Source organism: Xenopus tropicalis, chromosome 10 (assembly GCF_000004195.4).
Source record: "Xenopus tropicalis strain Nigerian chromosome 10, UCB_Xtro_10.0, whole genome shotgun sequence".
Taxonomy (NCBI): Eukaryota; Metazoa; Chordata; class Amphibia; order Anura; family Pipidae; genus Xenopus; species Xenopus tropicalis.
The window spans coordinates 50281393-50352147 of record NC_030686.2 but is presented as its reverse complement, the minus strand read 5'-3'; the positions used below and the strand labels follow the sequence as shown (position 1 = coordinate 50352147).

The 70755-nt window shown below is 41.7% G+C and overlaps 3 protein-coding genes and 1 long non-coding RNA gene across 5 annotated transcripts in view; 3 read left to right on the top strand and 1 right to left on the bottom strand.

Annotated features, from left to right (window-relative positions):
• Positions 1-20890, top strand: part of myh3 (myosin, heavy chain 3, skeletal muscle, embryonic) — a 24900-nt gene extending 4010 nt beyond the window's left edge. For both annotated transcript variants that reach the window (XM_012954178.3, NM_001006914.1), the window contains 34 exons: positions 1-100; positions 316-408; positions 1542-1605; positions 2455-2553; positions 2703-2806; positions 3485-3623; positions 5700-5818; positions 6491-6640; positions 7408-7578; positions 7922-8231; positions 8603-8667; positions 8976-9063; positions 9151-9268; positions 10942-11065; positions 11160-11296; positions 12277-12532; positions 12706-12948; positions 13110-13286; positions 13371-13516; positions 13787-13877; positions 13958-14347; positions 14483-14609; positions 15208-15326; positions 15469-15665; positions 15751-15934; positions 16391-16556; positions 17229-17353; positions 17453-17761; positions 17848-18051; positions 18168-18293; positions 18410-18580; positions 18833-18937; positions 19024-19119; positions 20625-20890. The exon at positions 1-100 is cut by the window's left edge and continues 9 nt beyond it. In XM_012954178.3, the coding sequence (XP_012809632.1) occupies positions 1-100; positions 316-408; positions 1542-1605; positions 2455-2553; positions 2703-2806; positions 3485-3623; positions 5700-5818; positions 6491-6640; positions 7408-7578; positions 7922-8231; positions 8603-8667; positions 8976-9063; positions 9151-9268; positions 10942-11065; positions 11160-11296; positions 12277-12532; positions 12706-12948; positions 13110-13286; positions 13371-13516; positions 13787-13877; positions 13958-14347; positions 14483-14609; positions 15208-15326; positions 15469-15665; positions 15751-15934; positions 16391-16556; positions 17229-17353; positions 17453-17761; positions 17848-18051; positions 18168-18293; positions 18410-18580; positions 18833-18937; positions 19024-19119; positions 20625-20777 (5266 nt within the window). In that variant the 3' untranslated portion in view covers positions 20778-20890. The remainder of the gene's footprint in view (positions 101-315; positions 409-1541; positions 1606-2454; positions 2554-2702; positions 2807-3484; positions 3624-5699; positions 5819-6490; positions 6641-7407; positions 7579-7921; positions 8232-8602; positions 8668-8975; positions 9064-9150; positions 9269-10941; positions 11066-11159; positions 11297-12276; positions 12533-12705; positions 12949-13109; positions 13287-13370; positions 13517-13786; positions 13878-13957; positions 14348-14482; positions 14610-15207; positions 15327-15468; positions 15666-15750; positions 15935-16390; positions 16557-17228; positions 17354-17452; positions 17762-17847; positions 18052-18167; positions 18294-18409; positions 18581-18832; positions 18938-19023; positions 19120-20624) is intronic.
• A 5444-nt stretch (positions 20891-26334) lies between these two features.
• LOC116407980 lies at positions 26335-55988 on the bottom strand. The gene is made up of 2 exons (XR_004220662.1): positions 55904-55988; positions 26335-26424 (listed from the first exon to the last, which is right to left on the bottom strand). It is a non-coding gene; the product is annotated as an uncharacterized LOC116407980 (long non-coding RNA).
• Positions 29960-46241, top strand: myh13 (myosin, heavy chain 13, skeletal muscle). Its single transcript, XM_018097876.2, has 41 exons — positions 29960-29992; positions 30788-30837; positions 31503-31716; positions 31816-31959; positions 32169-32325; positions 32517-32544; positions 32998-33106; positions 35132-35224; positions 35350-35413; positions 35505-35603; positions 35737-35840; positions 35939-36077; positions 36239-36357; positions 36437-36586; positions 36666-36836; positions 37571-37880; positions 38108-38175; positions 38267-38354; positions 38770-38887; positions 39235-39358; positions 39446-39582; positions 39662-39917; positions 39997-40239; positions 40491-40667; positions 40755-40900; positions 41004-41094; positions 41213-41602; positions 41680-41806; positions 41890-42008; positions 42454-42650; positions 42870-43053; positions 43192-43357; positions 43476-43600; positions 43676-43984; positions 44075-44278; positions 44386-44511; positions 44683-44853; positions 44946-45050; positions 45209-45304; positions 45443-45631; positions 46155-46241. Exons 3-40 carry the CDS (start codon positions 31516-31518, stop codon positions 45593-45595), a joined length of 5808 nt encoding a protein of 1935 aa, XP_017953365.1. The 5' UTR covers positions 29960-29992; positions 30788-30837; positions 31503-31515; the 3' UTR covers positions 45596-45631; positions 46155-46241.
• LOC100495212 (myosin-4-like) lies at positions 52642-69496 on the top strand. The gene is made up of 41 exons (XM_031894576.1): positions 52642-52704; positions 53619-53657; positions 54277-54493; positions 54820-54963; positions 55177-55333; positions 55548-55575; positions 55930-56044; positions 57026-57118; positions 57505-57568; positions 57657-57755; positions 58103-58206; positions 58509-58647; positions 58809-58927; positions 59007-59156; positions 59238-59408; positions 59540-59849; positions 59982-60049; positions 60243-60330; positions 60483-60600; positions 60777-60900; positions 61041-61177; positions 61255-61510; positions 61633-61875; positions 61990-62166; positions 62258-62403; positions 62508-62598; positions 62785-63174; positions 63264-63390; positions 63474-63592; positions 63693-63889; positions 64094-64277; positions 64378-64543; positions 65079-65203; positions 65291-65599; positions 65687-65890; positions 65983-66108; positions 66201-66371; positions 66467-66571; positions 66656-66751; positions 66855-66986; positions 69362-69496. Exons 3-41 carry the CDS (start codon positions 54290-54292, stop codon positions 69374-69376), a joined length of 5811 nt encoding a protein of 1936 aa, XP_031750436.1. The 5' UTR covers positions 52642-52704; positions 53619-53657; positions 54277-54289; the 3' UTR covers positions 69377-69496.
• The last annotated feature ends 1259 nt before the right edge of the window (positions 69497-70755 follow it).

Genomic DNA, 70755 nt, shown 5'->3' with positions numbered 1-70755 from the left:
CGGTGCCGGGAAGACCGTAAACACCAAGCGTGTCATTCAGTATTTTGCAACAATTGCAGCCGCCCCCGACAAGAAAAAAGAAGAGGTGGCAAAGACCAAGGTACGAGGCCACCATTAAAGCCTTTGCCCCGAGTCTTATTGCTGAAATGACTTGGGAGAACCCAACTAGGTGTAAGCAGAGCTGCTCTGGGATATTCAGGGATGGATGGGGATAAACCCCTATTCGGGGGGTGGAGCTTGGTGGGGCGGGTCAGACTTGTGGAACCAAAGCTTCATTTCTATTGGTTCATTACTGGTTCTGTTTCTGTGTCTCAGGGGACCCTGGAGGATCAAATCATTCAGGCCAACCCGCTGCTGGAAGCCTTCGGCAATGCCAAGACCGTCAGGAACGACAACTCTTCCCGCTTTGTAAGATATTATGTTCTAAAAACTGGGGCTATTGTCAGCAAAGTCTAAGGCAGTGATCCCCAACCAGTGGGGCAATTGTCAGCAAAGTCTAAGGCAGTGATCCCCAACCAGTGGGGCAATTGTCAGCAAAGTCTAAGGCAGTGATACCCAACCAGTGGGGCAATTGTCAGCAAAGTCTAAGGCAGTGATCCCCAACCAGTGGGGCAATTGTCAGCAAAGTCTAAGGCAGTGATACCCAACCAGTAGGGCTATTGTCAGCAAAGTCTAAGGCAGTGATCCCCAACCAGTGGGGCAATTGTCAGTAAAGTCTAAGGCAGTGATCCCCAACCAGTGGGGCTATAGTCAGCAAAGTCTAAGGCAGTGATCCCCAACCTGTGGGGCTATTGTCAGCAAAGTCTAAGGCAGTGATCCCCAACCAGTGGGGCTATTGTCAGCAAAGTCTAAGGCAGTGATCCCCAACCAGTGGGGCAATTGTCAGCAAAGTCTAAGGCAGTGATCCCCAACCATTGGGGCTATAGTCAGCAAAGTCTAAGGCAGTGATCCCCAACCAGTGGGGCAATTGTCTGCAAAGTCTAAGGCAGTGATCCCCAACCAGTGGGGCAATTGTCAGCAAAGTCTAAGGCAGTGATCCCCAACCAGTGGGGCAATTGTCTGCAAAGTCTAAGGCAGTGATCCCCAACCAGTGGGGCAATTGTCTGCAAAGTCTAAGGCAGTGATCCCCAACCAGTGGGGCAATTGTCTGCAAAGTCTAAGGCAGTGATACCCAACCAGTAGGGCTATAGTCAGCAAAGTCTAAGGCAGTGATCCCCAACCATTGGGGCTATAGTCAGCAAAGTCTAAGGCAGTGATACCCAACCAGTAGGGCTATAGTCAGCAAAGTCTAAGGCAGTGATCCCCAACCAGTGGGGCTATTGTCAGCAAAGTCTAAGGCAGTGATCCCCAACCATTGGGGCTATAGTCAGCAAAGTCTAAGGCAGTGATCCCCAACCATTGGGGCTATAGTCAGCAAAGTCTAAGGCAGTGATCCCCAACTAAAAGTTAATTTCAAGGGGAACAACCCCTTTAAACTGAAAAAGAGGGTCCCATTGATCTGCTGATATAATTCCATCTCTCTCCATCCCTTTCCCTTGTAGGGTAAATTCATCAGAATCCATTTCGGCACGACTGGGAAACTCGCCTCTGCTGATATTGAAACATGTGAGTGTAATTCATGGACAATAGGATCGTTGGATATACATAGAAATACTGACCTATACGGGGTGTTTAAAGGAGACCTATAGGGTAACCGGAACCCCCCAACCCTGTAGGCAATTATGAATAATATACGGTGCTGGTTTCCCTTTGGGCTAAACATTAACCCTATCTGTAACAATGGCCCCTTTATTGGAGCTCCCTATAGATCCTCTCAGGTCCCTGTCTGGGTTTCACATGAGGGGTGGGCGTGTCCTAACAGTCCCTGCCAACCACAGCCCTGCAGTCACACAAGCACAGACAGGCTTCAGTTCCCTATCAGGTCAGCCTAGCTGCTGATTGGTTCCTATCCTACAGTGCCGCCGGCCCCCCTGCACAGCCTGGGAAAGGAGGAAGCAGGAATTGGAAAAGATGGGCGGGGCTAGTGGGGTTTTGGGGCAATTTCTCAATAAATCAGTCCAAAACATGACTTTTTTAAGCATATACATGTTACACCCACACAGACATGTTACACCCACACAGACATGTTACACCCACACAGACATGTTACACCCACACAGACATGTTACACCCACACATACATGTTACACCCACACAGACATGTTACACCCACACAGACATGTTACACCCACACAGACATGTTACACCCACACATACATGTTACACCCACACATACATGTTACACCCACACAGACATGTTACACCCACACAGACATGTTACACCCACACATACATGTTACACCCACACAGACATGTTACACCCACACAGACATGTTACACCCACACAGACATGTTACACCCACACAGACATGTTACACCCACACATGTAACCGTGATGTTCCTTTTATCCGCCAGACCTGCTGGAGAAGTCCAGAGTTACCTTCCAGCTAAAGGCCGAGAGGAGCTATCACATTTTCTACCAAATCATGTCCAACAAAAAGCCCGAACTGATTGGTAGGTTTGCAAATGAACACGTGTTGGGGGGGGGGGCACGGGCACGTGTTGGGGGGGCAAAAGTATTTCCCTGTGTACTAGATTCTCTCACAGGCCATATTGTTTGTTTATACTCATCCTTAACCCAACACTGTCCCTTTGTTACTCAGAAATGCTCCTCATCACCACCAACCCCTACGACTTTCCATTCGTCAGCCAAGGGGAGATCTCTGTGGCCAGTATCGACGATACGGAGGAACTCATGGCCACTGATGTGAGTGTGACTGTGCATTCCCACTCACTGTGCCCCCATTCCCACTCACTGACTGTGCGCCCATTCCCACTCACTGACTGCGCGCCCATTCCCACTCACTGACTGCGCGCCCATTCCCACTCACTGACTGCGCGCCCATTCCCACTCACTGACTGCGCGCCCATTCCCACTCACTGACTGCGCGCCCATTCCCACTCACTGACTGCGCGCCCATTCCCACTCACTGACTGCGCGCCCATTCCCACTCACTGACTGCGCGCCCATTCCCACTCACTGACTGCGCCCCCATTCCCACTCACTGACTGCGCCCCCATTCCCACTCACTGACTGTGCCCCCATTCCTACTCACTGACTGTGCGCCCATTCCCACTCACTGACTGCGTGCCCATTCCCACTCACTGATAGATAGATAGATAGACAGACAGTAAGACAGACATGATAGATAGATAGATGATATATAGATAGACAGATGATTTATAGATAGATTGATTCCTGGTAATGGAATAATCCACAAAATCCCAATTCTGAAATAACCCCCCCCCATATCTTCGGATCATGTGTTACTATAACTCCCATGAGCATGTCCGTATGGGCTGAAGGCTAATTGTGTTGGGGAGGGGGCAGATTTAGCCGTGCCGCCGTACTGTACTGATAGACCCGGGATGCTTTCCCTTACAGAGCGCCATCGATATCCTGGGCTTCAATGCGGATGAGAAAGTTTCTATCTATAAACTGACCGGTGCCGTCATGCACTACGGGAACATGAGATTCAAGCAGAAACAGCGAGAGGAGCAGGCCGAGCCGGACGGCACAGAAGGTACCCGGCCAATAGAACCACTGTAGTTCTGTAGGTCACACGTATTAAAGGGAAACTATACCCCCAAACAATGTAGGTCTCTATAAACATATATGTAAAACCCTGCTTCATCTAAATAAACCATTTTCATATAAATATACTTATTTAGCAGTATGTGCTACTGGGTAATCCTAAATAGGAAACTGCCTTTTGCTCCCACACTACTTCCTGTTACAGTTAGAGCTGCATCACTTCCTGTCAGCTGATCTCTGAGGGAGCACACAGCCCATCACTAAATGGCGGCTCAAGGGAAAGGCTGTAAAAGGGCAATATTTACTGATATATATATTTCAGTTTCTTTAACAGGCCACTGTCTGTTGGTTACGTATTCATTCTGGGGGTGTAGTTTCCCTTTAATGAAATATTGGGTCTATGAACGTATCATGAACGTTTACAGATCTTGCCTGGGGCTTCTGGAATAGAACTGCTTTCTATAATAATATGTTCCCAAGGCTGACTACTCCCCAGGAGACATGTTTAGCTGGAACAGTCTTCTTCAGAGTAGTCATCGTGATATGGGATAAGAAAGATAAAGGCCAAGTTAAACCTAGAGCCCCCATACTAATGTTAGGGGTTAGAATAATGCCACTAAAATACCCCCATCTGATCCACCTGCTTCTACCAGCATATTACAGTAGCTGCCTCTCTTTCTCCCACCCGGCCTCTTCAAAATGGTCTCTTCTACCCCTCCTCTACCCACGTGCCCCAGCTTTACATAGTTACATAGGGTTGAATAAAGAGTCCATCAAGTTCAACCCTTCCAAGTAAACCCAGCACACACAAACCTATACTTACCTATCTATACACTTACATACATAAACTATATATACAAACACTAAAACTAACTGTAGATATTAACCCTTTGAATACCTAAAACAAAGGCTATAAGAGCCAGATAGAGTAGAGGCTGGCCTAGAGGTTAAGAATCAGACCTATGGCTCACTCACCGCTTGTATAGGTGCTGGAACACTAAGGGGTTCGAAACTGCTCCCCCAAAATTTCTTCCATTGGTGGGTGCAAGAGACCCCAGTAATTAACACCTGCATAGTGTTCTTTGGCTCTCCCGCCTTATGGTAGGGGCTGCCAGGAGATGCCCATATCTTACCCATATAGCAGTGGTCCACAGGCCAGATCCGGCCCCCCAGGGGAACTTACCCAGCCCCCCGCTGGGTTCCCCTGGCAGCGGAGAGAGAGGACTCAGCGGGGAGTGGGATGGGGGAGCTAAGAGGGAGGACGGACGGCAGGTAGGACTCAGAGGGAATGAAGGGAGCGTGATGGGGGGTGAAAGGGTTGGGGAGAAATGCGACCAGTTTGGCCCACATTTTGCCACCGCCAACGGGGGGGGGGGAGGCGTGCTGTTGATGGTGGTCCAGTCCCCCAACAGTCTGAGGGGCCCTTGATACAGCCCCTTGGGTCAGAAGTTTGAGGACCCCTGCCATATAGTATTCCTTGATTGCTTTGAGAACCATTGATTTAAAAGGAGACTATTAAAGGGGACCCATCACCCTAAGAAACATTTCCAAATCCTGTTTAATCATGTTCCTCAAGCAAAATAAACTTTACTTAAACTACACAAACAATTTAAAGGCTTTTTCCTTCAGTCTTGGAATTTATAATCACAGCCAACAGGCCGGCGCCATTTTGTGGGCACTGTTATTGAGGAAAGTCTTTTATCACCCCGAAATCTTGTGTATGCTCCGTCTAGGCAACATCTCAATGGAAGGTTAGAGTCATTGTAATTAATAATCTGATCTGTCAATCATATGTTGCTTGCTCCGCCTCTATGCCTGAGGCATAGAGGCGGGGCAAGCAATATATGATTGACAGATCAGATTTTAAAACATATTTATTACAAGTATGGATGATTTCATTCAAAAAGAATTTGAGCTTTATGTTTACTTTGCTTTTATTACAGAGCTTTTGATGTGTGGGTGACGGGTCCCTTTAATACCCCCCCATTCATACAAAGGGGAAATATTACGACCATAACTAATTGTTAAATCCTCTCATACATTCTGACGCTTTGCTTCTCCACAGTGGCCGACAAAGCTGCCTACTTGATGTGCCTGAACTCAGCAGATCTGCTGAAGGCTCTGTGCTACCCAAGGGTCAAGGTCGGCAATGAATATGTCACCAAGGGGCAAACTGTCCAGCAGGTCAGTCTTCTCCTTCTTCTCTAGGCAGGGAACGTGTCATACTTGGGACCAAATATCCATCATTAGTGGGAAAGAAAAGCTCCAATGGAAATTGCAGATTATCTAATGGATCACCTGTATCCAAGGGTGCATCTCACTCATAGATAAAGGGGTACTTCTCCTTTAAATTAACTTTTAATATGCTGTAGACATTGATACTCTGAGTTATTTTATAATTGATTTTCATTTTATGTTGGTTTTTCAGTTATGTAGCTTTTTGTTCAGCAGCTCTCCAGTTTGGGATTTCAGCAGCTATCTGGTTGCTAGGGTCTTGTTTACCCCAGCAACCAGGCAGTGGGTTAAACGAATGACTGGAATATAAATAGGGGAGGGGCTGAATAGAAAGATAAGTAAAATAAAGTAACCATATTAGTACATTTAATATTATTATCACAGAGCAATTGTTTTTTTTGCTGTCGGGGTCGGTGACCCCCATTTGAGAGCTAGAGGTAGACGGCAAATAATTTGAAAACTATAAAAAATAAATAGACCAATTGCCAAGTTGCTAGGAACAGGGCATTATGGAACATACTAAAAGTAGGGGTGCATCGCTAACTAAAAGTAGACGTAAAGGTGAACCGGCCCTTTATCATTACCAGGTTTGCTCAGCGCAGTACTTCTCTCTCTCTCTAGGTGTACAACTCAGTCGGCGCTCTGGGCAAAGCTGTTTACGAGAAGATGTTCTTGTGGATGGTCACGCGTATCAATGAAATGTTGGACACCAAGCAGCCAAGGCAGTATTTCATCGGTGTGCTGGACATCGCTGGCTTTGAGATCTTTGATGTGCGTTATAGTTGCGCTTAATGGCAAGGGCATGGCCATCTTCTAACCTGTCCACGCTCTCATAGCATCAGTGTAGCGCTGGGTTATACGCCAAACTAATGGGAGATTCCCAAGAGTTAATCCTGTACAACACAGTCACACAATCCAGTAGGGGCTGATGAAAGATGACCAAGTCCTGGTCTATTGATCAAATATCTGTGGCATCGGACAACCTACTATTTAAGAGGGTATCATTGTACATTTGTAGTGGGAGAAGGTTCCAAGTCCTCTTCTATTGATCAAATATCTGTGGCATCGGGCAACCTACTATTTAAGAGGGTATCATTGTACATTTGTAGTGGGAGATGGTTCCAAGTCCTCTTCTATTCATCAAATATCTGTGGCATCGGGCAACCTACTATTTAAGAGGGTATCATTGTACATTTGTAGTGGGAGATGGTTCCAAGTCCTCTTCTATTCATCAAATATCTGTGGCATCGGGCAACCTACTATTTAAGAGGGTATCATTGTACATTTGTAGTGGGAGAAGGTTCCAAGTCCTCTTCTATTGATCAAATATCTGTGGCATCGGGCAACCTACTATTTAAGAGGGTATCATTGTACATTTGTAGTAGGAGATGGTTCCAAGTCCTGGTCTATTGAGACTACAAGAAAGGGAAAGCTCGGGGATCTTCTAGTATGACATTGGAAGCAAGGATCTGCTAGAAAGATACTTTATCAAAATATTTTTTTTCATTATTTTAACATACGGGGGAATGTTCCTTCAGTTCAACAGCTTGGAGCAGCTCTGCATCAACTTCACCAACGAGAAACTGCAACAGTTTTTCAACCACCACATGTTTGTCCTGGAGCAAGAGGAGTACAAGAAGGAGGGGATCGAGTGGGAGTTCATTGACTTCGGCATGGACTTGGCCGCCTGCATTGAGCTTATTGAGAAGGTACAAACACTATAAACATCTCTTTATTTAGCATTATAACTATAAAAGTATCCATAGTTACTAGGCAATGTTCTACGCACATGTTCTAGACCTCAAGAGTCTCTTAGATATCCTCTATGTATTGAGCAGCCATGTAGTAGACATTCATCTAGGCTAGTCCTTGTTACTATAGATTCTCTATTACAGACAATAAGTTTGGTCTTCACTAATTTTAGTAATATTAAAGATGTTCCTCTTCAAGACTTGTACAGTATTCTTCACTCTTGTTAATTAATAATTAAACCAATGTCTTTCCCAGTTGGCTTTTCAGTAAAGGTCATTGTTATTCACATTTTCCTCTCAGCCAATGGGCATTTTCTCCATCCTTGAAGAGGAGTGCATGTTCCCCAAGGCAACAGACACTTCATTCAAGAACAAGTTGTACGACCAACATCTGGGCAAGTCCAACAACTTCCAGAAGCCCAAACCGGCCAAAGGCAAAGCCGAGGCCCACTTCTCTCTTGTCCACTATGCCGGGACGGTAGATTATAACATCAGTGGTTGGCTTGAAAAGAACAAGGACCCACTGAATGACACTGTCATTGGCCTCTTCCAGAAGTCTTCAATGAAGACACTGGCGTATCTGTTCTCCAGCTATGCTGCTTCTGAAGCAGGTAATGCTAATGATGTGTGTCCCTTTAATCACTTGGGATTCCTTCTCCTCCTCTAACCCACTCGCTCCCCTGCCTTGGGAATTTACTTTGGCTGTTGGCTACTGAGCATGCTCAGTTCTTCTCAACTTAGACCTCTAGTCTAGTGGCCAATGAATAGATGGCATCACTGTGCGAATGAAGGGGATACGTGCAGTACAAATAATGCCGTTTGGGTGGGGGAAATGTGCCCCTTTATTCATTGTTGGACATGTAGGGTTTACTTGTCCTTTAGGTTTTATGTTGACTGAGAGCGGAAGCGTTTGCTGGTAAAGAATAAGCACTATAATATTCTAACACTTGGATTGTCTCTCTTGTGTAATATTTTCCTGCAGAGGGTGCAAAGAAAGGTGGTAAGAAGAAGGGGTCTTCTTTCCAGACCGTGTCTGCTCTTTTTAGGGTAAGTAGAACTCAGTAACCCAAAGCAACAAATTACTGAAACACGTAAACAAGCCAAGGCAACAAACATGGCGGCCTCCATGTACAAATACACAGAGACGGAGTGTTCTGTAAGCATCATAATGTATAATATGGCCTGACACATTACACCTTATAAAGCAAAGGAAAAGGGCCATATAAATATGGCCGACAAGATGATGGAAACAGTAATCTATAGAAAGCTGGATGGAAATGTGTTGGCATCAAAGAACTTTCTGGTGCCATCTTATTATCATAGTTGATCAATAAAATTTTCTCTCAATGTTACAGGAAAATCTGAATAAGCTAATGAGCAATCTAAGGACCACCCATCCTCACTTTGTCCGTTGCATTATTCCCAATGAGACCAAAACTCCAGGTGAGACGCCATTAACCGTTAACTTTATGTCAAAATGCTCCTCCCCCTCTGAATGTTTCTCCTAAATTCCTGTTTTGTACCTTCCAGGGGCAATGGAACATGAACTTGTATTGCATCAGCTCAGGTGTAATGGGGTGCTGGAGGGGATCAGGATTTGCAGAAAGGGATTCCCAAGCAGGATTCTCTACGGTGACTTCAAGCAAAGGTAGTCTTATCCAAGTACTAAGAGATCCACCAGGGTTTAGTGAGTGATTGGTCCTTTTAACAGAGATGGTGAGACGGCATTAACCATATATAATAGCAAAAATTGGACAGAACCCAGCCCCCAAGAATGTATTACAGGTATAGGACCCATTATCCAGAATGCTTGGGACCAAGGGCATTCCGGGCAAGGGGTCTTTCCTTAATTTGTTCTCCATAACTTAAAAATCAATAAATCATTAATTAAACCCAATAGGATTGTTCTGCCCCCAATAAGGGGTAATTATATCTTAGTTGGGATCAAGTACAGGTACTGTTTTATTATTACAGAGAAAAGGGAATCATTTAACCATGAAATAAACCCAATAGGGCTGTTCTGCCCCAATAAGGGGTAATTATATCTTAGTTGGGATCAAGTACAGGTACTGTTTTATTATTACAGAGAAAAGGGAATCATTTAACCATTAAATAAACCCAATAGGGCTGTTCTGCCCCAATAAGGGGTAATTATATCTTAGTTGGGATCAAGTACAGGTACTGTTTTATTATTACAGAGAAAAGGGAATCATTTAACCATGAAATAAACCCAATAGGGCTGTTCTGCCCCAATAAGGGGTAATTATATCTTAGTTGGGATCAAGTACAGGTACTGTTTTATTATTACAGAGAAAAGGGAATCATTTAACCATTAAATAAACCCAATAGGACTGTTCTGCCCCCAATAAGGGGTAATTATATCTTAGTTGGGATCAAGTACAGGTACTGTTTTATTATTACAGAGAAAAGGGAATCATTTAACCATTAAATAAACCCAATAGGGCTGTTCTGCCCCCAATAAGGGGTAATTATATCTTAGTTGGGATCAAGTACAGGTACTGTTTTATTATTAATTGCAACAATATAAATTAGGAAAGGAAATCACATTTTATATTTCACTGATAGGCCCTGAACCAATATACAAATAACAGCTGTTATTTGTATACTGTTTTATTATTACAGAGAAAAGGGAATCATTTAACCATTAAATAAACCCAATAGGGCTGTTCTGCCCCAATAAGGGGTAATTATATCTTAGTTGGGATCAAGTACAGGTACTGTTTTATTATTACAGAGAAAAGGGAATCATTTAACCATGAAATAAACCCAATAGGGCGGTTCTGCCCCAATAAGGGGTAATTATATCTTAGTTGGGATCAAGTACAGGTACTGTTTTATTATTACAGAGAAAAGGGAATCATTTAACCATGAAATAAACCCAATAGGGCTGTTCTGCCCCCAATAAGGGGTAATTATATCTTAGTTGGGATCAAGTACAGGTACTGTTTTATTATTACAGAGAAAAGGGAATCATTTAACCATTAAATAAACCCAATAGGGCTGTTCTGCCCCCAATAAGGGGTAATTATATCTTAGTTGGGATCAAGTACAGGTACTGTTTTATTATTACAGAGAAAAGGGAATCATTTAACCATTAAATAAACCCAATAGGGCTGTTCTGCCCCCAATAAGGAGCCTTCTGGATAATGGGTTTCCGTATAAGTGATCCCATACCTGTAATAAGAAGAAGATCACAGATATGCCCATTCAATGATATGTTAGGCTTGGCTAATATAAGCTCCCATGTCGTTCAAATTGTAAACTGTGCCTTCTAAACTCTGTCTCTCTCTCTATTTTCAGATACAAAATTTTAAATGCAAGTGCCATCCCAGAGGGGCAGTTTATTGACAGCAAGAAGGCCTCTGAAAAACTTCTTGGATCCATTGATGTTGATCATACCCAGTACAGATTTGGCCACACTAAGGTACCTCGTTTTGCTGGGCCTTTGATTTAAAGAAAAATACGTGTTTCAGTTTTACCCATTACTTACAGTATTATATTTGGTATATTATTGAAAGGTGTTCTTCAAAGCTGGTCTTCTGGGTACCCTGGAAGAGATGCGAGACGATCGCTTGGCCCATGTAATCACACGTACCCAGGCTATGTGCAGAGGGTACCTCATGAGGGTGGAGTTTAAGAAAATGATGGAGAGAAGGTAATATTTCAGTAATAAATTCTTCACAATTCTTGGTTGCTAAAGATAATAACAATACTAAGGGGGAGACTTATTAATAATAGTTAGGGAAGCACCAAATCCAGGATTCGGTTCGGTATTTGGCCAAGATTTCCGCTGAATCCTGCACTAAGGATTCAGGGTTTTGCCGAATCTAAAAAAGAAAGTGGATTCTGTGCATCCCTAATAATATTGTTTGAGATTTTACTGCCATTTGTGCAAATTACACATAAAAAAAGTTTCTACCCCGACTTTTCAAACTAAAAAAATGAGAACATAAATGATGCCACCTTTAACCTGCCAAGATGTCATGGGAAAGTGCATCTATCTGCCGGCGTAGGAATGAATGGAAAATGCAAAAGCCATCATTCCCCCCCATCTTAAATCGATTGTGATTCACCCACTGGAGAAAAAAACATAACCAACATTTTTTTACATCAAGGGGCACATTTAAAAATGAATTTAAAAAGTCAATAATGTGTTTATTTTTTTTCACTATTGACAAATTTTGATTAAAAAGCCCCTTGTTGTTTGAAAATATTAATTAATCTAAGGCTGTTATATCGCCTCACTATAAAGTTCTGATATTATTGTAGTGAGGGGATGATACTTATAAGATACTCACTATTAGGGTCGGACTGGGGGGTGAAGGGCCCACCGGGGCTCCCGTCCCATGGGCCCTGCAGGTGCCCCCACCGGCCACGTCCCCTAACCCCCTCCCGCAGGGCCCCCCACCCGACAGCGTAAATTTAATGCCTATGGGGAGGAGAGTTTGCGCAGGGGGAGTGCCTGCAAGGGTCGGGTCTGGGCAGCCAGCCCGCCCCTTCTCACTATTCACTCAGGCTGACTCGGGACAGAGTTGGGGTGGCAGGCTGGTAATAAACGGGCAGTGCCTATATCTTTAGCATTATAACAGGCAAATTGCAATTGTTTTAGCAGTACGGCATATTTTTGCCTTCCAGGGAAGCTGTGTTCACTATTCAATACAATATCCGGTCCTTCATGAATGTCAAGCATTGGCCATGGATGAAGCTTTATTTCAAGATCAAGCCCCTCCTGAAGAGTGCCGAGTCTGAGAAAGAGATGCAGAACATGAAGGAAGAGTTTGAGAAGACCAAGGAGCTGCTGGCCAAGTCAGAAGCTAAACGTAAGGAGCTGGAAGAGAAGATGGTTAAAGTTCTCCAAGAGAAGAATGACCTGCAACTTCAAGTCCAGTCTGTGAGTGTTTTTTTTTCTTCTGTAAGCTTTGTAACATCAGAATGACAAAGTATTACTACAGTATTTACATATTATTGCACCATTATACACATTCGCCAATTGACTTTTGTTTCCTTAAATACTCAGTTCTATTATTAGGGTTTGACATTCCATGTACCTTTATTTCTAAACAGGAATCAGAAAATCTCACAGATGCCGAGGAAAGGTGCGATCAGTTAATCAAATCCAAAATCCAGTTAGAAGCCAAAATGAAAGAGCTGAATGAGAGGCTGGAAGACGAGGAGGAATCCAACGCTGAACTGACAGCCAAGAAGAGGAAACTTGAAGATGAATGCTCAGAACTGAAGAAAGATATTGACGATCTGGAGTTAACGCTGGCCAAAGTTGAAAAAGAGAAACACGCAACAGAGAACAAGGTACGGCCCTTTATTAAGGATAAGGAAAGGCCATGTTTCATCAGATGTTTGTTGGTTATTTACATTTTCTAAATTGAAAACATTAGTGCTCATTTTTTAGGTTGTTGGAATAATCCAACACAGTTTCAGTAAATATAATTTGTCTTGTGTTTAAAAAAAAGGTTAAGAACCTCACTGAAGAAATGGCAGTTTTGGATGAGACCATCGTTAAGCTTACCAAAGAGAAAAAAGCCCTTCAAGAAGCTCACCAGCAGACCCTTGATGACCTCCAGGCGGAGGAAGACAAAGTCAACACTCTGACCAAAGCCAAGGCCAAGCTTGAGCAGCAAGTCGACGATGTAAGTCAAGTCACATATGCAACAATCCCTCAGCAGAAAACCATTGTCAGCTACTGATTTCCTAAATATTATTATTTAATTCAGCTTGAAGGGTCTTTGGAACAAGAGAAGAAACTGCGCATGGACCTTGAAAGATCTAAGAGAAAGCTAGAGGGTGATCTTAAACTTGCCCAGGAAACCATCATGGACCTGGAAAACGATAGGCAGCAACTGGATGAAAAGCTAAAAAAGTAGGTTTTTTCCAACTTACCTTTTTGGTTAGATTGTTATCATGTTGGTTTTCATGATGGAGATGTCCACTCGCATAGAAATATCTTATAACCAAGACTGACCACACAGTTGTGTTTAGAACAGTGGGTTGATCTCAGAATATTCTAATACTAGTAGAATTCTACATAATATGTAATTTCATTCTGAAACAAATGTTCTAGGTCTTCTGTCATCTATACATGTCTGTTGTGTGATTTCTGCAAATGAATTTACATTTAACTGTACAACAGGAAAGAATTTGAAATGAGCCAGTACGCAAGCAAAATTGAGGATGAGCAGGCTCTTGGTGCTCAACTGCAGAAAAAGATTAAGGAATTGCAGGTCAGTTTTTCTCCTAAGATTTTTCTTTTTAATATTTTTGAAAAAACTTCTTTATCAACACTGGGTTTCTGTAAATCTAGGCCCGCATTGAGGAGCTAGAAGAAGAAATAGAAGCTGAGCGTGCAGCTCGTGCCAAGGCAGAGAAGCAGCGTTCCGACCTCTCCAGGGAACTTGAGGAGATCAGTGAGCGCCTGGAGGAAGCTGGAGGTGCCACCTCTGCTCAGATTGAGATGAACAAGAAGCGCGAGGCAGAATTCCAGAAGATGAGACGTGACCTTGAAGAGGCCACTCTGCAACACGAAGCCACCGCTGCTGCTCTCAGAAAGAAGCAGGCCGACAGCGTGGCTGAACTCGGGGAACAAATCGATAACCTGCAAAGAGTCAAGCAGAAGTTAGAAAAGGAGAAAAGTGAGCTAAAGATGGAGATTGATGACCTGGCCAGCAACATGGAAAACCTATCCAAAGCCAAGGTACTACTCGGCCTCTTACATTCAACTCTTTCCATTTCAGAAAATTGTGGATATGACTTGTGTATTGTGCTCATCAGTCTACTTTGTTATAATCTGCTGCTAATAGCATCTCTTTTCTTTGTTTACTTTGCTCAGGCCAATTTTGAGAAGATTTGCCGCACCCTTGAAGATCAGCTGAGTGAACTCAAGACAAAGGATGAGGAACACCAGAGGCAGATTAACGACCTCACTGCCCAAAGGGCCCGACTGCAGACAGAAAATGGTGAAGCAATGTTTTACGTATTTTGATTTTCAGCTACAATGTAACCATTCGACAAAGAAGGGTGACAAATGTTATAAAAGCTAAACTATATCTATATTATTACATAGTAGGTGAGCTTGAAAAGACAAGTACAGCAATTCAATCATTCTAACTCCGAAGTGCAATAAGACCAGTCCCTGGATCAGATTATTATCTATTCCTCGTTTGATTATCATGTGGTGATACTGTTTTTTTAATTAAACTGAATGTGACCAAATGTATCCAAAGCCATTGAGATCATTGACCTCAGCTGACACCAAGAACATTTGGGGAAAATGATGTCCCTGGATGGCCAGTCTAAAACCAGGAGACTTTGGAGTAATCTAACAACTAGTTCCAATAGATATAAAACTCCAGTTTCAGAACTAGGGATTCACAGAATCCAGGATTGGGTTTGGGATTCGACCAATATTCTTTCACGAAGGATTCAGGGTTTGGCCGAATCCCACAATAAGGGATTCAGTGCATCCCTATTCGGAACATACTTTTTCATGTGACGCCTTGATGGTATTTATTCTAATAAGTTGTCTCAGACAATGCCGTACTGTGTTTTTGTTAGGTGAATATGCACGACAGTTGGAGGAAAGAGATTCTTTGATCTCCCAGCTTTCTCGAGGCAAACAGGCATTTACTCAACAGATTGAAGAGCTCAAGAGGCAGCTGGAAGAGGAAATCAAGGTGAGTGCTTGCGATTTGTAGGGGCAGGAATCTGAATCTAAAATGCTAGATTTTGTATTGATTTTCAGGTTATTGATGAGTTCTCATCTACTATGGAACATGTAGGCACAAGATATTAATTTGTTGAGTAACTCTTTTGCAGGCCAAGAATGCCCTTGCCCATGGTCTGCAGTCAGCCCGCCATGATTGCGACTTGCTTAGAGAACAATATGAGGAAGAGCAAGAGGCCAAGGGTGAGCTTCAGCGCTCGTTGTCCAAAGCCAATGGTGAAGTTGCCCAGTGGAGGACAAAGTACGAGACAGACGCTATTCAGCGTACAGAAGAACTAGAGGATGCCAAGTATGTAAAAAACATGATACTCGTGTACCAATAGTATGTGTTACCACTGCAGAGTATAAGGGATGTTTTATTTATCCTTATTCAGGAAGAAACTGGCTCAGCGTCTCCAGGAAGCAGAAGAACACATTGAAGCTGTGAACTCAAAGTGCGCTTCTCTCGAAAAGACCAAACAGCGACTTCAGAATGAAGTTGAAGACCTTATGGTTGATGTAGAACGGTCAAACAGTGCTTGTGCTGCTCTAGATAAGAAACAGAAGAACTTCGATAAGGTATTAATAGCCAGGCAATGTCTTTGTTTAACAACTTGACACTCAGGGGCAGATTTATTGTTTATTTAGTTTTCTACCGCTACTAAGCTCACTTTTTAAAAAGGCACAAATGCCTCCTCATTTAGAAAAAAAATATGTTTATAAAAAGCACAAATGGAAAAAAATTGTGGAAAAAATATGAAAACAAATATTGACCTTGATATCTTTATTTACTGAAGAATTTCACAAAAAAACCTCTAAAACCTTGAAATTATTTTACAATTTGCCAAGAACAGTTCCCATTGACTTCTACATGGCCTGGCCAGCTTTTAGATGGCACAGTTTTTCATGGTTTATATACTTAATAAATTCTAAAATCCATGGTTATAGATTAATTATTTGAATACACAATTTTTTGTACTAAAAGTTCAATTCGGGGGACACAAATGTTAATAAATCTGGCCCTTTATGTTGCAGATTCTGGCAGAATGGAAGCAGAAGTTTGAAGAGAGCCAGGCTGAACTGGAAGCCTCTCAGAAGGAGTCCCGGTCTCTCAGCACAGAGTTGTTCAAGATGAAGAATGCCTATGAGGAATCCCTGGATCACCTCGAGACAACCAAACGAGAGAACAAGAACTTGCAGCGTTAGTGGCAAAATCCTGTTTTTTGAGTTCAACATGTTGCATGAATGATGGAAATGTTGATATTTATACCAGTTCTACCATAAGAGTTATTTGGAATTTCAAATTCCATGTCTAACCAATACTTTTTTGGTCTTTGGAAATAATTTTGGGAAAAATATGGATGCTAAGTGGGCCAATTACTAACACTCAGATTTTTTTAGAGATTCCCTATGTGTCCAAAAGGCTAAAAATCCAAATCCGACAATTCACCAGCTAAAACTTGCCGAGATTGTGTAGAAGTCAATGGCAGATGACCCTTCCCCTTCCCGGAAGATCCTGCTTTTGCTTCCAAGCTTTAGAGGTTTCAGATTTTTGACGTTGGTTTTTTTGTGAAAAAAACTTTGGTTTTCATGTGACAAGTCAAGAAATTTGTCATCTTCTCTGACTTTTTCAGCTCAGACTTTTTAGTAAATGTTTTTTTGTTGGATTTTGATCTAAAATGCCTTTATTGTAGCACCACAATCTATACTGAAGTGATATAAGTTCCTAGACTCTTTATTTCAAGGCCTTGTTTGAAAAGCCTAGAACAATGATTGAAGAACCATTGCAGAATCTTTGTACTGTGCCAAGAGTTTTATCAGTTATTATTTTCTAAAATGGCTTATAGGTTAATTATTTATTTCCAATCAACAGAGGAGATTTCCGATCTTACTGAACAAGTTTCTGAAGTTTCCAAGACACTGCACGAGGTGGAAAAAGCCAAGAAAATTATTGAGCAAGAAAAGACTGAAATTCAGTCTGCTCTAGAAGAAGCTGAGGTATTTCTTTATTATAAAATAAAACTAAACTAAAATCTTTTAAACACTTTCAAATAAAACTGGATGCATTTATGAGAAACCAATCCTCTTATTGGGTAGGCATCTCTGGAACACGAGGAAGGCAAGATACTGAGAATCCAGCTGGAACTGAATCAAGTGAAATCAGAAATTGACAGAAAGATTGCAGAGAAGGATGAGGAAATCGATCAGTTGAAAAGGAACCACGTCAGGGTGGTTGAGTCCATGCAGAGCACACTGGATGCTGAAATCAGAAGCAGGAACGATGCTCTAAGGTTGAAGAAGAAAATGGAAGGAGATCTCAATGAAATGGAGATCCAGTTGAGCCATGCCAATCGACAAGCTTCTGAGTCTCAGAAGCAGCTGAGAAATGTCCAGGGATTGCTCAAGGTGAGGGATGGAACCCTTGGGTTTGTATTTGTTCTATGGTACAGAGTTTGTATGTAACTGAGAGTTTCTTTGCTTTCTTTCCATAGGATGTTCAGATCCACTTGGACGACTCCCTGAGAGCCCAGGAAGATCTTAAGGAGCAATTGGCTATGGTTGAACGCAGAGCTAATCTGATGCAGGCTGAGATAGAAGAGATGAGGGCTGCTCTGGAACAAACAGAACGGAGCAGGAAAGTCGCAGAACAAGAACTACTGGATGCTAGTGAGCGTGTCCAGCTCCTGCACTCACAGGTATAACACGTTGCCTCTAGCGACTGTAGGACATGGCCAATACAAATATACAAAAATTCACTTTAGTGTGTTACAAGATTGGATAACATTGCTAACATTGTGCATGATTTCATTAGAACACAAGCTTGATCAACACCAAGAAGAAGATGGAGACAGACATCACTCAGCTACAGACTGAGGTTGAAGAGGCCATACAAGAAGCCCGCAATGCAGAAGAAAAGGCCAAAAAGGCCATAACAGATGTAAGTCTTAATGTTCCTGCACATAGAGAAACTTGATATTCCATTTTATATATCAGTAGCCGAGAGTAATAATATCTACTTCTAAAGATGACACAAATGTTTATCCATGCCCGCAGGCTGCCATGATGGCAGAAGAGCTTAAAAAGGAACAGGACACCAGTGCTCACTTGGAAAGGATGAAGAAGAACCTCGATCAAACAGTGAAGGATCTGCAGCACCGTTTGGATGAAGCTGAACAACTGGCAATGAAAGGAGGAAAGAAACAAATCCAGAAACTGGAGGCTAGGGTACGTATTTGAAATGTGCAAAATATATAAAATATATGATATATGATAACCCCTGGTCCAACCCACCAGCCGTCCATTGGCCAAGGTTCTGTTTATCATAAAAACATGGCAGGGTGTAGCAAGCAGCCATTACCAGGTCACATTCTCATCTAGCAGAGAACTTGAAGAAAAGCATTTTTATAGTTCTTATAATTTATTTGAATTATTAAACTGGCTTTCTGTGATTTCATGGAAAATGTTCTTTATTTATAGGTTCGGGAGCTTGAAAATGAAGTGGATGTAGAACAGAAACGCAGCACAGAGGCCATTAAAGGCGTCCGAAAATACGAACGGCGGGTTAAAGAACTATCATACCAGGTTTGTCGGGGGGACTTTCTCTCCCATAACAGTAACCACTGCAATCCCATGGCTCTCCTAATGCCCCCTTTTCCCCCCACGTGCAGTCTGAGGAGGATAAGAAGAATATCCTGAGACTTCAAGACCTGGTGGACAAACTCCAAATGAAGGTGAAGGCCTACAAGAGGCAGACAGAGGAAATTGTAAGTAACTGCTTGTTGCCATCATGAAATGGCTTCAGTGTTTTATTCAGTTTGTGTGTTTATAATTGTGTCCAAAGTCCATCTCAACGCATTTCAGCATCTCTTGGGGAACAGAGTTGCCTATTAAACACCGAAAAGGTTCCAACGATGTCAACAAAATGTACAAATAGTTGTAATTATTATCTACCGCTTTTCCTTCTCTCTCTCTCGTGAGAAATGAATGTTGATTACATAACAAAGAAATGATCTTAATTGTCCATGAACACTAGTTAATTTGAATGTATAGCTATTGGAGGTCATTAAGGAAATATATAATATATATATATATACTCTCGAAGCTTTCCTTACCCTTTAACTTTGTCTTCTATTTAAACAATATTCCTGTCATCTAATGTTGAGCAGTATTGCTCATTTATACTGTTTATATAAATAATCGTAATCTAGATACAGGTATGGGACCTGTTATCCAGAATGCTCGGGACCTGGGGTTTTCTGGATAAGGGGTCTTTCTGTAATTTGTATCTCCATAACTTAAGTCTACTAAAAATTATTTAAATATTGAATAAACCCAATAGGCTTGTTTTACCTCCAATAAGGGGTAATTATATCTTAGTTGGGATCAAGTACAGGTACTGTTTTATTATTACAGAGAAAAGGGAATCATTTAACCATGAAATAAACCCAATAGGGCTGTTCTGCCCCCAATAAGGGGTAATTATATCTTAGTTGGGATCAAGTACAGGTACTGTTTTATTATTACAGAGAAAAGGGAATCATTTAACCATTAAATAAACCCAATAGGGCTGTTCTGCCCCAATAAGGGGTAATTATATCTTAGTTGGGATCAAGTACAGGTACTGTTTTATTATTACAGACAAAAGGGAATCATTTAACCATGAAATAAACCCAATAGGGCTGTTCTGCCCCAATAAGGGGTAATTATATCTTAGTTGGGATCAAGTACAGGTACTGTTTTATTATTACAGACAAAAGGGAATCATTTAACCATGAAATAACCCCAATAGGGCTGTTCTGCCCCCAATAAGGGGTAATTATATCTTAGTTGGGATCAAGTACAGGTACTGTTTTATTATAACAGAGAAAAGGGAATCATTTAACCATGAAATAAACCCAATAGGGCTGTTCTGCCCCAATAAGGGGTAATTATATCTTAGTTGGGATCAAGTACAGGTACTGTTTTATTATTACAGAGAAAAGGGAATCATTTAACCATGAAATAAACCCAATAGGGCTGTTCTGCCCCAATAAGGGGTAATTATATCTTAGTTGGGATCAAGTACAGGTACTGTTTTATTATTATAGAGAAAAAGGAAATAATTTTTAAAAATTTAAATTATTTGCTTACAATGGAGTCTATGGGAGATGGCCTTTCTATAATACGGAACTTTCTTGATAACGGGTTTCCGGAAAAGGGATCCCATACCTGTATAGCCTCCACTATGTGCACTAAAATCCATTCCCTGCTCTTGATTGGCTTTGCTTAGGAGGAACAGTCCAATATCAACCTCACCAAATACCGGAAGATCCAACATGAACTTGAGGAAGCCGAGGAACGTGCCGATATTGCAGAATCCCAGGTGAACAAGCTCCGCGCCAAGACCCGAGAGGTCACCAAGATCACGAAGAGCGAAGAGTAAGCAGCCGCCCAACGAGCGACCGATGAGGAGCATAATGTGAAATTCTCAGTCAGGTTGCTGTCACTGTTATGTCTTAAATATTCAGTAATAAATGTATAGGTCTTTGCAAGATTCTCACTCCTCCTAATGTTGCACTTCTCAACTATATTTGTGTTTCTAAGACAACCCACGGTACTTGAGTGTTCCAATACCCTTAGCTGGGACTCAAGAAATAATGAATACCATAAATGTCATTACACCTGATCTTGACACATGGGGGGGAGGCTGAATTGGGTTGTTCCCAAGCCATCAATGGAATCTTCATGGGTGCCAGCAGGGTTGGACTAGGGGGTGCAGGGCCCACTGGGACTCCCGTCCTAGGGGCCCCACACCCCCCCAATGGGCTCCCACTCTGACCACCCCCCCCCGATTGCCACCCACCCAACTGCCTCCCCCGAGCGAGCCTGCTTTAGTCTTACCTTAGGCACTAGGGAGGGAGGGAAATCTTTGGGCAGGGGAGCACCACAGCAATCGGGTCTGGGTCGGAGGGGCCCACTAGGGCTGCGGGCCCAGTCCGACCTTGGGTGCCAGTACAATGCCACCTGTACATTATATGCATGATGAACCCCCTTTGTATTTCATTCCTCAACCTGATTGATATTTGAATGATCATATCTTGGACTAATGGGCAGATGATGTCTGCACAATAATTTCACATTTCTTGATTTTCTTCTTGCCCTTTGGCAGTTACTTACCTCATTTATGTCAAAAGGGATTCTGGGAACAAATTCCTTAAGGCTCTTAGAAAAATCCCATTTACATGGGTTTATCCTTTAGGCTAAAGCTCACCCACTGGGTATTTAAAGCTGAAGCCGGGATAATAGCTGATCAGATTCCCAACTACAGACCGGTTTTACCCTTCTTGGGGCTCATCAGTGTAGTGCAGGGTTTCCTCATCAGCTTAGGGAGAGACAGGAGTGGGGATTCACGAACAAGTCAAAAGGGTTGAGGAGACCGCCTCATACGTATGCAAATAAGTCAAAAGGGATTCTGGGAATAAATGCCTTAAGGCTCTTAGAAAAATCCCATTTACATGGGTTTATCCTATAGGCTAAAACTCACCCACTGGGTTTTAAAGCAGAAGCCGGGATAACAGCTGATCAGATATACCTCATTTATATCATCCTAAATAATTCCCACTCCACAGGCTATGATAGGGCAGAAGCAGCCCCCATTTTAATCCACCGCTCTTGTCACTCTTGGCTAAAGTTAATCAGTATTTCTCGTCAAACTAGTTATGGTAACTACCCCAGCAACTTCATTCTGACATCTCATACACATAGAATGGCATTTAAAGGAGAAGTAAAGGTAAAAATCACCAGCGGGTACCAAATGTTACAATCATTAGGTGGCGCTGAACATATGGTACCCTTCAGTGAGTTTTACCTTGTACCATAGAGTTAAAGTGGATGTAAAATACTGATTTATTGAAGACTTGAGGAGTCAATTAACCAGGTATGTTCCAGAGCTTGTCATGGGGACTCATGTTGGGGGGGGTCTCTCATTGGCTGGAGATGGATTGTTTGGCTGGACTTCATTTATAGCAGCCACACATACAGAGCCTGCCAGACCTGGAGCATCTGTTTGAATTTACATTTGAATTTTTCAATTTTAATTGAATTTGAAATTGAAAATTTCAAAACCTCCTTTGGTTCCCAACATTTCTTATATTTTTCATATTATTTCTGAAGAAACAGTATTCTGTGTTCGTAGATTTATACAAAATAGAGCAAAACTAATTCTCCCCAAATATAACCTGAGCCGCCTAAGGCCTGCTGGGATCTTAGGGAAATATACTGGTATAACTGGGATCTTCGCCAGACATTTCCACTACAGTTGCCTTCTTCCTCCAAAGTACAATAGAACAGACTCAGCAGTAAGAAGTTCCCCCAAGAACCCCCCCCCCCCCAGCTGCTTGATAGGGAATCTAATCATCTGTAGAATGACATTTTAATTCCCTGTACTATATAGGGCAACATGACATATTAAACACCCGAGTAAGTACAGCTTCTTACAGTTCCACATAATCCTAATGAAACTCGGCACTGGGTCATGTGAGGTTCATTGCAAGGCGGCGGGTGGGGAATAGTTTTCTATAAGTAGATTTCTGTCCTTGTCTGAGTTATAGAGACTCTCACTCTAATACCCCTGCCCTGTACATTCAGGGGGCAAATTCATACAGCACTGACACTTACACAGACACAACATGGGCTCATAGCATTGGTACTAAAATAAAGCAGCAGAGATCAAAATATTCATAGAAAAACATAACTTTATTTGGTATATTTAAAAGAATGTTTAGGAAAAAATACTAATAATTTGTCACCCCCTACCCATATGTATAAATACAAATATACAGAGAAGGAATGTTCTGGGCACACAATAAGCTGTACCCCCATACTGTACTGTCTAAGGGAAACACTATGGCACCCCCTACCCATATGTATAAATACAAATATACAGAGAGGGAATGTTCTGGGCACACAATAAGCTGTACCCCCATACTGTACTGTCTAAGGGAAACACTATGGCACCCCCTACCCATATGTATAAATACAAATATACAGAGAAGGAATGTTCTGGGCACACAATAAGCTGTACCCCCATACTGTACTGTCTAAGGGAAACACTATGGCACCTCCTACCCATATGTATAAATACAAATATACAGAGAGGGAATGTTCTGGGCACACAATAAGCTGTACCCCCATACTGTACTGTCTAAGGGAAACACTATGGCACCCCCTACCCATATGTATAAATACATATATACAGAGAAGGAATGTTCTGGGCACACAATAAGCTGTACCCCCATACTGTACTGTCTAAGGGAAACACTATGGCACCCCCTACCCATATGTATAAATACAAATATACAGAGAGGGAATGTTCTGGGCACACAATAAGTTGTACCCCCATACTGTACTGTCTAAGGGAAACACTATGGCACCTCCTACCCATATGTATAAATACAAATATACAGAGAAGGAATGTTCTGGGCACACAATAAGCTGTACCCCCATACTGTACTGTCTAAGGGAAACACTATGGCACCCCCTACCCATATGTATAAATACAAATATACAGAGAAGGAATGTTCTGGGCACACAATAAGCTGTACCCCCATACTGTACTGTCTAAGGGAAACACTATGGCACCTCCTACCCATATGTATAAATACAAATATACAGAGAGGGAATGTTCTGGGCACACAATAAGCTGTACCCCCATACTGTACTGTCTAAGGGAAACACTATGGCACCCCCTACCCATATGTATAAATACAAATATACAGAGAAGGAATGTTCTGGGCACACAATAAGCTGTACCCCCATACTGTACTGTCTAAGGGAAACACTATGGCACCCCCTACCCATATGTATAAATACAAATATACAGAGAAGGAATGTTCTGGGCACACAATAAGCTGTACCCCCATACTGTACTGTCTAAGGGAAACACTATGGCACCCCCTACCCATATGTATAAATACAAATATACAGAGAAGGAATGTTCTGGGCACACAATAAGCTGTACCCCCATACTGTACTGTCTAAGGGAAACACTATGGCACCCCTACCCATATGTATAAATACAAATATACAGAGAAGGAATGTTCTGGGCACACAATAAGCTGTACCCCCATCCTGTACTGTCTAAGGGAAACACTATGGCACCCCCTACCCATATGTATAAATACAAATATACAGAGAGGGAATGTTCTGGGCACACAATAAGCTGTACCCCCATCCTGTACTGTCTAAGGGAAACACTATGGCACCCCCTACCCATATGTATAAATACAAATATACAGAGAGGGAATGTTCTGGGCACACAATAAGCTGTACCCCCATACTGTACTGTCTAAGGGAAACACTATGGCACCTCCTACCCATATGTATAAATACAAATATACAGAGAAGGAATGTTCTGGGCACACAATAAGCTGTACCCCCATACTGTACTGTCTAAGGGAAACACTATGGCACCCCCTACCCATATGTATAAATACAAATATACAGAGAAGGAATGTTCTGGGCACACAATAAGCTGTACCCCCATACTGTACTGTCTAAGGGAAACACTATGGCACCTCCTACCCATATGTATAAATACAAATATACAGAGAGGGAATGTTCTGGGCACACAATAAGCTGTACCCCCATACTGTACTGTCTAAGGGAAACACTATGGCACCCCCTACCCATATGTATAAATACATATATACAGAGAAGGAATGTTCTGGGCACACAATAAGCTGTACCCCCATACTGTACTGTCTAAGGGAAACACTATGGCACCCCCTACCCATATGTATAAATACAAATATACAGAGAGGGAATGTTCTGGGCACACAATAAGTTGTACCCCCATACTGTACTGTCTAAGGGAAACACTATGGCACCTCCTACCCATATGTATAAATACAAATATACAGAGAAGGAATGTTCTGGGCACACAATAAGCTGTACCCCCATACTGTACTGTCTAAGGGAAACACTATGGCACCCCCTACCCATATGTATAAATACAAATATACAGAGAAGGAATGTTCTGGGCACACAATAAGCTGTACCCCCATACTGTACTGTCTAAGGGAAACACTATGGCACCTCCTACCCATATGTATAAATACAAATATACAGAGAGGGAATGTTCTGGGCACACAATAAGCTGTACCCCCATACTGTACTGTCTAAGGGAAACACTATGGCACCCCCTACCCATATGTATAAATACAAATATACAGAGAAGGAATGTTCTGGGCACACAATAAGCTGTACCCCCATACTGTACTGTCTAAGGAAACACTATGGCACCCCCTACCCATATGTATAAATACAAATATACAGAGAAGGAATGTTCTGGGCACACAATAAGCTGTACCCCCATCCTGTACTGTCTAAGGGAAACACTATGGCACCCCCTACCCATATGTATAAATACAAATATACAGAGAGGGAATGTTCTGGGCACACAATAAGCTGTACCCCCATCCTGTACTGTCTAAGGGAAACACTATGGCACCCCCTACCCATATGTATAAATACAAATATACAGAGAGGGAATGTTCTGGGCACACAATAAGCTGTACCCCCATACTGTACTGTCTAAGGGAAACACTATGGCACCTCCTACCCATATGTATAAATACAAATATACAGAGAAGGAATGTTCTGGGCACACAATAAGCTGTACCCCCATACTGTACTGTCTAAGGGAAAACACTATGGCACCCCCTACCCATATGTATAAATACAAATATACAGAGAGGGAATGTTCTGGGCACACAATAAGCTGTACCCCCATACTGTACTGTCTAAGGGAAACACTATGGCACCTCCTACCCATATGTATAAATACAAATATACAGAGAGGGAATGTTCTGGGCACACAATAAGCTGTACCCCCATACTGTACTGTCTAAGGGAAACACTATGGCACCCCCTACCCATATGTATAAATACAAATATACAGAGAAGGAATGTTCATACATATGACAGTTTGCATTCTGATCTCATCATAGTCATTATTGGTCTGGTTTATTTCCTTTCAGCTTATTTCCTGGTTCCAGTAGAGTTCTACCGATGATCGTGACTTGGGAAACCTGTACAAATAGAAAGAAACATTGACTTATTCATTTGAAATAAAACAAAAAGGACATTCTCATGTATCATACTGCGGCAGAAGAAATATAACGTTGCATTATTACACTGACAAGTAAACTCCAAGGTGACATTTGATAGGTGGAAAAATGCTCAGTGTTATTGTTAGACAGGGACGACCTTGGTAACTGGGCAAGAAGGTTGTTTATGTATCCGATAGTTGCAGTTGTTTTGGAGAATAAACACAAAGGGGCCACTGATATGTGGGAACCATTACCCCCCCAGGATTTAGGAAAATAATAATATTTAATTATTTCATTTATTATTAAGTAATAAAGCTTAAAGATGATCTAGTCAGGTGTCTTGATATAGTGAATGTGACCCAATAACCACCGGGGCCTGTTCTTCTAAGACTGGATAATCACCCACCTCTCTTTGTCCCCAATGTGCCAACACATTTCTGTTAAATAATGAAGCCTTGGTAGCCCTGAGACATTTATTTGCCTCTCTATCATCTAAAAGCAAATATCCCATGGGTCTACCTAGGGTCGGACTGGGCAAAATCGTGGTGGGCCCCGGTGGCCCTGAGCCGACCCGACCGCTCCTCCCCTGATGCGTTAAATTTATGTGCTCGGAGAGGACGTTGGGTGGGGGACATTGCGTGGGGGGTTAGGGGGGCCCCTGGGGGGGAATTAGGGGGATGCAGCCGGCGGGGGCACCTGTAGGGCCTCTGGGGCGGGAGCCCCGGTGGGCCCTTCACCCCCCAGTCCGACCCTGGATCTACCAATCAGTTGTCCATTAGTTCCTCAGCACCTCTCCCCAAGTCTATTGACAGTTGTCTCAGCACACGTATGTTGCAACCTGATTCATGTTATTCGCTTGAGTAACATTTAATATGAAGAATCTTGAACTTTATTCCTGGTAAAGGATCTCGAGCTTCTAATGCTGACAGCACAACTCTAACTTCTTCTGAATCCGAGGGTCTGAAATAGTCGTGTGCCGGGGAACGGCAGTAGATTAGATATAAATTTGACAAGAATCAGACAAGAATTTGATATTCTTGCAGTTCGTTGATCTAGAGTTGCTTATATATAGAATACTGAAGGGTTCCTCTATAGAGGTTCTTCTATATATGGGGGCTAATCTTCTATACCAGTTAGGGCTAAATTGGGGGCCAGATATTATTTGATGGTCTCAATACCTTTACTATGATATCATAACATTGTAGTTACAAAGCTAAAGGGTCAAAGTGATAGGTGGACTCCAAAAGTTGGGATTTAATCCACAATTTTGGCCTCTTGGGAGGCTTCGTTCAAAGGTTCTTATTTAGGAAAAAGGTTGACCCCCGTTCTTGGGTTACAAATCACTTTCAGATATATAATATGAATTATTTACCTGTATCTGTCTGGCTGTTTAATTCTCTGCACTCCGTGCTCTGACTACTAAAAGCTCGATGCAGAGAACAGACGGGGATGAGAAAATAAAGCTCCCAAATGCTTGAACTTAGTGGCCGTATATGTGGTGCTTATAAGGTTGCCCAAATGGGATAGAGTGTAAATAAATTACAGGTATAGGACCCCTTATGCAGAAACCCATTATCCAGAAAGTTCCGAATTATGAAATCTCCTTCTCCCATTGACTCCATTGTAATCAAATAATTTACATTTTTAAAAATGGTTTCCTTTTCTCTGTAATAATAAAATAGTACCTGTACTTGATCCCAACTAAGATATAATTACCCCTTATTGGGGGCAGAAAAATCCTATTGGGTTTATTTCATGGTTAAATGATTCCCTTTTCTCTGTAATAATAAAACAGTACCTGTACTTGATCCCAACTAAGATATAATTACCCCTTATTGGGGGCAGAACAGCCCTATTGGGTTTATTTAATGGTTAAATGATTCCCTTTTCTCTGTAATAATAAAACAGTACCTGTACTTGATCCCAACTAAGATATAATTACCCCTTATTGGGGGCAGAACAGCCCTATTGGGTTTATTTCATGGTTAAATGATTCCCTTTTCTCTGTAATAATAAAACAGTACCTGTACTTGATCCCAACTAAGATATAATTACCCCTTATTGGGGCAGAACAGCCCTATTGGGTTTATTTAATGGTTAAATGATTCCCTTTTCTCTGTAATAATAAAACAGTACCTGTACTTGATCCCAACTAAGATATAATTACCCCTTATTGGGGCAGAACAGCCCTATTGGGTTTATTTAATGGTTAAATGATTCCCTTTTCTCTGTAATAATAAAACAGTACCTGTACTTGATCCCAACTAAGATATAATTACCCCTTATTGGGGGCAGAACAGCCCTATTGGGTTTATTTCATGGTTAAATGATTCCTTTTTCTCTGTAATAATAAAACAGTACCTGTACTTGATCCCAACTAAGATATAATTACCCCTTATTGGGGCAGAACAGCCCTATTGGGTTTATTTAATGGTTAAATGATTCCCTTTTCTCTGTAATAATAAAACAGTACCTGTACTTGATCCCAACTAAGATATAATTACCCCTTATTGGGGCAGAACAGCCCTATTGGGTTTATTTCATGGTTAAATGATTCCCTTTTCTCTGTAATAATAAAACAGTACCTGTACTTGATCCCAACTAAGATATAATTACCCAGAACAGGGTAGGGGGCAGAACAGCCCTATTGGGTTTAATTACTGTTTAAATTAATGTTTTTGTAGACTTAAGGTAGGAGATCTGAATTAGGGAAAGACCCCTTATCCGGAAAACCCCAGGTCCCGAGCATTCTGGATAACGGGTCCCATTCCTGTCCTATAAAACATTACAGTGAAAAAACCTTACAATAGGACCCTATTTATATATATATATTTTATATTTATATAATTTTTACAATGCTTCTATGTTTTATCATCCCATTCAGGGCGGAATTACAAACCTTCCATTGAGGAGATCAATAACATTTTTGGCATTTTTGTTACAAATACATCTATATTATTTTCATATGATTGCAGCTGATAGAGTCGCGCGTCGGCAATTAAATCATTTGAAGCAAATTTCTAATTAGTTGACTCGACTTCGTTAATAGAATTACATTCGCGTCGCAATATAAGTGTGAGACTTGTAAATTGTTGCATTTAAAAATGACCCCCAAATGCTGGAATTAAATACCAGAAACATTAGAAAGTGAATAAATGTCGAAGGCCAATTAATGGGAAACCCAAACGAACCTGCTGTCGGATTGAATGGGAGCCGGTGGCCGCTGTCTGTTCCCCTTAATGCCGTCCCGCTTACATTTCCGAGCTGCCTGTGGGCTTCAAATTGCCTTTTCACAGCCCGATGAGACATGAAACCTCGTACAAAATGAGTCGACCATATGGCCATGTGTAAACTATCAGCCAATTATATCCTGACTTTCCTAAACAGACGTGAAATTACAGCCTCAAGCTTTTTTTTTTTTCCCTTCTTGACAGCAGTGGTCCCCACTCATTGTCCAAATATAGAATTTGCTGCATTGGCAGCCGGGGCCGTATAAATGGAGGTGGGATGCGGGGGCCCTTTATCCTTCGCTGCCCTGCATTGTGAGGTGAGTATTTGCTGCCGCTCCCTGGGATACATTCATTTTAATGGTATTTGGAGCAGCTGCGGATTACAGAGAGACTGCATTCTCCTGGAACGAGGATATTAAAGGGAACCCAATATATATATATATATATCATGAGAAGCACAAGGAACCAATTAGCCTGCGGCTTTAGGATGTTTAACAATTATGCAACAAATTGACTGCAGTACTAACATATACTCTGTTTCCCCTCTGGGACACCGCTTACATCTGAATTGGACCCCTCAGGGGTGGGGCTTATATGATAGTTAAGAGTCTTACAACTACCTAGGAGTTGTGGCAGGTCAGTGGCTATACTTAAATATTGCAGCTAACCACAATACTAACATATACTCTGTTTCCTCTCTGGGACACAGCTTACATCTGAATTGGACCCCTCCCCCTCCTTGCTCAGGGGTGGGGCTTATATGATAGTTAAGAGTCTTAGGACTCCCTAGGAGTTGCGGCAGGTCAGTAGCTATACTTAAATATTGCAGCTAACCACAATACTAACATATACTCTGTTTCCCCTCTGGGACACCGCTTACATCTGAATTGGACCCCTCAGGGGTGGGGCTTATATGATAGTTAAGAGTCTTAGGACTTCCTAGGAGTTGTGGCAGGTCAGTAGCTATACTTAAATATTGCAGCTAACCACAATACTAACATATGCTCTGCTTCCCAGATGTTCAATGCTTACATCTGGATTGGACCCTCCCACTCTTTGCTCAGGGGCTGTTGTTATTTAATTCTTGGGTTTCTCTCTTTTTTTTTTTTTAGATTCCCTATCTGGCCGTTACAATCTTTTACATCTAGGGGAAAGGGTAAAGGTAAGTTGTGGCTTGCCAGTTCCATTCCATAAATATTTTTGCCAATAGTAGCAATATCTCATCCAACTATCAGATTGTGTGTAAACTGGCAGTTTGATGATAAAAGAAGATCAAGGCATAAGGTGATAGAGGAGCGTATCTCCTTCCACTCCCCCATACAGGTACCACCAAAGGGATCTTCAGTTATAATTTATTATCATATTAGATGTTAAACCCTTAGTAGTTCTAAAACGGTGGCCTCTCTAATAGGGCCTTAAACGGTGGCTTGGGTATCTCAGCCTGAAGGCCACGTAGGGTGAGACAAACAGAAGGCAAGTTAGGGTGAGACTTGAGGGTTGCTAGCCTAGATGTTCCTGAACTTATGGCTAAATGTTTTCTTTACCTGTAACATTGTGGTCCCAGAGCAAATGTTGGACCTTAAAGGAGGTCCTAGTGATGTAGTAACACAATAGCTGAAGCTTAAAAAAATATCCAAAACATTCAGTCTTGCATAATTCTTATTTATTGATTGAGGGGAGGCTGAAGGTGCTAGATCAGAAGTCTTCTTGTTGGGTTTTACGTTGCCCATCCATGTTGCATACATTGCATTTCATGAATATACCTCAATCCAAGCTAAGATACTAATTATGCTCTTCATTCAAGTTTGTACTTATTTCTCTGTGTAGAAAAGCAGCGACCATGAGCGACGCAGAGATGGCCGTCTTTGGGGTGGCCGCTCAGTTCCTCCGAAAGTCAGAGAAGGAGAGGATTGAGGCCCAGAACAGACCCTTCGATGCAAAGACATCCACCTTTGTGATTGACCCTAAACAGATGTACGTCAAAGGCGTCATCCAGAGCAAGGAGGGGGGCAAAGCCACCGTGAAGAAAGAGGACATGTCTGTAAGTTGTAGATATATTTCAAGGTGTTGCTGAAGTGATTTTGCCCTTGCCTTCCTTCTTTTCATTCTACAACATGTATTGTGTTGTATTCTTTTTCAGACTGTAACAGTGAAGGACGATGAAGTCTTCCCCATGAACCCACCAAAGTACGATAAAATTGAAGACATGGCCATGATGACCCACTTGAACGAACCATCTGTCCTGTATAACCTCAAAGAGCGTTACGCAGCCTGGATGATCTACGTGAGTCTAAAAGTTCTTTTTTAGTTCATGATGAGGTCTGTTTTGCCGTTTAAGAACCCATTGCATCATTTGGGTTCTGAAGGATCTAATGATAACTTAGTGGGAGCTAAGTCTTCATGGGTCGTTGAAGGCAATAATAGTCTACTGCAGTAGAGGCATCCATGGACCAATAGGGCTCACCTGTAAAAATGTGATTTCTCAATTTACAGACCTACTCAGGCCTCTTCTGCGTCACTGTCAACCCCTACAAGTGGCTTCCCGTGTACAACCCAGAGGTAGTCAATGCCTACCGTGGGAAGAAGCGTCAGGAGGCCCCACCCCACATCTTCTCCATCTCTGATAACGCCTATCAGTTCATGTTAACAGGTAGAGAAAAGTTAATTATGGAAATACTCACTTTATATCTTATGTATAACCCCCTATTAGTGCCTAAACGATATTAACTAGACAACATTATTGCCTATAACCCAATTAATATCCACGGCTAAATGAAATGTTTGGTTAATGCTGCCATTTGATCGTATATATTCTGAAATATGTATATGTTTTCATTGCAGATCGTGAAAATCAGTCTATCTTGATCACGTAAGTACTAAGTGGGTGCGACTTGCACCATAAAGTGTTGTTTATGGGATATAATGGTGCATTGTGTCGGGCCCATTGTACTTGCCATAGTCAATTAGCCCATACTTGTATCTTATTATGACACGAAAAATAGAAAAAAGAATTGATTTGCATGGCGGTCCCCTAAGAAACATTTTGGTCCATTCAAAATGGACGCTTGTATTGGGGGAACTGGGTTCAAGCCAATGGTTGATGAACATATTGAAGTTCATGTATAAGTTCCACCAGCTTCTTCAACACAATCTTTTCCAGTCTAGTGTGTTAGTCACTAGTCAAAAGCTTCTGGTTTGGAATTGGTTTCAGGAAATCTGTCAGGTCTTTAGAGTTTAGGAAGAGTTGCCATTGGCTACTCAGGATTCTCATGTAATTAGGAATAAAAGCTTTTTTTTAATGGCAACTTCTCATGTTCTTTAGTGGAGAATCCGGGGCTGGAAAGACTGTGAACACCAAGCGTGTCATCCAGTACTTTGCAACAATTGCAGCTATTGGGGACAAGAAGAAGGAGCAAACAGGGAAAATACAGGTTTGTAACGACATTACGTGGCCAAAATGCACTCAGATTTTGTGGGGCAGTCAGTCTCCTTGTTTTAGCTTTAGCCAGTCCCAAACGCTTTCAACCCCAATCTCACTTCCTAGAGGAGCCAGTCCCAAACGCTTTCACCCCCAATCTCACTTCCTAAAGGAGCCAGTCCCAAACCCTTTCACCCCCAATCTCACTTCCTAGAGGAGCCAGTCCCAAACGCTTTCACCCCCAATCTCACTTCCTAGAGGAGCCAGTCCCAAACGCTTTCACCCCCAATCTCACTTCCTAGAGGAGCCAGTCCCAAACGCTTTCACCCCCAATCTCACTTCCTAGAGGAGCCAGTCCCAAACGCTTTCACCCCAATCTCACTTCCTAGAGGAGCCAGTCCCAAACGCTTTCACCCCCAATCTCACTTCCTAGAGGAGCCAGTCCCAAACGCTTTCACCCCCAATCTCACTTCCTAGAGGAGCCAGTCCCAAACCCTTTCACCCCCAATCTCACTTCCTAGAGGAGCCAGTCCCAAACGCTTTCACCCCAAATCTCACTTCCTAGAGGAGCCAGTCCCAAACGCTTTCACCCCCAATCTCACTTCCTAAAGGAGCCAGTCCCAAACGCTTTCACCCCCAATCTCACTTCCTAGAGGAGCCAGTCCCAAACGCTTTCACCCCCAATCTCACTTCCTAGAGGAGCCAGTCCCAAACGCTTTCACCCCCAATCTCACTTCCTAGAGGAGCCAGTCCCAAACGCTTTCACCCCCAATCTCACTTCCTAGAGGAGCCAGTCCCAAACGCTTTCACCCCCAATCTCACTTCCTAGAGGAGCCAGTCCCAAACGCTTTCACCCCCAATCTCACTTCCTAGAGGAGCCAGTCCCAAACGCTTTCACCCCCAATCTCACTTCCTAGAGGAGCCAGTCCCAAACGCTTTCACCCCCAATCTCACTTCCTAGAGGAGCCAGTCCCAAACCCTTTCACCCCCAATCTCACTTCCTAGAGGAGCCAGTCCCAAACGCTTTCACCCCAAATCTCACTTCCTAGAGGAGCCAGTCCCAAACGCTTTCACCCCCAATCTCACTTCCTAGAGGAGCCAGTCCCAAACGCTTTCACCCCAAATCTCACTTCCTAGAGGAGCCAGTCCCAAACGCTTTCACCCCAAATCTCACTTCCTAGAGGAGCCAGTCCCAAACGCTTTCACCCCAAATCTCACTTCCTAGAGGAGCCAGTCCCAAACGCTTTCACCCCAAATCTCACTTTCTAGAGGAGCCAGTCCCAAACGCTTTCACCCCAAATCTCACTTCCTAAAGGAGCCAGTCCCAAACCTTGGAAAAGGCTAGTCAATAAGTTCATCAAGTTCAAACCCTACTTAGCTTCTAGGTGATCCTGAGGGAAGTAGAACAATTAGTTAGACTCCAAATTCCTTTCTCACTCTACAACAGCAATTGGACCACATCCCGATCCAACTTTGCACCGAGAGTGTTAATAAAAAGTATCCACGTATTTTCTCACTTGCTTAAAAGGCACCTAGCTTTTCCTAAATGGAATGTCCTCCACTTCTACATTGAGATAAAACCTTCTTTGTTCTAAACATCAGATATATATTGGTACATAATGATATCATATCCCTCTCGAGCACTACTTCTTATATGCAACCAATCCCAAGCTTTGGCCTTAACTTCCCATATCCTTTATCAGGTTAGTGGCTCATCTCTGGGTTTTTTTTATTTGATTATTGTCCCTTTTGGGCACCAGTAGAGTGTAGCATTCATCCAACAAATTAATAGCAGATCTCTACTAATTATATTTGTTCAGTCCTATTTAGGGATTGGTCCATGACAGAGATAGGGGTTATATGCTTTGCCCTTGGATAAAAGGTTCAGGTTCTCCACAAATACCATTTTCTTTTTCAAATTCAACTGTATTACTGCGTATTCAAAGGTCATATAAGAGCAATAGTTAGTTTGATGATATTTAAAAACTGAGAATTTTTGAGGGTTATTGGGGTATAAATCTTATTTGAATCTTTGTAGGGCACCCTGGAGGATCAAATCATTCAGGCCAACCCGCTGCTCGAAGCCTTCGGCAACGCCAAGACAGTCAGGAACGACAACTCTTCCCGTTTTGTAAGTTGAGTTTTCCCATAGGAATGAAGAGAACATTGACTTTCATGACTTTTCATGTATTAATCTCTAAACTCACATTTTGATCAATCTGCTCGTTAAAGTAATATGCTCTATTTAATACTTAGGGTAAATTCATCAGAATCCACTTTGGCACCACTGGAAAGCTGTCTTCTGCTGATATTGAGACCTGTAAGTTTCACTACTATTCTCCATGAACATTGACGCTTTACAATGTGCTGCAACAGTTGTTTCATGTTGGGACTTTTTATATTCAAACCAGATCTTCTGGAAAAATCCAGAGTCACATTCCAGCTATCGGCAGAGAGGAGCTACCATATCTTCTACCAGATCATGTCTAACAAGAGACCAGAGCTGATTGGTAGGTTGTGGCCAAATTCATATTTGAATAATTCATTGATTTTTTGTTGGTGAAGGCAAACAACATGGAAGCTCCAATGCAAATATGTATTTCAATATACAAAGGCTGAACTGTTATTTTCTATTGTTTCCAGAAATGCTCCTGATTACCACCAATCCTTATGACTTCCCATATGTGAGCCAAGGGGAGATTACAGTAGCCAGTATTGATGACCAAGAAGAGTTGATGGCCACTGACGTAAGTTCCTCAGTAGAAACAAAGAAGCTGCATTAGGGCACCAGAAAGATTATTTGCGGGATGAAAGTTCAGAATTTATAGGATATTTTGTTTCACAGAGCGCCATCGACATCTTGGGTTTCAACCCTGATGAAAAAGTCGGTATTTACAAAATGACCGGTGCCGTCATGCACTACGGTAACATGAGATTCAAGCAAAAACAGAGAGAGGAGCAGGCCGAGCCGGACGGCACAGAAGGTAAGAAAATGGTATTGTACGTCATAATAATATCCTATACATGATATAGTCACAGCCATCTCCATCCAACGTCTTTCCAACTGATTGAACTACAACGGTCTGAAGCCATTGCTTAGCAACTGTTAGTTATTTCCATTCATTTGCTCATTTTTATATTACAGTGGCCGACAAAGCTGCCTATTTGATGGGCCTGAACTCAGCAGATCTGCTGAAGGCTCTGTGCTACCCAAGGGTCAAAGTCGGCAATGAGTTTGTCACAAAAGGTCAAACCGTCCAGCAGGTAATTTCATGGTCAAGGGCTGCAGGTATAAAAGAGCCAGGAACTAGAGTTTGCTGTAATAATTCATAATCTGCTTTAGGTGTACAACTCAGTGGGTGCTCTGGGCAAGTCCGTGTATGAGAAGATGTTCTTGTGGATGGTCATAAGAATCAACCAGCAGCTGGACACTAAGCAGCCAAGGCAGCACTTCATCGGCGTCTTGGACATCGCCGGCTTTGAGATCTTTGATGTAAGTAATTCAAATAAATATTCTTATTATAGATCATAGAGTGTTTGGTATAATAATAATGTTATATTTTCATGACCAGTTCAACAGCTTGGAGCAGCTCTGCATCAACTTCACCAATGAGAAACTGCAACAGTTTTTCAACCACCACATGTTTGTCCTGGAGCAAGAGGAGTACAAGAAGGAGGGGATCGACTGGGAGTTCATTGACTTCGGCATGGACTTGGCCGCCTGCATTGAGCTTATTGAGAAGGTACATAATTTCTACTATACTGTAAGTTGATACATAGCAGTTAGCTATAGTAGTATTATGTCCAACACTTTGGGGCCCATTTACTTACTCACGAACGGGCCGAATGCGTCCGATTGCGTTTTTTTCGTAATGATCGGTATTTGGCGATTTTTCGGAAAATTATCGCGACTTTTTCGTTGCCATTCCGAATGTTGCGCAAAATCTGGCGATTTTTTCGTAGCGTTAAAACTTGCGTGAAAAGTCACGCCTTTTTCGTAGCCATTCCGAAAGTTGCGCAAAATGTTGCAATTTTTTCGTAGTGTTCGGATTCATTCAAGCTTCAGTATGGTGACTTTTCTTGGGCCAGGTTGGAGGGCAGGGTGCCGTTGAGTCCTATGGGAGGCTTCCAAAATCATGCTAAGTCTGAAAGTTTCGCCCGCCGCTTACGAGCGCTCAATACGAAAAAGTCGCGACAAGATACGAAAGAATCGTAATGGCTACGAAAAACACGCTTTTTTCACGAAAATCGTATTGGTAACGAAAAAGTTGCGACAATTTCCGAAAAGTCGTAAAGGCGCCAAAAAAACCGGAAAAAATACGAAAAAGTCGCAAAATGTTCGTTTTCCAATCGGAATTTTTCCAATTCGGATTCGAATTCGTGTCTTAGTAAATCAGCCCATTTGTGTTACAAAATCTTTGAAGTGTTTGAATAAGGAATTTAGTACTAATAAGTAAGTTTGTATCCCCTTCTGTAGCCAATGGGCATTTTCTCCATCCTTGAAGAGGAGTGCATGTTCCCCAAGGCAACAGACACTTCATTCAAGAACAAGTTGTACGACCAACATCTGGGCAAGTCCAACAACTTCCAGAAGCCCAAACCGGCCAAAGGCAAAGCCGAGGCTCACTTCTCTCTTGTCCACTATGCCGGGACGGTGGATTACAACATCAGTGGTTGGCTTGACAAGAACAAGGACCCACTGAATGAAACCGTCATTGGGCTCTACCAGAAGTCTTCTGTCAAACTGCTCTCCTTCCTCTACTCGGCATATTCTGGTACAGATGCAGGTAATTTTTCAGTGACATTTATGTCATGTTCTTATTTTTACATTGCTTTGTTTCATATAACCTTTCCATGTTTATAATACATTGATTAAATAGCAAAGTAATGTCCTTAAACAAATATAGTCCAACTTCTCTTCAGGGTCTAACTTCTTCTTTAGGGTAGGGCAAATGCTGTATCTAAGTTACTTTTACTGATGCCAATAATATACACATCGTACCTCCCATTACAGATACCGGTGGAAAGAAAGGCGGTAAGAAGAAGGGCTCATCTTTCCAGACTGTGTCTGCTCTTTTCAGGGTAACACTTGAATTCTTTCCTTCAGCTCAACATTGTTTAGCATTTCTACAGAATATACAACACTAACATCTCCTATATTAACTTCCTACAGGAGAACCTGAACAAGCTGATGAGCAACCTCAGAAGCACTCACCCCCACTTTGTACGTTGTCTGATCCCCAACGAGACAAAAACTCCAGGTATGTTTTTAAAAAAGATGTGCAATTTAGGTTTGGTGGATAGCAGAAAGAATTTTCTATTTTGTGCAATCTTTATATTAATAACAAATTGTGTATTTCATGTAGAACTTCTCAAGAAGTTCCTTTTTTAGTTTTGACCCAAATTGTTCTTGGTGTAGGTATTCTGTTATTTATCTGAGAAAAAAAAGGTATTGTGCTGTTTAATATGTTCTAATCTCTATATGAATACCTAGACGTAGGCCCATGAAGTTGCCAATATCATCATCATCATTATCATCATCATCATCATCATCATCACAGTTTAAAAAAGTGTACTGAATACAATATACGTTACTTGTATGATCTTCGCTTTCTAATGTAGTCGCCAGTTTAGAAAAATAACATCCTCTAATGATTCTAAAATGTATATTTTTAGGGGAAATGGACCACTATCTGGTCATGCACCAGCTGAGGTGCAACGGTGTACTTGAAGGTATCAGGATTTGCAGAAAGGGCTTCCCAAGCAGGATCCTGTATGGTGATTTCAAACAGCGGTATGGATTGTCTTTATACTATACTTGTAGGTAGACGTGCCTATTTTTCAATGCCTTATCTCTGCAACAACCAACCCAACTGGATAACAATAATAGTCAGAAGGTGCCCACCAACATGAAAAGAAAAAAGGCGCTGAACCCCAGGAGTTTACCCATTAAGCAAGTCCAAAAATATTAATATAATAATATATTATTATAATATAATAATCTGAACATAAATCTCAGTCAACATAACAAAGAGACAGAGCAGGCAACAGTTATTAATGACAGACCTGGAAGGCTTAACATTCTTACCGAAGACTCCTTATTAGGTTCAGAGACTAAATAATATTTGCATTCTGACACAGTTACAAGATCCTCAATGCAAGTGCCATCCCTGAAGGGCAGTTTATTGACAGTAAGAAAGCTTCAGAAAAACTTCTTGGATCCATTGATGTTGACCACACCCAGTACAGATTTGGTCACACAAAGGTACCTTTTTTTCAACACACATTGGGTTTATGGAATTTAGATTTTTATTCCATTTTACATTTACATTGATCATGTTTTGGGTTCTAGGTGTTCTTCAAAGCTGGTCTTTTGGGTACCCTTGAAGAGATGCGAGATGAACGGTTGGCTCAACTGATCACTCGTACTCAGGCTATGTGCAGAGGTTTCCTCATGAGAGTTGAGTTTAGGAAGATGATGGAGAGAAGGTATTTTTTCTTTACACCATAAATCACTCTGAAATTGACATATTTTGGTTTAATACTGATGAAAGTTGTTCATTTCCAGAGAGTCCGTCTTCTGCATTCAGTACAATATCCGCTCATTCATGAATGTTAAGCATTGGCCATGGATGAAGCTTTATTTCAAGATCAAGCCTCTCCTGAAGAGCGCCGAGTCTGAGAAAGAGATGCAGAACATGAAGGAAGAGTTTGAGAAGACCAAGGAGGCTTTGGCAAAAGCAGAAGCAAAGAGAAAGGAGCTGGAGGAGAAAATGGTTGCCATTCTTCAGGAAAAGAATGATCTTCAGCTCCAAGTTGCATCAGTATGTAGCTTTAACTTTTGTGTAACATCTCCTTTAATGTAACTGGAAATATTTGACTTATTAAACTTTTTTTTTTTAGGAATCAGAGGGTCTGGCAGATGCAGAGGAAAGATGTGAAGGTCTGATCAAATCTAAAATACAACTGGAGGCAAAAATTAAGGAATTCAATGAGAGGCTGGAAGATGAAGAGGAATCCAATGCAGAACTTACAGCAAAGAAAAGGAAACTGGAGGACGAGTGTTCTGAGCTGAAGAAAGATATTGATGATCTTGAGCTGACACTGGCCAAAGTAGAAAAGGAGAAACACGCCACCGAGAACAAAGTAATTTACAAGTTATTTTTATAATTCCTTGCATTGTATAGTATATTGTGTAGCAGATATTAATGGATTCATAAACTAGGTGTGTGAACATGAACAACACAGAACAGTACATAATATTTCTAGTACTCTGGTCCTATGTTTACTAACAGCAGTATTGTGTTTCTAAGAGGATAACACAAGTGTATTAAAATATGTTGTTCAAGGTACCTCTAGGGATAACAACTATAACTAATCTTTTTACCATTATGCAGGTAAAGAACCTGACTGAAGAGATGGCTGTTCTGGATGAAACCATTGCCAAACTCACTAAAGAAAAGAAAGCTCTGCAGGAAGCCCACCAACAGACATTAGATGACCTACAGGCTGAAGAAGACAAAGTCAACACCCTGACTAAAGCAAAAACCAAGCTGGAACAACAAGTTGACGATGTAAGTATATTAATGTTAGGTGATAACAATAATAATGTTGCCATAAAAGCCATTTGTTAATCTTTGATATATTTTATGTTCCTTCAGCTTGAGGGATCCCTGGAGCAGGAGAAGAAGCTGCGTATGGACATGGAGAGGGCAAAGAGAAAGCTGGAGGGTGATCTAAAGCTGGCCCAAGAGTCCACAATGGACTTGGAAAATGACAGGCAGCAGCTGGATGAAAAAGTGAAAAAGTAAGACAATGGTTTTACTCCATGACATAACAGAGACAAGCTCATACAAACAGGATTAGTACACCTAGAAATAATAATGTTTACTATGGCTATTTTTGTGCAGGAAGGAGTTTGAAATCAGCCAGTTGCAGAGCAAGATTGAAGATGAACAGGCTCTGGCTGCCCAGTTACAGAAGAAGATTAAAGAACTTCAGGTAGAATATCGCTATATTTATCTCTATCTATCTCTGTATCCATCTATAATTACATAATTACAAATTAGTCTACTAATCTGTATAGTTCTGTAAATTATAGTCCTTATTTCTTTTATAGGCCCGCATTGAGGAGCTGGAAGAAGAAATAGAAGCTGAGCGAGCAGCTCGTGCCAAGGCAGAGAAGCAGCGTTCCGACCTCTCCAGGGAGCTTGAGGAGATCAGTGAGCGCCTGGAGGAAGCTGGAGGTGCCACCTCTGCTCAGATTGAGATGAACAAGAAGCGCGAGGCAGAATTCCAGAAGATGAGACGTGACCTTGAAGAGGCCACTCTGCAGCATGAAGCCACCGCCTCTGCTCTCAGGAAGAAGCACGCCGACAGTGTTGCTGAGTTTGGAGAACAAATTGACAACCTCCAAAGAGTCAAACAGAAGCTTGAAAAGGAAAAGAGTGAACTAAAGATGGAGATCGATGACTTGGCCAGCAACATGGAATCTGTCTCAAAATCTAAAGTATGTAAACTTATAAGTTTACTATGGCAAATATGTCTGCACTGTGCGGATGCTAAATCTATTTTACTTCTTTAAAGTCCAATCTGGAAAAGATGTGCCGGACACTAGAGGACCAATTTAGTGAAATAAAGACAAAAGAGGAGGAACATTTGAGAGTCATCAATGACATCAATGCACAGAGAGCTCGTCTTCAGACAGAGAACGGTAGTTATTTATAACAAACCTCCCTTCCAATAAATGGCAAACCAAATGGATTCCTGTTTCTTATTAACAATGTCTCCAATTAGGTGAATTCGCCCGCCAGTTGGAGGAGAAAGAATCTTTGATTTCTCAGCTCACTAGAGGAAAACAGGCCTTTACCCAGCAAACTGAAGAACTAAAGAGGCAACTGGAAGAGGAAACAAAGGTATTGTTGGGTTCTTCTAAAGCAGGGGTAGGGAACCTATGGCTTGGGAGCCAGATGTGGCTCTTTTGATGGCTGCATCTGGCTCTCTGCCAAATCTTTAATAAAAAAATAACGGGGGACGTGGCCTGCACTTGGCGGATAGTAGACGTGTTCTAAGCCTTAGAACACGTCTTCTATCCGCCGAGCGCAGGACACGCCCTTATCCACATCGCATCCGGAATCCTTGGGACCCACCCTACCTTGCCCCACAGCATCCGCGGCCAAACATACTGTATGACTCTCACGGAATTACATTTTAAAATATGTGGTGTTTATGGCTCTCTCAGCCAAAAAGGTTCCCGACCCCTGTTCTAAAGTATCAAGGATAAGATCATTTACAGTCATTAATAGTATGCTTTTTGGTTAATATCAGGCAATTTATGCTCTTTCATTCTAATTTGTAAAGGCCAAGAATGCCCTCGCCCATGCATTGCAATCTTCCCGCCATGACTGTGATCTACTCAGGGAGCAATATGAAGAGGAGCAGGAAGCCAAGGGTGAGCTGCAACGGTCACTGTCCAAGGCCAATGGGGAGGTGGCTCAGTGGAGAACCAAATACGAGACTGACGCAATCCAGCGCACTGAGGAACTGGAGGAAGCCAAGTACGTTCATATAAATTATGCCTCTAAGAGAAATTATTCCAATTTAAAATGTCATTGTTTTGTTGAGACTTTTTGCAAAACATTTTGCTGTTCATGGCTTGTTCTTCAAAATTTTGCCACAAAAAAAGGTTATTTTTTTTAAATAAAAGTGCTAATAATATTACTTTACTTTCATCCTACTTGGCCTAGAGTCATGATATTTCTTCATTTACTCAACAGGAAGAAGCTGGCTCAACGGCTCCAGGAAGCTGAGGAGCAAATCGAGGCCGTCAACTCTAAGTGCGCTTCCCTGGAGAAGACCAAGCAGAGACTTCAGAATGAGGTGGAAGACCTGATGGTGGATGTAGAACGTTCAAACGCGGCTTGTGCAGCTCTAGATAAGAAGCAGAAGAACTTTGACAAGGTGTGTGTAAAAATAATATTACAGTGTACATTCTTTCTACTTTGTGAATTCTGAAAAAAAGATATGTAGGAGATTTTGAGGACTATAAAATATCAATGTAGAAGGCCTACAAAATTTATGGATGATATTATAATACAGGTGCTGGCAGAATGGAAGCAGAAGTTTGAAGAGTCCCAGGCTGAACTTGAGGCTTCTCAGAAAGAGTCTAGGTCCCTGAGCACTGAGGTGTTCAAAATGAAGAACTCCTATGAAGAAGCCCTTGACCAGTTAGAAACCCTCAAGAGAGAGAACAAGAACCTTCAACGTAAGTTACTGCTTTTTTTTCAGTGTTTCCTGGCCATACATCAAAAAACAACATTCCATTTACGATGACACAGGTATATGCTCAGATTTCTAGATTCTCTTTTCTTCTCTTGATACAGAGGAGATCGCTGATCTCACCGAACAGATTGCAGAAACTGGGAAAACCATGCATGAGTTGGAAAAAGCCAAGAAACAGATTGAGAGTGAGAAATCTGATCTGCAGTCGTCTCTTGAAGAAGCTGAGGTGAGTAGAGTGTGACAAAGAAATACAAATATAAACAAAACTGGGATATAAAAACATATTCTTAAATACTTTCAGGCATCCTTGGAACATGAAGAAGCTAAGATTCTACGAATTCAGCTTGAACTGACCCAGGTTAAGTCTGAAATTGATAGAAAGTTGGCTGAGAAGGATGAGGAGATCGAGCAAATAAAGAGGAACAGCCAGAGAGCTCTGGAATCCATGCAGAGTACCCTGGATGCTGAGATCAGAAGCAGGAACGATGCCCTCAGACTGAAGAAGAAGATGGAGGGAGATCTGAATGAGATGGAAATTCAACTAAGCCATGCCAACCGACAAGCAGCAGAGTCACAGAAACAGCTCAGGAACGTGCAGGGCCTGTATAAGGTAGGACTGTCCGATTCATTGTTCTCACTTGTTTCTGCATTTGAATCAGCTGTGTAAGCTCCTGAATGATATTGCTTCCTGTTTATATAGGATGCTCAACTGCACCTTGATGATGCCCTTCGGGGAATTGATGATCTGAAGGAACAACTAGCAATGTCTGAGAGAAGAAATAACCTCATGACGGCTGAAATTGAGGAGATGAGGTCTGCTCTAGAACAGACGGAACGTGCACGCAAAGTGGCAGAACAGGAACTCCTCGACGTCACTGAGCGCGTGCAGCTTCTCCACTCACAGGTATAGTTAAAGGACTTTTCATGGGATTCACAGTTCATTTATTGCCCTTTCATTTGATATTCACACATGTATTGTCCTTCATTTTCTGACGTACATTTGTTTTCTAGAACACCAGCCTTATCAACACCAAAAAGAAGCTTGAAACTGATGTCTCTCAGCTACAAAGCGAAGTTGAAGAGGCAATCCAAGAATCAAGGAATGCAGAAGAAAAAGCTAAAAAAGCCATTACTGATGTACGTTTTGCATGGTTTTATCCTCTTTCACCTCCTTTTCAGTTGTATTTTTATGAATCTAATCTACATTCTGCCAAGTGTGAAGATATATTCATGTTTAGGAACTTTCTAATTAGACATTATTATTATATCTTAAATAAACCAATACATTAACTTTCTTGATGGCATCAGGCTGCCATGATGGCCGAGGAACTCAAGAAGGAACAAGACACCAGTGCTCACCTTGAACGTATGAAGAAGAATCTGGAACAGACAGTGAAGGATCTGCAACATCGTCTGGATGAGGCTGAGCAGCTGGCAATGAAAGGAGGCAAGAAGCAGCTCCAGAAGTTGGAGGCCAGGGTGAGTTCTCATTTGGTAAATGAACGATGTGTCTCAGAGGGAAATTCAGATAGATACTTGGAAGAACCCGACCATTTGTCTGTCCAATCTAGGTACGGGAACTGGAAAATGAACTTGATGCTGAGCAAAAGAGAAGCTCTGACGCAGTTAAGGGTGTCCGAAAGTATGAAAGAAGAGTGAAGGAACTTAGTTACCAGGTAAGTTGCACTTGGCAAAGATAAAAGCACTTAATCATTAATAATAATGATGAAACTACAAAGTTAATGAGTGAAAACAACTTTGACGATAGATTAGTCATGGAAAAACCCTTATGCCCAACAAGTAGGATCCTTAATATGGTTTCATTCACTTATAGTCTGAAGAAGACAAGAAGAATGTGTTCAGACTTCAAGACTTAGTAGACAAGTTGCAGCTGAAGGTGAAGGCTTACAAGAGACAATCAGAGGAAGTTGTGAGTATCATTAGTTTGATCATTTCCTAACCTTGTCACATCCATAACCAGAATCATTAAACGCTTCAAAATAAAACCAACTATCCGAGGTAAAAGATAAGTAGTGCACTGTCTACATATAACTGTATTTTCCTTCAGGAGGAACAAGCCAATGTCCACCTGTCCAGATTCAGGAAGGCTCAACATGAACTGGAAGAGGCCGAGGAACGTGCCGACATTGCTGAATCCCAAGTCAACAAGCTTCGCGTCAAGACCCGAGAGGTTACCAAAATCTCAAAGAGCGAAGAGTAACCAGGCGATGAAGTGAAGGGCTGAGATATTAGACAGGTAATTTGCTCCTACATTTACTTCATCAAAAAAATCCCATCTTATAAGATAACAGACAAAACTGTTGCCTGTAGGATGTGCATAGGAAATGCTTAGAACATTGATATGGATTTATTTTGATATATTCTGTTATAGCTCCAATCAGTCCAATCAGTGTTTAACCAATCGAAATTCGACTAATACTGAAATGACTCCAAAACCTACTTTGCACATTAGCCCTTGAGTAAAATTTCCAAAATGGCATAATCTATCCAATACTTCAAATTGACTTGGCATTAAGGGTTAGGGTGTGGTCCAGCCAGGCACGGAGATTGGGCTGAACCCAAGTTCTGCAAAAAATGCAGTGATTTGTACTCAGTACATCACTAATAGTAATTAGTAATAATATTTCCCATGACTGCAGTTGGAAATCTCCGGAGACATTTTAATTCCAGTTGTTCTTTGGAAAAATGTTCATACCCATTGCGTTCCATATGCCGTTTCATTGTCTGACCCAATGATTTTGTCTCTTTTCCTCCTTTAGAAAGCAGAAGAGGGAAATTCGCACAGACTATTTGCACAAGTTCATACAATAAATAAATCCTTCTAGGGTTTGGTCAAACTGTCTGTATTCATTTTGTTTCTGAAGATATTTTACTGGCACTTTTTAATTCATGCGTTGTCTTGGGTTTCAAACTGGGTCATTTTGCACGTGGAACCTCTCCTGAGAAATTACTTTTAAGGTCCAACAATCATTCTTAGATAAAGAGCTCTTGTACTTCCTTCTCCTAAGGTGGTCTCTTTCCCATGATCAGGAACCTGGTGTCTATTAATGTCCAACCTCCATCCGACATCCATTAATGTCCAACCTCCATCCCACATCCATTACTGTCCAACCTCCATCCCACATCCATTAATGTCCAACCTCCATCCCACATCCATTAATGTCCAACCTCCATCCCACATCCATTAATGTCCAACCTCCATCCCACATCCGTTAACGTCCAACCTCCATCCCACATCCGTTAATGTCCAACCTCCATCCCACATCCATTAATGTCCAGCCTCCATCCCACATCCATTAACGTCCAACCCCCATACCACATCCATTAATGTCCAACCTCCATCCCACATCCATTAATGTCCAACCTCCATCCCACATCCATTAATGTCCAACCTCCATCCCACATTCATTAATGTCCAACCTCCATCCCACATCCATTAACGTCCAACCTCCGTCCCACATCCATTAACGTCCAACCTCCATCCCACATCCATTAATGTCCAACCTCCATCCCACATCCATTAATGTCCAACCTCCATCCCACAACCATTAATGTCTAACCTCCATCTTGTTACATTGCTTTGCATGCCCCATGAAGACCCACTTTGCCCAGAAGTCTGCCTGCTCGTCCTATCATTACATAAACACAACAGCACGTGACCTCTTCTTCATTAATACTGTAGTTTGAGAGTTGGTAACTTCTAAAATCTAGATTCTTTTAAAAATAAAAGGTAGAATATAGATTTTAAAGTAGGAATGCACCAAATCCATCATTTTGGGGTTTGACCGAACCCAGAATCTTTTGTAACAGATTTGGCTGATACCGAACCAAATCCGAATCCTAATTTGCATATGAAAATTCCCAGTTCCCAGAATTCCAGGTGTTTTTCAAACATATAATCCTGGAATTTTTACATCAATAGTGCCCGTCCTGCCAAAAATTGCCCAATAAATACACCTAGGGCAGTTTTATTACACTGTCTTTCTAACAGCCGAGGCCTCCACACTCAGGGTTGGTTGCACTTGGGGGTAAGTAATAATGCATTTATTTCTCACACACACAAACATAAGGCTCACAATTCCACCGTGTAGTATCTGAGTAGTAATTATATTTATACTCCAGTATTCCGATCATTGGCAGATAAATATTCTACGGAATAATAGTGATAACCCTGAGACAAAATGGACATTCAGTTTAAGGTGAGGGAAAAGTCCAATGGATTCCGCTAGCTTTTGTAGATATGATGAAACCTCCAATGAAGGCTGATATCACCCTTATGAAGCCCAGCTACCCGGGCAGAGCTATAATAAAATAGAAAAAAAAACCAAGCTCCCATCCAATAAGGGGTAGAAAAGAACCACCAAGACTCGAATCTCGCAGTGAGTGTGCTAGAGGGGTCTCCTACAGTTACTGGGGCGATAGCAGTTACCTAAGACTTTTGTTGTCGTTAATGAAAAGCAGTCATCCCGGTCATCTCAAATACTAGTAGAATTCCAAGAGTTTCCTTTAGATGAACCACCTAGGGGTTCCAGAGCGTTGGGGTAATTACTTTGCAGCACTCACTAAATGTCCTAAATGTTTTTATTTTTTTCTAAAAAATGTCAATTGAATACTTTCTCAATTTTACTCAGTTCTACGGTGCTGCAGAATAAATCATACCTTAATAAAACATTATTGTTCTTCATCTACATCAACACATATGGGCTTGTCTATCAACTTTTGAGTTTGTGAGTTCAAGATCGATTTTCTTATTCGACTAAAGTCGATTTTTTGAATGCTTGCTTATTTATTAATAAGGAAAACCCATTTGAATAACAAAACTTGAGTAACGCACATTTTTGATTTTACAAACTCGAAAAATTTAGTTTTACATTAGAGTTTTTAAATTTGGCGCTCATAAAAAATATCATACATTCGAGTTGAACCGTAATTTGAATGGTTAGAGCAAGAAAACTCAAATCGTGAAAAAAATTCTTATTGGAATGTTGATAAATGTCCCCCATATTCAGGTAAATATACAGTACAATTCACACAGCCAATAGATGCTTCAAAAAGCCCTTTCTATCTCCATTGCCGGTCATGGCAAATCAAAATACCAGGTAGCTGACATCTAGGCACCCGCTTCCAAAGTATCATTTGTGTTGTAGAATGACAGAAGTTTAAGAGAAGAGTCACCCAACTCTTTAGTTAGTTTATATCCTGAGTTGTGTTATATAAACAACTCTTTTTTGGCTCTTATATAGCCGCACCAATATACAACTGTGACTATGGTAAGCAGCAGACAAGGGTGACCGCTATAGCCTCTACTGTTTGGGTAGCGATGCCATTCTCGGACATCCTATTGGGGGTTTTATGGACGTGCAAACCTATTTCTTTTTGCCATGGCAAGAAATTGGCTATTCTACTTATGGAAACATTCTAATACTTAGATTTATACATTCAGCTGATAACGGGAATGTACAATTATTTTCAAGATGAGTGTAAATGACCATGGCAAACAAAAAGCCAGGATGTCAGTGAAGGGAACATTTAGCGCTTATCCAGAAACCCAAAGTTTCAATGTTATTATTTAGATAAATACTAAATAATTACTGTTCTACTTAAAAATGGGATGATTTGGAAATTAACATAATAATAATAAATACAACAGTATCGGTGCAAAATGTCTAAGTATGGGAAAAGACCAACACCCCATGCAGCAGAAAAACATCTGTCTATCTGTATCTCTATATATCATCTATCTATATCTGACTTATGTATCTACCAGTCTAAATGTCTGTCTATTATCTATCTATCTATCTATCTCTGTCTGTCTGTCTGTCTGTCTGTCTGTCTGTCTATCTATCTATCTATCTATCTATCTATCTATCTATCATCTATCTATCTATCTATCTATCTATCTATCTATCTCTATCTGTCTGTCTGTCTGTCTGTCTGTCTGTCTGTCTGTCTATCTATCTATCATCTATCTATCTATCATCTATCTATCTATCTATCATCTATCTATCTGTCTGTCTGTCTATCTGTCTGTCTATCTAACTATCTATCAATCATCTATCTAACTATCTATCAATCATCTATCTATCTATCTATCTGTCTGTCTGTCTGTCTGTCTGTCTGTCTATCTATCTATCCGTCTGTCTATCTATCTATCTATCCGTCTGTCTATCTATCTATCTATCTATCTCTGTCTGTCTGTCTATCTATCTATCTATCTATCTATCTATCATCTATCTATCTATCATCTATCTATCTATCTATCTATCTATCTATCTATCTGTCTGTCTGTCTGTCTGTCTATCTATCAATCATCTATCTATCTATCTATCTATCTATCTATCATCTATCTATCTGTCTATCTATCTATCATCTATCTATCTATCTATATATCTATCTATCATCTATCTATCTGTCTGTCTGTCTGTCTGTCTGTCTGTCTGTCTATCTATCTATCATCTATCTATCTATCATCTATCTATCTATCTATCATCTATCTATCTGTCTGTCTGTCTATCTGTCTGTCTATCTAACTATCTATCAATCATCTATCTAACTATCTATCAATCATCTATCTATCTATCTATCTGTCTGTCTGTCTGTCTGTCTATCTATCTATCCGTCTGTCTATCTATCTATCTATCCGTCTGTCTATCTATCTATCTATCTATCTCTGTCTGTCTGTCTATCTATCTATCTATCTATCTATCTATCTATCATCTATCTATCTATCATCTATCTATCTATCTATCTATCTATCTATCTATCTGTCTGTCTGTCTGTCTGTCTATCTATCAATCATCTATCTATCTATCTATCTATCTATCTATCATCTATCTATCTGTCTATCTATCTATCATCTATCTATCTATCTATATATCTATCTATCATCTATCTATCATCTATCTATCTGTCTATCTATCTATCTATCTGTCTGTCTGTCTGTCTGTCTATCTATCCGTCTGTCTATCTATCTATCTATCTATCTATCTATCTATCTATCTATCTATCATCTATCTATCATCTATCTATCTATCTATCTATCTATCTATCTATCTGTCTTGCTTTTTTGTTCTTATGTCTATGAACCCCAAGGAGCTATAGAAGGTCCCTTACCTTGGGCAGCAGAGCTAACGGAGAAGGCTAACTCTTTGCATCCAGGCTTGTTTTATAGAAGTGCTCCTGCCCATACAGCACGATTGGTGTCTATATTTGGGGAATCATATTCGAAGGCTCCAGCTGGTGCAGTAAATTAATTTCTGTTGACCATTGTGGGTATTGAAGGATGGTACCGAGCCATGGAAAAACCATTTTTCTCTCTGTCCTGCATACCATTGGGCATTCCACCAAGTGTGCCTGAGGGGCGTCACCGCTTCCCTGCATGGCATGAACTCTAGAAGCCATTTCTGGAGATTTTACTGATATTTTATGGCCACTATCATCAAGAAATAAAAATAGAATCTGTGCCTAAAAAAGGTGGGAATTGTTAAGATTGACGGACCCGGTGTTGTTCCGTGGCCACCACCATGCCAAATTTCCTTTTCTAGCGTGGGTTGTGAAATCTATATTAGTGGTGGCAGCCACCCTTGCCATGGTTTGGGTGCTGAGGGGAAGCCCAGGAGATGGGGGTCTGGTACAAATACACCTAGTTACACCCCTGTGTAAATGCGTCCTCCTTTGTGTAAATCCCCGTTTCCTTTGGAGCTAAGACCTGAATGCCAACCTTAGACCCTAAGAAATAAGCTCCTCTTGTTTTGACTACTAATCATACATATCTTTTTCTGTCTGCGGTGATGACATTTAGCAGACCAACATGTCAGCTTCAAGTATACAGATTGTATTACGAGCCCTCCTGCCCTCCGCTTGCCCAGAGCCGGGAACACATGGCCTTCCCCTCTGCTAATGGCTTTGCAGTGTGTGTCTCTCATTCTGTAGGACCTGCTTCAAGTCAAGGGAAGTTCCTTGTACTTAGTATTTCAGTTAAATACATACTGTGTATACATACGTCTATCAATTTCACAGGGAAACTTTTTGAAACTTGCAGTTGCTTTTGGGTCAGTTAAAAAACCTTCTGAAGCCTGAAAACCATATATCATGCAGCAATAACTTAATTTCATATATAAAAGGTAAGTCTCCTTGGCCTAAAAAATCTACTTACTGTATGGGGCAGATTCACTAATCCACGACTTTTTCGTACGCTTGCGTGAACAATTCGGAACTGTTTTCCCGCTGTTTACAATCGTTCTGTGCGAAAATTTCGTGACTTTCAGCTCGCCAATACAATATTATCGTGACTAATATGTTTTTTTCGTAAGCATTTTCGTGATATTTGTGATCTTCAGAGATTTTTGTATCCAATCCGAATTTTTTCCATTCGGGATTCGAACTGGTCATTTGATAAATCTGCCCTATGTGTATAAAGCTGGCTATAATTATCTAGAATTATTACATGAATCCCAATCTTACATTGTAAAAAATGTATCTATGCCAAAATTTTTAGCTTATTTGAGCCAATGACTCTCCAAGTGGCATATGAGTGCATGCCAGGGTCGGACTGGGCCGGTGGGACATTGGGGGAAAACCTGGTGGGAACCAGCCCTCATGGTCCGACCCAAGCCCGCTCCCCTGCCTGGGCTGCTCCCTCTCCTCTGCTTCCCCGCTCCCCTGCCTGGGCTGCTCCCTCTCGTCCGCTTCCCCGCTCCCCTGCCTCAGCTCGCTCCCCAGGAGGTAAAAGGGATGCGGCATGGAGGGGGGTTGGGGAGAAGGGACCTGAGTTCACCCTACGCTCCAGTCCGACCCTGTGCAGGGCAAATGGATGGGGGGAAATAAATAAAAGGCTTTGGGAAGCAAAATAAATCATTTTGATTGCTTCAAAAGATTCTGAATTCCATATTTCATAGCACGCGTCGTGCAGTCAACTGTCAGAGATCAACGGTCACGGTGCCAGAAATCCAAATATGCATCAGCCTCATTTTGTTTCCCATCCATAAAACATTAACCAAGGTTCTCATCTGCTCTCGTTCCCAGTTCTATATTGGGATGGCAATTACTGGGACGCTACACACGTCCAAAAGACACTTCATACAAAAATGGTTTGTCCATATGGTGTCAACTTGCTGGAACTATCCTGTTTCTTATGTGGTCAACGGCAGTAAATTAAAAATAAATTCCACTGTCAGGTGATTTATAGCAAGGAGCTCCTAATATGAAATTCCAAATATAGAGATTAACAGTAGAGGTTTGGCAGATGGGAGAGCATAAAAGCCTTGGGGTGGGCAACGTCTCCATCCTTCACCAGCCGTGCATCTAGAGGTAGGTTTGGCCCCTCAACCCAAGCTTGTTTCTTCTGAAGAACTAAAATCATTTTTTTTTTAAACTTTTCATTTTTGATAGATATATGTTTTTGTATCATCCAACATCAGGAATTCCATTCCTAGTTCTAATTTTTGAACTTTTCATTTTGGAAAATGATTGCATTGTTTTTTAAGAAGAGGAGCTTCATATCTGTAAAGGTGTTTGTTCCGAAGAACTAAAATGAGAGATTTTTGACTCCCGAGTTGGTCTTTAGACTTTCAAACATTTTCTTTTTACACTTTTTTGAATGGCTGGGACGTTGAACTTTTTGCTTTTGCAACTTGATGATTTTACATGTTTTTTTTTAATTCATTCGTTATCCAGCACGAGGAATTCAAGTTAGTTTCCAGTTTCAATGAAAATCACAAAGGAACTTTTTCTACTCTTGCAGTCAAAGTTTTTATCTTATCTTTTGTGGACTGAGAATGTTGGATGCACCACAACTGGTTTCCTTATTGGTGTCACAGTCAGCTCTGGAGCTTTCTTTGTTCTATGTTGCCTTATAGTATTAATTCTGGGTATCACTGCAGATATTGTAGCTTTCATGCATAGGAGTTACTCTTCGTTCGAATAGGATCAAACAAATGTTCATGTTTAGATGTTTTTCTCCATAAAACTTCAAAATGGGCTTCTGGTCTGAACAGTTTTTATAACTCGAACTCTAGATATTTATTTCATGTATTCAGCCAAAGGTCCCTTTCTTAACTAGTACTTAAGGTCTTCTAGATCTTCTTGAGGATCTACAAGAGTTTATAGTCATGTAAAACCCTAAGATACATATCTTGCATCCATTTAAACTTGTAACTCTAACAGAAACATGCAATTAATGTTATATATCACTGGATCTACAGTTTCCTTTTATTCTTTTCCAGGTTCACATGTTTATTTTCCACCACTGAAGGACACACAAGGTAAGAGATCTCAGCCACCTGAAATGGATTCAATAAGAACGGTACAAATAAATGTTATGATTGAATTATTTGAACGACTAGATGAATTGAGAGATACTTGTTAAACAATGATCCAAACTAGACCTTTCACACTTTGAGGTGACCCTACATTTAGAAAGACCTAGACTACACTATGGAAGTTAGTAATGTTGGGTTTTGCAATCATTTTTGTAGCCTTGGATGGTGGAGGTTGTAAATTAGAAACTTCTTTGTTGTATATCTTTATTTATAAAGTGCTACTTATGTACGCAGCGCTGTACAGTAGAATACATTCATACAAACACAGGGTTATTAAGATAATAAGAGATAAATACAAAGTATAACAATAAATACAAATAAATACAAGATACAGTTGCAACAAGTTAAGAGTCAAAGACACAAGAGGATGGAGGTCCCTGCCCCATAGAGCTTACACTCTATATATTTATTTGTTGGGTTTATGTTGCCCATCCATGTTGCATCCAACAAATTCATGACATGAATATACTTTAATCAAAGCATGATTCCTGGGTGGCATTATAATTATCTTAATCATTCAAGTTCGTATATTTTTCTCTAATTTCTCTGTGTATATTTGCAGAAAAGCAGCGACCATGAGTAGCGACGCAGAGATGGCCGTCTTCGGGGTGGCCGCTCAATTTCTGCGAAAGAATGAGAAGGAGAGGATCGAGGCCCAGAACAGACCCTTCGATGCAAAGACATCCGTCTTCGTCATTGACCCTAAACAGATGTACGTCAAAGGCATCGTCCAGAGCAAGGAGGGCGGCAAAGCCACCGTGAAGAAAGAGGACATGTCTGTAAGTTACAAATACACGCCAAGGTGATCCTGAAGGGATTTTGCACTTGTTCTTCTGTTTTCCATTCTAATAACTTTATCTAAACTTAGTTTCCATAGATTTGTGATAGATTTTTCCTATTTATTTAATCTTTTAGTGATACCTACTGTATATAATGTAGTTATAAGAATAAGTATCTTAGATCTCACTCAAATCAAGAAATAAATTCCCTCTAGAGATGAGTCTGGTGAATTCCAGTACGAACGAATCATTTTATCTGAGGGCCCTCAACTGGAAATAACACAGTTTGTTCACATATATCCCTCGATTGTGATGTGTTTTCCCAGACTGCAACAGTGAAGGATGATGAAATCTTCCCCATGAACCCACCAAAGTTCGATAAAATTGAAGACATGGCCATGTTGACCCACTTGAACGAACCATCTGTCCTGTATAACCTCAAAGAGCGTTACGCAGCCTGGATGATCTACGTGAGTCTCTTTTGCTTTACAGATAAATCATTCTCTCCAGTGAAGCTGATAGACATCTAAGGATCATTTAGCATTAGGTTTGATCATTCTGTTCAGTTGCCTATTCTAGTTTTGTTTCCTTGAAGGAAATGGCCACCTTCTACAATAGTAAGATCTTCTGTTAGAATATTCTAGGGGGTCTGAACATTATTCATGTGGTGTTTTTGTTTACAGACCTATTCTGGTCTCTTCTGCGTCACTGTCAACCCCTACAAGTGGCTTCCCGTGTACAACCCAGAGGTGGTCAATGCCTACCGTGGGAAGAAGCGTCAGGAGGCCCCACCCCACATCTTCTCCATCTCTGATAACGCCTATCAGTTCATGTTAACAGGTAAATTGCCTTGTAAAGCTCACTGCCAACATTCAGAGTCACATTAAAATATATTTGAAAGCTTTTAAAAATTCACACAAATGACAATACAGTCAACAAATTCCATACCTTCTGCATGGAACCTTTGGGATGCATTTAGAACTTTCATTCAACATGACAGATGATCTATGATAATAATATAATATAATGTAATGTAGTTTTTCTTTTCCACTAGATCGTGAGAATCAGTCCATCCTGATTACGTAAGTATAAAAATATAATTAATAAAAGGATACTGATGCCCTGGGGCAGATACGTTATTGTGTTAATGTGGGATTAGTCACTTATTTACTTCTATAAACATTAGTCTTAAACACCGTTCATCCCAATCATGTGACGCCTTCTGCAACCTACAGGCCGAAGAACTTATTTAAAAAATCAGAAATGTAACAATAGGGGCTGTGGATCCATCTTTTAGTTACCAGAAAAAAAAGTACCAGATATTTAGACTTTGGGGCTAAAACAAGGCATCTACCCCTGCAGTGAGCACCTCAGATATTATTTATCTCTTGTACTTATCTTTGAACTCACCTTGTTTTGTTGTCTCTGTTGCTCAGTGGAGAATCCGGAGCAGGAAAGACTGTGAACACCAAACGTGTCATCCAGTACTTTGCAACAATTGCAGCTATTGGTGACAAGAAGAAGGAGGAAGCCGCCCCTGGAAAGATTCAGGTGAGATTCACATTAATACAAACTGATACCCTGGGATTATTATATCAGTGGGTTTTCATATTTATATTGTGCCAGCTGGCCTACCTAGATCTGGTGGGATCCACTGTCCCATAAATACAGCTTGATTCTGGGTCACATACATTTAGGTGGGTTTGCACAATCCAACACCCTACAGCAGGCTCCCTAATCCCATAGAGTACACTTGGGTGGGCTTCACAATGTCAAACATACATTTAGGTGGGTTTGCACAATCCAACACCCTACAGCAGGCTCCCTAATCCCATACAGTACACTTGGGTGGGCTTCACAATCTCAAACATACATTTAGGTGGGTTTGCACAATCCAACACCCTACAGCAGGCTCCCTAATCCCATACAGTACACTTGGGTGGGCTTCACAATCTCAAACATACATTTAGGTGGGTTTGCACAATCCAACACGCTACAGCAGGCTCCCTAATCCCATACAGTACACTTGGGTGGGCTTCACAATCTCAAACATACATTTAGGTGGGTTTGCACAATCCAACACCCTACAGCAGGCTCCCTAATCCCATACAGTACACTTGGGTGGGCTTCACAATCTGAAACATACATTTAGGTGGGTTTGCACAATCCAACACCCTACAGCAGGCTCCCTAATCCCATACAGTACACTTGGGTGGGCTTCACAATCTCAAACATACATTTAGGTGGGTTTGCACAATCCAACACGCTACAGCAGGCTCCCTAATCCCATACAGTACACTTGGGTGGGCTTCACAATCTCAAACATACATTTAGGAGGGTTTCCATCTTCACGAGTGCTATAAGGAGATGCATGGTCTTAATTCCATACAGAACATTCGAATTAAGCTGGACAACATACATTTTCTACCGTACAGTTACTGTATCACTTCTACATAGTGTATATTATGGCCTGGGTACATGAAAACTCTTCATAGACAATACTAATAAAGGTGGGTTTATTGGTTCTTACAGGGGACCCTGGAGGATCAAATCATTCAGGCCAACCCTCTGCTGGAAGCCTTCGGCAATGCCAAGACCGTCAGGAATGACAACTCTTCCCGCTTTGTAAGTTGGTCCCACATACAAATGACTGGAATAACTTATTCTACAACCTGTTCATTAGGAACGTGGGTTTTCTTTGATTTTCAGTCAAATATCTACTGTATTCCCAGTTCCACAGCAATTTCTAGGAGACCCTTCCTTCAAAGGTTATTGCAGTAAACATCAATGAAAAAATCAGATGACTATTTGTTATGTTGCTTAGCCAACAGGGGGCTCCAACAGAACAGCCCCACCATCGGATTTGTGCTACTGATAAGGGACTGAATGACCTTTGAATCTCCTACACACACAACAGATCTGCAATGTGCAACATTGTTCTGACAGCATCGTCACCATGATACACTGGACTTCTAACCACAATTAATATTTTGTCTATTTTGAATAACTAGGGTAAGTTCATCAGAATCCATTTTGGAACCACAGGAAAGTTGTCCTCTGCTGATATTGAAACATGTAAGTTTGTTGGTTTCATATTTTTCTAACAAAACACGTTTCCCACTTCGGCACAGATCCTAATGTCGGTACCGTTGTGTTTACTTAGATCTTCTGGAAAAATCCAGAGTCACATTCCAGCTATCAGCAGAGAGGAGCTACCATATCTTCTACCAAATCATGTCTAACAAGAGACCAGAGCTGATTGGTGAGTGGCTTGATGGATATTATCCAGTGTCGGACTGGCCCACCAGGATACCAGGAAAACTCCCGGTGGGCCCAGGTGTCAGGGGGCCCTCTTGCTTCTAACTATTTGGCCAATTGCATGGTCATTTCCTATTTCTGTATGGGAAAAAGAGATGGATAGAGAAAAGAGACTTGGATAATGAAGAGGTTGAAGGAGGAGAGGAGGAATAATAGTTTAGAAAGTGGGCCTATGGTCCAAAGTTTTCTGGTGGGCCCCTGGCATCTCAGTCCGACACTGATATTATCCTATCCTGTGGTGAGACTGTAGAAAATGGCAGCAATAGTGACCTGCCAATGTGTGTTTTGCAGATATGCTCCTGATTACAACCAACCCATTTGACTTCCCATTCGTGAGCCAAGGGGAGATCAGTGTGGCTAGCATTGATGACCAAGAGGAGCTGATGGCCACAGATGTAAGTCACTTCTTCTATCTCAGCTGTGAAGCATGTAAGTGGGGCTAATTTATAAATACTGGGCAAATTTCCCTTGGGCAGTAACCCATGGCAACCAATCAAATGCTTGCTTTTGTTGTTCAATCTGCAGCTGGCTGAAAAAAAACAATCACTGATTGGTTGCTATTGCTATGGGTTACTGGCCATGTGCAAATTTGCCCATTGTTTATAAATGAGCCCCAGTGTTTTTTTAGAACCATTGTACCAGGTTACGAAAGCATTAAAAATATTCTACCTAATAAATATTATCTGTGCCTTTTCAGAGCGCCATCGACATTTTGGGTTTCAACGCTGATGAAAAAGTCGGTATTTACAAAATGACCGGTGCCGTCATGCACTACGGGAACATGAAGTTCAAGCAGAAACAGAGAGAGGAGCAGGCCGAGCCGGACGGCACAGAAGGTAAGAAAATGGTATTGTACTGTATAATAATATCCTATACATGATATAGTCACAGTCATCTCCATCCAACGTCTTTCCAACTGATTGAACTACAACGGTCTGAAGCCATTGCTTAGCAACTGTTAGTTATTTCCATTCATTTGCTCATTTTTATATTATAGTGGCCGACAAAGCTGCCTATTTGATGGGCCTGAACTCAGCAGATCTGCTGAAGGCACTGTGCTTCCCAAGGGTCAAAGTCGGCAATGAGTTTGTCACAAAAGGTCAAACCGTCCAGCAGGTAATTTCATGGTCAAGGGCTGCAGGTATAAAAGAGCCAGGAACTAGAGTTTGCTGTAATAATTCATAATCTGCTTTAGGTGTACAACTCAGTGGGTGCTCTGGGCAAGTCCGTGTATGAGAAGATGTTCTTGTGGATGGTCATAAGAATCAACCAGCAGCTGGACACTAAGCAGCCAAGGCAGCACTTCATCGGCGTCTTGGACATCGCCGGCTTTGAGATCTTTGATGTAAGTAATTCAAATAAATATTCTTATTATGGATCATAGAGTGTTTGGTATAATAATAATGTTATATTTTCATGGTTTCAGTTCAACAGCTTGGAGCAGCTCTGCATCAACTTCACCAACGAGAAACTGCAACAGTTTTTCAACCACCACATGTTTGTCCTGGAGCAAGAGGAGTACAAGAAGGAGGGGATCGAGTGGGAGTTCATTGACTTCGGCATGGACTTGGCCGCCTGCATTGAGCTTATTGAGAAGGTACATAGTTTCACTATACTGTAAGATGATACATAGCTGCTATTATGTCCAACACTTTGTGTTACAAAATCTTTCAAAATGTTTAAATAGGAATTTAGTGCTAATGAGTAAGTTTGTATCCCCTTCCGTAGCCAATGGGCATCTTCTCCATCCTTGAAGAGGAGTGCATGTTCCCCAAGGCAACAGACACTTCATTCAAGAACAAGTTGTACGACCAACATCTGGGCAAGTCCAACAACTTCCAGAAGCCCAAGCCTGGGAAAGGCAAAGCCGAGGCTCACTTCTCTCTTGTCCACTATGCCGGGACGGTGGATTACAACATCAGCGGTTGGCTTGACAAGAACAAGGACCCACTGAATGAAACTGTCATTGGGCTCTACCAGAAGTCTTCTGTCAAACTGCTCTCCTTCCTCTACTCTGCATACGCCGGTTCAGATGCAGGTAGGGAAATCTCTGATAAATGCAGAATAATAACAGTATGAAAAAGAAGATATTGATCTGAATATTTCTGAAAGATCATTTTTCCTTTCTGATCAATAATTACACGTGTTTCCATCCAACTGTCTGTTGTAGATACCGGTGGAAAGAAGGGAGGCAAGAAGAAGGGATCCTCTTTCCAGACTGTGTCTGCTCTTTTCAGGGTAAATTATATTGTTCTGTCCACAGGACAGTGTTATTGATGCACAACCCCCGGCACCTTACTGAACTCATGCAGTATTCGATATATACACCCATTTATTGTACAGCACTGCAGAATATGTTGGTGCTTTATATGTATGTGTTATTAATAAAATTGGTCATAAAAATATCATTATTCTCATCTCTGTTCTACAGGAGAATCTGAACAAGCTGATGAGCAACCTTAGAAGCACTCACCCCCACTTTGTACGTTGCCTGATCCCTAATGAGACAAAGACTCCAGGTAAGTAAATAGAGGGGGTAATCAAATGTAATTATGAATCAGAAGTTACATCATAAATACAATGACTACTTTACAAGTCTAATTCTCACTACATCCTTACGTTTTACAATATACAAGAATAGATATAAATGTATTTCTAACCTATATTTTAGGGGCCATGGACCACTATCTGGTTATGCACCAGCTCAGGTGTAACGGTGTCCTTGAGGGCATTAGGATTTGCAGAAAGGGCTTCCCAAGCAGGATCCTCTACGGTGACTTCAAGCAGCGGTAAGAATTGATCACTTATTAATAAAGCAAAGAAAATGGATTCAAAGTAGCAGTTGTTGGCTTGTAGGTTCTCCTCTAAAGAACCAATATGCAAGATATCCCAATAATCTCAAGTCTCTAGACATTGCTTTATGCAGCCCTACCTTTACGTAATTTCTCTCTTCATATTATTACAGTTACAAGATCCTAAATGCAAGCGCTATTCCTGAGGGGCAGTTTATTGATAGCAAGAAAGCTTCAGAGAAGCTTCTTGGATCCATTGATGTTGACCACACGCAGTACAAATTTGGACACACTAAGGTAAATGAATTAACACTGTAAGCTGATTCCTTCCTCCTCTACTGAGGAAATACCTGGATATCTGCTAATAAATTCCCCATATAAAGTTCATACCTACAGCAGGACACTTTAATAATAGTAACAACACATTTTACCAACAGGTGTTCTTCAAAGCTGGCTTATTGGGTACTCTGGAAGAGATGCGAGATGACCGTTTGGCCCAGTTAATCACTCGTACTCAGGCTATGTGCAGAGGTTTCCTCATGAGAGTTGAGTTTAGGAAGATGATGGAGAGAAGGTAATTTTTTTACACTGTAAATCACAAGGAAATAGATACATTTTGGTTGAAAACTGACAAAATTGCTCCATTTCCAGAGAGTCCGTCTTCTGCATTCAGTACAACATCCGCTCATTCATGAATGTCAAGCATTGGCCATGGATGAAGCTTTATTTCAAGATCAAGCCCCTCCTGAAGAGCGCCGAGTCTGAGAAAGAGATGCAGAACATGAAGGAAGAGTTTGAGAAGACCAAGGAGGCTTTGGCAAAATCAGAAGCAAAGAGAAAGGAGCTGGAGGAGAAAATGGTTGCCATTCTTCAGGAAAAGAATGATCTTCAGCTCCAAGTTACATCTGTAAGTGGTGCATCTCACACACAGTATAAGCATTCTGTAGAATAAAAGTGTATATATAAAACGACTATTAACAACTCATGATGTATCAATAATAAAAAATACATTATTCAAACTATTTACAGGAATCAGAGGGTCTGGCAGATGCAGAGGAAAGATGTGAAGGTCTGATCAAAGCTAAAATACAACTGGAGGCTAAAATTAAGGAGGCCAATGAGAGGCTGGAAGATGAAGAGGAATCCAATGCTGAACTTACAGCAAAGAAAAGGAAACTGGAGGACGAGTGTTCTGAGCTGAAGAAAGATATTGATGATCTTGAGCTGACACTGGCCAAAGTAGAGAAAGAAAAGCATGCCACAGAGAACAAGGTAATTGATTTTACTGAATAAATCCTTACAGACACATACACAAGTTAAGTGGTCAGGTACCTTGTGTCTATATCTGTTGCTTATTACTAATTAATATATATATTAAAAATGCAGGTTAAGAACTTAACTGAAGAGATGGCTGTTCTGGATGAAACCATTGCCAAACTCACTAAAGAAAAGAAAGCTCTGCAGGAAGCCCACCAACAGACCCTGGATGACCTTCAGGCTGAAGAAGACAAAGTCAACACCCTCACCAAGGCAAAAACCAAGCTGGAGCAGCAAGTCGATGATGTACGAGGGATATTAATTCCGGGTGATAATAATGATAATGGTACCATGAAAGCCATTAGTCTTTAATCTTTAATATCTTATGTTCCTTCAGCTTGAGGGATCCCTGGAACAGGAGAAGAAGCTGCGTATGGACATGGAGAGGGCAAAGAGAAAGCTGGAGGGTGATCTGAAGCTGGCCCAAGAGTCCACAATGGACTTGGAAAATGACAGGCAGCAGCTGGATGAAAAAGTGAAAAAGTAAGAAACAGCAGAGAAATAAATTCAGTAGGATCCAGTGTGGAAGCCAACATACTGCTAATCTGGAACCCACTCAAATGATATATTTCTATTTGCCTTTATAGGAAGGAGTTCGAAATCAGCCAGTTGCAAAGCAAGATTGAAGATGAACAGGCTCTGGCTGCCCAGCTTCAGAAAAAAATTAAAGAGCTGCAGGTATAATGTTTGTGCTTTCCAACAATCACTTCTGTAGAACATAACACACCTTGTTACACATAATATGGGCTGTGTACCCAAGAACTACTTTAATCTTCGCTCCTTTGGTGCTATTGTGTCCTTGGTCTGTTTGGATACTATTGGTGGCTGAATGGAGTATGTTTTTTATTTGTTGGAACTGTGTAGGCCCGCATTGAGGAGCTGGAAGAAGAAATAGAAGCTGAGCGTGCAGCTCGTGCCAAGGCAGAGAAGCAGCGTTCTGACCTCTCCAGGGAGCTTGAGGAGATCAGTGAGCGGCTGGAGGAAGCTGGAGGTGCCACCTCTGCTCAGATTGAGATGAACAAGAAGCGCGAGGCAGAATTCCAGAAGATGAGACGTGACCTTGAAGAGGCCACTCTTCAGCATGAAGCCACCGCAGCTGCTCTCAGGAAGAAGCAGGCCGACAGTGTTGCAGAACTAGGAGAACAGATTGACAACCTTCAGAGAGTCAAACAGAAGCTTGAGAAGGAAAAGAGTGAACTAAAGATGGAGATTGATGACCTGGCCAGCAACATGGAATCTGTCTCCAAAGCCAAAGTAAGCAGTGAGCTTAGGTTCAGAGTTTAGCCCATCTTTATTGCAGAGAAAGTAACCTACAAGATATATGAATTCACTTTTCTTTGCAGTCAAACTTAGAAAAGATGTGCAGAACTCTAGAGGACCAATTTTCTGAAGTGAAGACTAAGGAGGAAGAGCACCTCAGGGTGATTAATGATATTAATGCTCAGAGAGCTCGTCTGCACACAGAAAATGGTAACCATTCTTTATGAAAGCTACTTGTTACCATGATGCACACTGAACGGGGGGCTAAACCTCATCTTGTTTTGTTCTGTTAGGGGAATATGCTCGCCAACTGGAGGAAAAGGAATCTTTGATCTCTCAACTTTCTAGAGCCAAACAGGCTTTCACCCAGCAAACTGAAGAACTGAAGAGGCAACTGGAGGAGGAAACAAAGGTAACGATTTCTTCTTAATTAACAAAGATAATTACATTTAATTAAAAAAAACTGAAAAATATACAAAGCAGCCATTTTATGCTCTTTTAAATCCCTACAGGCCAAGAATGCCCTCGCCCATGGACTGCAATCTGCTCGTCATGACTGTGATCTACTCAGGGAGCAATATGAAGAGGAGCAGGAAGCCAAGGGTGAGCTGCAACGGTCACTGTCCAAGGCCAATGGAGAGGTGGCTCAGTGGAGAACCAAATACGAGACTGACGCAATCCAGCGCACTGAGGAACTGGAGGAAGCCAAGTACGTTTCAATATATAAGATGTATTTCACTAGTAATTGACTGAATTGGCAACTCATTGGTGAAACTCACCAACTAAGGTGTATTTTTTATATTTGACATAAAATGATTAAACAGGGTTTACGAATTTTTTTAAGAACATTATACTGTACAGTAATGATACACATATTCTTATGGAGCAGATCCTAAACAGCTTTGTGTAACAGGAAGAAGCTGGCTCAGCGGCTCCAGGAAGCTGAGGAGCAAATCGAGGCCGTCAACTCCAAGTGCGCTTCCCTGGAGAAGACCAAGCAGAGACTTCAGAATGAGGTGGAAGACCTGATGGTGGATGTAGAACGTTCCAACTCAGCTTGCGCAGCTCTTGATAAGAAGCAGAAGAATTTCGACAAGGTTCATTTTGAAAGATTATTTTCATTTGGTAAAGAAAAACATCACTGAACATTTTTTTAAACGTTTTCTTCCATTTGTGTCTTTCAATTTACTCACTTAGGTGCTGGCAGACTGGAAGCAGAAATTTGAAGAGTCCCAGGCTGAACTTGAGGCCTCTCAGAAAGAGTCTAGGTCCCTGAGCACCGAAGTGTTTAAGATGAAGAACTCCTATGAAGAAGCATTAGACCAACTGGAGACCCTCAAGAGAGAAAATAAGAACCTTCAACGTATGATTTATGTTTTTTTGCACAAACCTAGGCTTGATGGCATCAGCTTTTCTGCTTATAGAATTAGCTGAGACAAAGCCACTCTTTCAGACATGGGTTTCATTGACCAGCGAGGAAGTTTAGAAAATGAGTTTGTTCTCTAAAATATTTTTCCTCTTCCTCACTCTCTCTTGTTCTTGCTCTACAATCCTATCTATATCCTATATCCTATATTTCATACTCTCTTTTCTACTACCTTGTCCTCTCTTACATTTAGCCTTTCTCTTATTCTCCCCTTAATACTTTTTTCCTCCACCTTTTCTTTTTTATATGGTACAGGTCAAATAATTGAGTGAACACTTATGCCTGGGCCACCATGAGTTTTCCTGGTGTCATTAGCAATTTTTCTAGATACAATACTGATAAACCAAAAAAGATCTACACTTGCCTCAACACGGTCTTTAGTTTTTCTGCAATGAATAACAATTCAGGGGTTATTATTCCCACAACTTGTCACTATAAAATATAACTAAATGTGTTCCTTTCACTACTGCAGAGGAGATCTCTGATTTGACTGAACAAGTTGCTGAGGCTGGAAAGAGTATTCATGAAATAGAAAAGGCCAAGAAGCAGATTGAATCTGAGAAATCAGATTTACAGGCAGCCCTAGAAGAAGCCGAGGTCAGTAAATCAATATGGGAATCAAGGAAAACATATAAATAAATAGAGTCAAAAGTGAAGATTTAATAAAGTTATGAATTTCTCTAGGCCTCTTTGGAGCATGAAGAAGCCAAGATCCTCAGGATCCAGCTTGAGTTGAATCAAGTCAAGGGTGAGATTGACAGAAAAATTGCAGAGAAAGATGAAGAAATTGAGCAGATAAAGAGGAACAGCCAGAGAGCTCTGGAATCCATGCAGAGTACCCTGGATGCTGAGATCAGAAGCAGAAACGATGCCCTCAGACTAAAGAAGAAGATGGAGGGAGATCTGAATGAGATGGAAATTCAACTAAGCCATGCCAACCGACAAGCAGCAGAGTCACAGAAACAGCTCAGGAATGTGCAGAGCCTGTATAAGGTAGGACCTGGATCAGAACTATATGTTTATTTATTTGTTTTATTCTCTAGTTTTTGTTTGGTTTAACAGCAGCTTCTTTAAATGCAGGATACTCAACTGCACCTTGATGATGCACTACGAGGAAATGATGATCTGAAGGAGCAGCTGGCAATTGTCGAAAGAAGAAATAACCTCATGACAGCTGAAATTGAGGAGATGAGGTCTGCTCTAGAACAGACTGAGCGTGGGCGCAAAGTGGCGGAACAGGAACTCATTGATGTCACCGAGCGCGTGCAGCTGCTACACTCACAGGTAAGCTTCCCTAAGGGCAACTCTTTCTGTATTTCCCTTGGCTGAACTCGTATTGTGTGCATTAACTTGAATGCTTTCTCTGAATATCACAGAACACCAGTCTGATCAACACCAAGAAGAAGCTTGAGGCTGATGTCTCTCAGCTGCAAAGTGAGGTGGAAGAAGCAGTTCAGGAAGCAAGGAATGCAGATGAAAAGGCCAAGAAGGCAATCACTGATGTAAGCTTGTTACACCTTATTTTCTAAATGTCACGTATTATACAGAGACTCCCCCAGTCTATATAACTAATGCCTTCTCCTGCTTCACTCAGGCGGCCATGATGGCTGAGGAACTCAAGAAGGAACAAGACACCAGTGCTCACCTTGAACGTATGAAGAAGAATCTGGAGCAGACAGTGAAGGATCTGCAACATCGTCTGGATGAGGCTGAGCAGCTGGCAATGAAAGGAGGCAAGAAGCAGCTCCAGAAGCTGGAGGCCAGGGTACGATTTACCCCAAATGCATTCAACCCCACATCAAATAAACATAAAGTAGTTCTTTGTCATTTATATATCACAACATTTTATGTTTCTCGCAGGTACGTGAACTTGAAAATGAGCTTGACGCTGAGCAGAAGAGAGGATCCGATGCTATCAAAGGCGTGCGCAAGTTTGAGAGAAGAGTCAAGGAGCTCAGTTACCAGGTACAGAAGGCAGAACGGCAAATGGATAATATCAAAATGACCCATTTATATGTATTCTGATCACTCGTCCCCTATTTCTTGCAGTCTGAGGAGGACAAGAAGAATGTTTTCAGGCTTCAGGACTTAGTGGACAAGTTGCAGCTGAAAGTCAAAGCATACAAGAGACAATCAGAGGATGTTGTAAGTATATTTCATCTCATCTCTAATGATAGGGTACATGGATGAAATTAGTCAAAGCTCCGCCTCTTTTGACAATTTTATTTGCATGTTGTAAAATTTATAGGAAGAACAAGCCAATGTCCACCTGTCCAGATTCAGGAAGGCTCAGCATGAATTGGAAGAGGCCGAGGAACGTGCCGACATTGCCGAATCCCAAGTCAACAAGCTCAGAGCCAAGAGCCGGGATATTGGAAAGGTAACTTGTTCTTACCAGGAAAAAAATACCCCATTATTGTATGGTAATATAACTACTGATACATGGGCCACTCAGGTCACTCAGGAGGGAATTCAAAAAAGTAAGAACATGTAAAGGTCCGAGACCAGATGAGATTCTTCCTAGGGTACTAAATGAGCTGAGCTCTGTGATTGCCAAACCTCTTTACTTAATTTTTCAGGATTTCTTGAGGTCTGGCATGGTGCCGAGAGACTGGCAAATTGCTAATATAATGATGCTATTCAAAAATAGATTCTGTTCTCAGCCTAAAAACTATAGGCCTGTAAGTCTGACATCAGTGGTAGGGTACCTATGGAAGGTGTAATAAGGGATAGGAAGCTTGGATACATTGCAAATAACAACAATGTGAGTTGAGCCACATAGTTTTATGCATAAAACATCTTGCCAAACCAATTTAATTGCCTTTTATAAGGAGGTGAGCAGGAAGCTTGACTCTGGGATGGCAGTGGATGGGATCTGCTTGGACTTAGCTAAAGCGTTTGATACAGTACCTCACAGATGATTAATGATAAAATTAAGGAATATTGGCCTAGAACATAATATTTGTGCTTGGGTAGAGAACTGGCTGAAGGATAGAGTACAGAGTGGCGGTAAACAGAACATTTTGTATTTGGGCCAGTGTGGTTAGTGGGTACCGCAGGGGTCAGTCCTTGGACCAGTGTGGTTAGTGGGTACCGCAGGGGTCAGTCCTTGGACCAGTGTGGTTAGTGGGTACCGCAGGGGTCAGTCCTTGGGCCTTTGCTTTTTAACTTGTTTATTAATGACCTGGAGGTGGGCATAGACAGTACTGTTGCTGACAACACAAAATTGTGCAAAACTATAAGTTCCATGCAGGATGCTGCCGCTTTGCAGAGAGAGTTGACTAAATTGGAAAACTGGGCAGCAACATAGAAAATAAGGTTCAGTGTTGATTATTGCAAAGTTATGCACTTAGGTAGAAATAATATTAATGCGAGTTATACACTAAATGGGGGTGTGTTGGGGGTGGTCCTTAATAGAGAAGGATTTAGGGTTATTTGTGGATAACAAGCTGTGTAACTCTAGGCAGTGCCACTCAGTAGCTAAGAGGATGAATACCTGGTAAGGCCTCACCTTGAGTATGGGGGGCAGTGACAGTGAGTATGGGGGGGGCAGTGACAGTGAGTATGGGGGGCAGTGACAGTGAGTATGGGGGGGGCAGTGACAGTGAGTATGGGGGGCAGTGACAGTGAGTATGGGGGGCAGTAACAGTGAGTATGGGGGGCAGTGACAGTGAGTATGGGGGGCAGTGACAGTGAGTATGGGGGCAGTGACAGTGAGTATGGGGGGCAGTAACAGTGAGTATGGGGGCAGTGACAGTGAGTATGGGGGGCAGCGACAGTGAGTATGGGGGGGCAGCGACAGTGAGTATGGGGGGGCAGCGACAGTGAGTATGGGGGGCAGTGACAGTGAGTATGGGGGGCAGTGACAGTGAGTATGGGGGGCAGTGACAGTGAGTATGGGGGGGCAGTAACAGTGAGTATGGGGGGCAGTGACAGTGAGTATGGGGGGGCAGTAACAGTGAGTATGGGGGGCAGTGACAGTGAGTATGGGGGGCAGTGACAGTGAGTATGGGGGGGCAGTGACAGTGAGTATGGGGGGCAGTGACAGTGAGTATGGGGGGCAGTGACAGTGAGTATGGGGGGGCAGTAACAGTGAGTATGGGGGCAGTGACAGTGAGTATGGGGGGGCAGTGACAGTGAGTATGGGGGGCAGCGACAGTGGGTATGGGGGGGCAGTGACAGTGAGTATGGGGGGGGCATTTAAATTATGAGGTTAGGCTGTCTAGGGAGGGGTTGTTTCTCTGAAAAAAGTACTTTTTCGAGGGGAAAAGTACATTGGAGGGGATTTTAGACAGATAGTGGGGGACCTTTTCCCCATAAAAACTTGTATGTTCTGCAAATCTAAAAGGGGGGCCTCTGGTACTGGTCTTTTTTCAGCCTAACTACGTAACTACGTAACCAAATGAACCCTCACAGGACACCGTACAAGGAAAACAGTGAGAAAACATTTGTCTGATTAGACATTGTGTAGGGAATGTTTAGTATGTTATGATAACATATATTCAGTAATAGTGCAAAAGGCATCTAATCCCCAGAGCATTTGGCCGAATAACGGGCGGAACCCAAGCCCTGAATTGTATATTAACATAATCAGCCCAAATCTTGCGGAAAGTTCCCATTGTGGGTTCCGTGCCTCCCTACTCCCCTCGGCTCCGAAACCTACACGGAACTTTGGCTTTTGGTTCCTCCTTTGAAATGTTGAATTTCTGTGCTTTGTTGCCTGACCCAATCCCTTTGCTTGTTTTCCCCTTATAGAAAGCGGAAGAGTGAAAGCCGCACAGACTATCTGCACCAGTTCATACAATATGGACTTCTGTAGAGTGAGACCCTGTGTATGTGTGTAGTTGTGTAGTGTTCTGTACGCAAATAAATCCTTTTGGGGTTCGGACACGTTGTCTCATTCTGTGTTCATTGTGTATAAAGATGTCCTATCGCTCCCTAGAACGTTCTTCCTTCCCTCTCTCTCATCTCTTTCCCCTGCTCCCATGGGGCAAAGCAGTGTAACGCAGTCTGATGGGGCAAGGGCTCCCCCTAGTGCCTCCCTCTGGTTACACTGCTCTCAACGTAATGCTCTGTAACAAACTGTCCCTGATCACCCTACAATTACAGAAAGACATAATGAAGACACAATATGGAGTTATGATTTGGTAACTTCTAGATCAGGGCTGCCCGACTGGAAGCCAACGGACCAGAGGCAGCCATCCGAGACAATATGGCGGATTCCCATTGACGTCTTTATATGACATCAGCTTTTTATTCTAACTAATCTGGACCCAAAATTGTACAGTACAAGGTGCACACACGAAGCATATGAATTCCATACAAAAAGGAAATAAGAAGCCGAGCTCAGCGGAACTTATAAGAGAAAGAGGAGAAACTATGAAAACTCTGCACAAACACTTTATGAAACTACAGTTAGACAGCAGGGACTTGCCCCCAAACCATATTGTGGGGTTCTTAGCCTGTTACTAACAGCCACAGATGGGTGATTCAAGGCTTCAGGGGGTGCAAAAGTAACGTTTATACACCCTCACATCAAACTGAAGCCAAACACATTCCATGACATAACGGCCCATCTGGGAATTAGTTTAGTATTTTCCATACAACGTACTTTCTATAAAGTCCACATTAAAGTTCAGATTGAGATGGACCCAAACTTACATACCACAAACTACGACTCCCATAAAAACACTAGAAGCCCAAGGATAGAGAAATCCACAAGGAAGAAACAGCTTCACAATCTAGTGCATTACTGGGGCAATGGTCATGGCTGCCAATAATCAACCCCAGCCGCCCCCCCCATCTCCTCAAATAGCCCCCAGCAGAACCCCAAGAGTTGGCCTTAGATCCAAATGAAACAACCAGGAGTTACAGAACATTTGGGTCATTACTGCTCAGTACTCACTGTCCTAAATGTTACTATTTTTTCCCCAAAACCCCATATTCTAATACTTTCTTATGTATAAATAATACAGTAGGCACCGACCAAAGTTACGTCCCTCGTCTGGATCTCTGCCTACTTCTCCTGTTCATGGACAGATACAGTTCTATACAGTTCTGCGCTTCAGGGGGTGCAAGAACCATGTAAAGTTTATACACCCTCACATCAAACTGAAGCCAAACACATTCCATGACATTATGGTCCATCT

Bases quoted from the DNA above. Each gene is read 5' to 3' on its own strand.
- myh13 (XM_018097876.2), top strand. From the start codon at position 31,516: ATGAGCGACGCAGAGATGGCCGTCTTTGGGGTGGCCGCTCAGTTCCTC. The intron at 32,326-32,516 runs GTAGAGAAAAGT...TTTTCATTGCAG, and splicing joins CTATCAGTTCATGTTAACAG to ATCGTGAAAATCAGTCTATC. The intron at 36,358-36,436 runs GTAATTTCATGG...AATCTGCTTTAG, and splicing joins AAGGTCAAACCGTCCAGCAG to GTGTACAACTCAGTGGGTGC.
- LOC100495212 (XM_031894576.1), top strand. From the start codon at position 54,290: ATGAGTAGCGACGCAGAGATGGCCGTCTTCGGGGTGGCCGCTCAATTT. The intron at 56,045-57,025 runs GTGAGATTCACA...TGGTTCTTACAG, and splicing joins CCGCCCCTGGAAAGATTCAG to GGGACCCTGGAGGATCAAAT. The intron at 57,756-58,102 runs GTGAGTGGCTTG...TGTGTTTTGCAG, and splicing joins CAAGAGACCAGAGCTGATTG to ATATGCTCCTGATTACAACC.